The following is a 71,729-nucleotide window of genomic DNA, read 5'->3' on the forward strand; positions in this document are numbered from 1 at the left end:
AATTCGTCAGAAAAGAACAGCATTTAAGCAAGGCGAGGTAAAAAAAAAAAAGGACACGCCGGCGCTCACCGTCGCCGCCGATGGGAGGGGGCAGGGGCGAGGCCGCGGAGCAGGGGGGGAGCAGCGCCGCCACCCCGCAGTGCAGGGCGAGGAGCAGGACGCCGGCCCAATGCCGCCCCATGTTCCAAGCTAAGCTACTCCGCGCGAGCAGCAGGGAAGGGATCAGCGAGCCATGCTCCGGCCGCTTCCGCCGCTGTTGCTGCTGCTGCCGGGTGACCAGCACCGCGTCGACGTGGGGCCGGGGGCGGTGGGGGGTGGTTGGTGGGGAGTGGAGCAGTTGAGTAAAGAGCGGTGTAGTGTGGGGGGACGAGGAGAGGATCCAGAGGGAGGGAGGGAGTGAGAATGTTGTGGCGACCCAGCGAGAGGGGAGGGAGCAGGAGGAGGAAATAAATGGCGATGGCAGAAGAGGGGAGGAGCGGAGGGTGGCGGATTAGTTATTGCGCCCACTAACTCTGCTGTTAATTTTTGTAATGATACTCTATTTGGTCAGTAGAGGAAATTAGTACTGGTAACAAGTGGATTAGCGAGGGACAGTATCTTAGGGAGGATGATGAGTATGTTGAGGAGGAGTAATTTGTAAAGACTGCTTGCCGTGTCTGCTACTGGTCTTGTTGGCACTCACTAGTTTAAACTTGTTGACACTAGTTTAAATGTGTGTGCAGACTCTCTGTCTCCTTGAATCTTCTTCTTCAGGGAGGGGTAGGGTGTGATTTGTGAATGTGATTTCACTGTTCCTTCTGGCCCATGTGGTGTGGTCCTCCGGTTCCATTTCTTTTTGCATTTTGCAGTTTGAGAGAGATCAAACACTAGGGAGCTATTGTGAATTTGTGGATCTCAAGATCAAATGGATCGGTCTTTTGAAGGTGCTCATGATAATTAGATACGTGTGCCTGCATTTATATGGATGAGATGTAAGAGCATCTCTAGCCGATCCCCTAAAAATAATGGATATACCGCGGAGTAAAGCTTAGCTGACTGCTTTTAATTCATTGTTTTTTGGCCGGATCTAGCCTATCTCCAAAACTTAGCGGAGTAAAAACGCTTTCGGATATCATGAACACAAATTTGATTGGAACAAACTTATACTTCACCGAAATTTGACACATAGACATAATATTTCACATTGCATTCGACCAAAACATAGTCTACTTACTTAAATAAAACTAAAATTTACTAATCTAGTTGCTATCCGTATCATGTCCGAGTGACATCCACGTCCCCTGGACATCCCACCGACCATGTGGTCAGGGCTGTGCCGCCATCCTCATCACCACGGAAGATTCTTCGCCATTCGGTCCGAATGCCGGCGTCGTTTGTCGCCTCCACTTTCGCTGCCTCCTCCGCCGCTTGCACTTTTCGCTGCCACCGAAAGATAAAGGAATTTTAACTAGGCGCATACATCTCAAAGTGAATTTTAACAAAGGAGATAAAGTTTGTGCAATCAGATGATTTTTCATATAACCAAAGGAGATGAAGGAATTTTAACTAGGCGCATACATTTCAAAGTGAATTTTAACAAAGGAGATAAAGTTTGTGCAATCAGATGATTTTTCATATAACCAAAGGAGATAAAGGAATTTTAACTAGGCGCATACATCTCAAAGTGAATTTTAACAAAGGAGATAAAGTTTGTGCAATCAGATGATTTTTCATATAAACCAAAGCACAATCATTACATTTTCAAAGAAGTTTCTGAAAAATTCATGTGGTGTGCATGAGGCGGCGATAAGGATGGGATCATGCAACACTGCAAAAGAGAAAAGAGTGAACCCAAGACGACGAAGAAGAAGAAACAACAATAACAGCAACAACAATTGTTTTAGTAATTATTTTATCTTTTATCCATCTGAAATCAAAGGCGCCGCTGGATTGGTAGAAAAGAAAAAGATGAAGAAAAAAATGAAGTACGGTTCAGAAGGAGGCAGCTCCGGCCTTGGTGACGAGCAGTACACGCCGAGTGATGTTTCTGGTGGATAATCCGAATTCGGATTGGTATAGATAAGCTCCATTTTTGTACTTGGGAGCTGGAGTTGGCTTGACATGTACGTCGTGGAGCGGAAGCAGACAGCGGAGCGGTCTCGTACGTCGCACGTACGTACAGCAGTAGAGTGGCAGTATTTTTGTACGGTGGCTCACGACTTAAATTAAGTTATAAGGGGGTCCAGGTTGTATCCACCTGCTGCATGCGGCCGCCAACTTGCCACGATGGGATGGACGGATACATGCTGCACGCACACTCCTGGCCATGTTCCCCTTAGAATAAATTTCCCACTCCACTGTTTTGTTTTGTTTTGTTTTTGCTTAGATACATGGAGTAAGTAACAACACGCGCGCGCGTGCCAAATGGCAAATAAATAAATCCATGGAAATGTGCTCAACATGCTTCATAGGCAGAGCTGAGGACACGAGTGTTGTGCATTTTAGGAAGAAGTCCAATTTAAACCTTAATCTTGTTGGGGTTAGATAAATCGATCCTGCAACTCCCAATCCCGGAAATTAGGACCCTGAACTAACAATTCCCGGTCTAAATCAAACCTTACAACCGTTTGCTGCCTAAAACGCTGATGTGGCAATGCTTGAACGGGATTCTTATTAGTGGTGGCCCAACAAAGGCGGTGGGGTTATAAACGGAAGAAAATCATACAGTAGTTGGTATAAACCTGAGACTAATACTTGGCATAAATCTGGGAGGAACATTTGGTACCATTTGGTACATATAAACTGCAGAAATAAACTATAGTACTGGGAGAAATATTTAGCATACACATTGGACAGATTGCAAGGAATAAATTTTGGACATTTGGTACATATAAACTGCAGAAACAAAACCTGGGACATTTCGTATATATAAACTGCAGTAATAAACCTGGGTCATTTGGTACATATAAACTGCAGAAATAAATCTAGGGCATTTGGTACATATAAACCGCAGAAATCTTGAATATTCATACTTCATAAATCTGGGAGATTACACCAAAGATGGCAATATTCTACAACGTGTGGCAGTGCATAAACATTACATGTTTGCGACATTAAACCAAACTTAGCAGTGCTTGCAAAATAATCAAAAATATTGAGGACACATGACACATGACTTTGGCACTAGTAGTTGCCACTGCAAGTGAAATATGCATAATTTGGCACTGAAGATGCAGATCTTCCTCTGCCCCTTTTTGCTCCAGTTCTAGAAGCATTTGTTTCAAGCAGTCAAGATGAAGATGTTCCACCAGGCACTGAAGATGCTCCAGGTTGAAAGAGTGCAGATCTTTTTCTTGGAGGTTTGAACTTGTTTGATGGGGCTGCAGCTTGAGCAGTTCTTGCTGCAGTAGGGGCAGCAGCTTGAGAACTTCTTGGTGCAGCTTGGGCAGCAGTATGAGTTCTTGGTGTAGCTGGGGCAGCAGGTTGAGAAGTTGGTGCAGCTGGGGCAGCAGTTTGAGTAGTACTACCTTGTGCTTGCTGTAGAAATAAGTAAAATACAAAATGAACTCAAATATTTATTTGAAATTCTATAATATTCATCTAAAATCTGTAGTATTCATATACAAGCAATCAAATTCTCTAATAAGTAAAATACAAAATGAACACAAATATACATTTGAATTTTTATATGATTCATCTAAATTCTGTAGTGTTCGTCTAAATCATTTAAATTCTCTAATATTCATCTAAAATGCAGGAAACATACCTTTGCTTTCTTGCTCTTAACTAGGTGTGCATTCTTTTTCTTTCCTCTCTCTGGATTCTTTTTGCAGCTAGACTTGTTGTGTCCAATGCTACCACACAATGAACACTTGATCACAGTTCCATGCTTGCTCATTTTCTTACCCTTCGGCTTCTCTGTTTCTTCCCTCTTCCTGTCATTGTTAGAAGGCCTGCCTGGCATTTTCACATATCCAGGTGCTTGTGGCCTAGGATTTGGAGAAACTGGCCACATCTCCTCACCCTCAACAGGCTGCAAACAGTGGTCATATTTTTTTTTCTGCACATCAACTGAATAGCAAGGGTGGATGAAATCATCTACTTTTTTTCCACACTTGTAGATGGCACTAATTGCATGGCAGCAAGGAAGACCCGCCAACTGGAAGTATCCACATGAGCATGTCCATTTATCAAGATTTAAGTGTATTGTCTTCCTCTGCCATTGATGTGCTTCACTTCAAATCCATCTGTGCCATTCCAAAGCACTTCAACAAACTATGTCCTTGCAATACTTGCCTTCAACTTCTTGAAAATGCCAGGACATATTGTCCCATTCCACTTCTCACTCTTTGCCCTTTGTTCTTGCACTCTAACAAGTATCTTCTCCCTGATTCTCTCTTGCATGGAAATTATTGGATAAAACCTTGCATCTACTATTGAGTGATTGAATGACTCACATAGATTATTGTCGACAGACTCACAATTTGAGCCTAGCTGAAAAAATGACCTTGCCCAATGCATAGGCTCTGTCCTCATAATGTCCTTCACTCCATCAGGTGTCTCTTGAGCAAGTTTTGCTTTGCGATAGTTGAAATCTTGCTTGTTAGAAGCTTTTGCTATGGCCCAAATTTTTTTCTGCCACTCATGAGATCTATGTTTCTTTCTCCAGTTCGCATATATGTGCCTAGCACACATCCTGTGTTCTGCATTTGGAAGATAGTCTTGCATTGCATTTATTAATCCCTTTTGCTGATCTGAAATAACAACCCAGCCGGCTCCATTGTGTTGATATCCAGATCTTTGATAAGCAGCCCAACAAACCACTTCCAACTTTCTTTTGTTTCCTTCTCAACTACAGCCCAAGCCACTGGATACATCTGGTTGTTGGCATCTCTTGCTATTGCACACAAAAGCTCCCCCTTCACTGCTCCTTTGAAGAAACAGCCATCGAGCCCTATTACTTTCCTGCAACCAGCTTTGAAACCAAGTTTCATTGCATTAAAGCAAACATAAAAACTCTGAAATATGTTTTGATCCATGTTTGTTGGGTCCAAACATACTGCAATAGTGCTTCCAGGATTGCTCCTTAATAGTTCCAACTGGTAATCAAACACTCGAGTGTATTCGTTCTTCATACCACACATCAATCTGTCCATGACAAGCTTTTTTGCATGCTTACACTTAGAAGTTGACACATCGGCAAACATATCTTGGAGAACTGTTGCTTTCATGCTGTCAATCTTCCACATTGGGTTAGCTAGTATGAAGTGTTCATATCTTTGTGCAATCACTTTAGCACTCACAAGTTTGTTTTGCCTATTCTGAGCACAATGATGTTCATCATTGAAGGTAACCACTTGCATTCTTGAAGTTCTTGAATTTTTTGCTGCATATAATAGCCAAGGACAACCAGGCCATCCACACTTGGCCCTCACTCTATCCGACTCTGATTTTAAAAACTCAATACTCTTTTTTGTGACTATTCCATATCTTCTCAAAGCTTTGCAAAGTTGGTTCTTGCTTCTGAACACCATCGACAAACTGAAATGTGGTATTTCAATGTCATTGTTGTATCTTGGGTACTTGCTCTTCCTCTTCACTATCTGCCCATCTGAATCTTCATCATAGTTGTAGTCCTCGTCGGATGAGTCATAATTCCAGTCATCTTCCTCCCCATGCTGTACCTCCATGTTTGCAACAAGATCAATTGGAATAGGACCTGTTGAATCCATGCCAATCCAGCTTTTTGACTCTCTCATTCTTTTCTTAAACTTTCTGGCATGTCTTCTTAGTTGCACAACCTCGGAATCTTCTCCACTGTCCTCGCTATGTGGCATGTATTCAGTGTCAGAATCTGAATCTGAATCCGAATGGGTGTCTTCTCTGTCAGTAGCAGCATCATTTTTCCTTCTAATAATTGTTTGTTGCTTCACTGGGCTGGACAAAACTTGTGTGATCACACCAGTTTTATCAAGCACTAGCACATCATGCTCATCTTCAGCCGGTTCTGCACTAATGACCTGATCTGGTTCTAAATCAGATAAATGCACAAGTTCATCGTCCTCAAAATCACTGCCACTCCTAGTGTCATGGCTGTCCTCCTCCCCATGGTACTCCACATACACATCTGCAACTCCACCCACACATATATAATCTGACATCTTCACACAAACACTGTCATTGTTAAGAAACAACAACCCATTGAGAAGTTCTTTGCCAGGAATATGAAAATAATACTTCATGGATTCCTTCAACTCTACATGATCTTTCACAAAGCCTTTCACCTCCTGCAGTGATAGTTTGTCTCTCTCAATCTCTGAAAAACCTTCATCTCCTCCCACATAATCCAACTTCGGACCAATGTGGATGAACTCGCCACCAAAGTGAAATCGAACGTTCAATATGTCTACCGGGTCCATGATTTAACTGGAAAAAAATACAGATGAATATAATTTATCAATGCTATTTCCAACACAAATCAACTGCAAAATCTGACCAAAAGACGAACATCCCCAATTCTGCCCTATGAACCCTAACCCTAATGCTGCGAAATCAGCAGGTAACTTACTACTAATGGAGGAGGAGGAGTTCGGGGACGTTACCTTCGCCTTCTTCCTTCCTCGCCTCGTCACGATCGTCACTGCCGCGGCGATCACCCGGGCGTCGCCATTGCAATCGCCAGAAGCAGAGTCGAACGCCAGAGGACACTAGCGATGGAGACGAGGTCGATTGGAGGGCCGCACTGGGCCGGCCCATGCACTTTGCACACACGCGCACCGCCCTCTCTCCCCCCGATCCTTTTTCTTTTTGCTGTTCTCTCCCCCACGATTCCGATCTTTTTTTTTCCGGGGTAATCCCGATCTCCCCTTGCCACGTACGTAATCCCTGTTTGGGTTTCCTTGTAAGGTTTAATTTAGACTGGGAATTATTAGTTCAGGGTCCTAATTTCAGGGATTAAGAGTTGCGGGTCCGATTTAACTAACCCCTACGAGATTAAGGTTTAAATTGGACTTCTTCCTGCATTTTATCATTTGTTCCGTTGGCACCCGCCGCGAGCAACAGTGCCCACCGAAAGGGAGGATAAAATGCAGCATTCAATTTAATAATAAAATGAAAAATTCTCATATTAATACTATTTTTCCTTGGATAAGATGCTATTTTTTCTCTCTCAGATGAATACACATCAACACAGGTAGAGAGGGGTCCACACCGGCAGGTTTTTGTGTCATGTAACAAAGTGAGAAAGAGAGAAGCGCTGCATGCATGCATAGGGGTTCCCTCTCCAACTAAAGACCTGCATTTAATTTTCTTAGTATATCATTTTGAATGGCTAATAACTTTTTAAAGAAAAAAATAGATTTTCAAACTTTTTACATATTTGAATTCATACCGAATAGATCTTTAAAACAAGACCATCTTGAATATATTTTCAACAAGTGTAAAAATACCGATTTCACATATTTTATGATAACATATTCCGCTCATTTTAAAAAAATGATTTTCTAATAAAATATTTCACTCATTTTAAATCGAATTTCAGAAATTTTAAAACATATTTCACTCATTTCATTTAACATATTTCACTCATTTCGAAAAACAATTATATTACATATTCCACTCATTTCAAAAAAGATTTCATAAATAACATATTTCACACATTTTTAACCATATTTCACACACTTTAAAAAATATTCTAGTCATTTTACATAACATATTTCACTCATTTAAAAAAAGGTTTCATAATAACGTATTCTACTCATTAAAAATCATAAATAAAACCCACATTTCACATTTCACTAGCTTGTTTCAAAAAATAACATCTATTTTAATCGCACATTTTTAAACTGTTACACATTCACCAGTAATCGGATTCACAAGTTCATATTTTTCTAGTGAAATAGATTTATTTCACATATGGAATGTGAAACACCAAATTTTAAACATGCTTGAAATGTATCCAAGATTGGTCTAGTTCTAAAGGTTTTCGCGCCAAGAGTTTAAATATATAAATTATTTCACAAACGAACTTATATTTTACTTCAAATGTAGTTGATATTGAAGTATCTAAAAAGACTTATATTTAGGAGCGGAGAAAGCAAAAGATATGACTTATTTAAATTGTCTAAGATAAAATAAAGTCTTTGGATTTACATGAGAGGGAGAGAGAAGAGAGATGTATGAGAAGTGTCTGTCACTGACAATAGTAGTATTACGGGGCCCATCGGATTGACAGTTGATTTGACTAAATAAGAATACCAAAAACTTTTTTTTTTTGAACATTGGCAGGAGAACTGCCAAATTCATTGATCAGAAGATGAGTAACAAGAGCCCTCCAAAGGAGGAAAGCACGGCAAAAAGGCTAGTGCAAAAAAAAAAAACCCGCCGGCACCAACATAAACCCAAGTTCAGTCGACAACCGTGCACATCATCGGAATCCATCGTCGAGGTCACCAAGATGACGCCTCCAAGGAGGAAGTGGTATTGCTAACACCACCATCATCCAATCTGGCTCCGCCAGATCTTAGGTTTTCACCCGAGACCTCAGCCATGAGGTAGGAAGAGCAATGAGCTCCACGGCGGTACCTCCAAGGAAGAAGACGACATCCATAGATGCCGTTACCGTCGGCACCGACAAGGTCAATGCAGGATTTTCATCCGGAGCCAAGTCTTCCGCCACCCATCCAGGATCCAAGACCTACCCATCGCCACCGGGCCGGATGAAGTCAGGCGCACACTACCAGACACGGGAATGTCGCCGCCGCATGCAGAACTAAGCGAGCACATGCCAACCTGACCGGTCTGTCCCGCCACTCGCAGGACCTGGGCAAACCAAGTCGGCTTCGGCCATCCTCTGACTCCGTGCGCAGATCTAGGCGAGAATTCGCACCGCAGCGCTCAAGAAAGACCAGAGAAGAACCTAAACTGACCGGCCCGCACCGCAGCGCGCCGAAACAGAGCAAAAAACCAAGCTAAAGTTAACAGGCTCGCGCCGCCGCGCGCTAGGACCGGACCTCCGCGCTGGAATTGGTGAGCCCGACCCTCCCCAAGCACCAACAGGATGGACGGCACCCCTGCTCTAGGAGCTGGACGTGCACACGGTTGAAGGGAGAAGCCCACCAGCATCCACACCTCCACGACGCACAAGCACAGCGCCACTCCTCACCCCTGCGATCCAAGAACACGCTGCAGAGCCCCCTCCACACTCCCGCGAGCGCCCGCCATGGCAGATGTGCGAGGCCGCCGGGCATCCGCCCCGGCAGATCGGCACAGGGGAAACCCCCGCACGCCACCGCGACGCACGCAGCTGGTTCGCGCCGTGCACGCACGCACGCCGTCGCGCATCCCTGCTCAGCAGCGAAGCCCAGGGCCCGCCGAAACCCTAGATCGGGTCCGGCCCCTGCTCGCCGCGCGCAGCACACTCCGCGCCGCGCCCATCGCGCTCGCTGCGCCTTCTCGCCGCGCGCATCGCGCCCGCCGCGTCCCCGCTCCTCTCCTTGGCCGAGCGACCCCGCGCTGCCCAGGCCTCGCGAGAGGGCAAAAATGGGAGGCCCCGCCGCCGCCGACGCCACGCGGGCTTTGCCCGGCGGCGTTTGCCGGCGGCGGCGAGGGGAGGGGGAGATCTGGGAGGGGGGCTGGAGTGGCGGCTAGGGTTTCGCCCGGGCCGCCCGCGGGGAGGGCGACACGAGCGAGAATATGCCTAGTGGTAGAATACCAAAAACTGAAAAACCTAATACAAAGAATATACATGTGTGTGGGCCATAACTAGCACGAATCATAAAACCAAATGTGTGGTAGCAGATGTACTGCTACATACGACTTTCTGATTCAAGAGCCACCGCGTCCAATAGCTTTGCTTTGGTTCCTCCCTCCTGCATCTAAAGTGCATTGTTGCACCTTTCTTTGTTTTTTTTTTGAACGAAAGCTCGCAAAAAGCCCGGCTTTGAATTAACAAAGCCATCAACCGGCCAGGAATACATCTTGACATAACAAACAAAAAACTCACCAAGAAAAAGAAAAACAAAAACAAAAAAGACGGCAAGATACAACGACGCCAGGAAGCAGCTCACAGACCTAGCAAACAACAAGCTAAAGAGGATCGACAATGAGCACCTAGCTTGGGGAAGACCAGGCCCTCTTACACACACCAAGTCTAGGAGAAGGAGAATGCCGGCGCAGAAGAGGAAGAACAGACGCCGCCGAGCAGGTCAACCGTCGCCAAACACCAAGGCCCCAACAAAAAACACTACCATCCAGATCCATCTTCGAAGAAGGCCCCTGCCTCCTTGCCTTGCTCGAAAGGCGCCGTACCATCGATAGATGGACATGTTCACCCTAGAACCTGGATGGACGGCATCGATGGAACCACAGGAGCAGAACCAGGCAGTCCCGTCTTGACGCCAACTTCTCACCTAGAGCAGAACATCGCCGAAATCCAGAGACCCGAGCACACAAAAGACAAGCCGCCAGGATGAACGAAAGAGCAACAGCCAGGACCAAGATCAAAATTATAAGCTTTGGCTCTACGGCTCGCTGGAGTGATACCAACGGAAGGGATCCCTATCCCCTCCTGTTCAGGAACCACGGGCACCGGACAGGGGCACTACAGGAGCATGGAGAGCACCCAACCATCATGGTCCCTCACCAGGGAGGGCACCGCCACCACTGGAGAAACACTGTCGCCGTCGACACCCACCACACACATCTCAGCGAAGTCCAACAACCATCCTTGTTCCCTAAGCGGCGCCTTCAGGAAGGATACGGCGCCAAGGGCGTCGCCGCCGCCCAACAAAATTGGGGTTTTCACCCGGGAAGCCAAGGGGAAGGGGACGGGAGCAATATACCTGATGGCGCCTCCAGGAAGGTGAGTGGCGCCCGCGGGCGTCGAAGCCGGCAAAGCTAGCTTGGGATTTCTCCCGGTCGAATGTACCCGTCACCAGCACCCACCCAGCGGAGGAATGGCGTCCACGACGAGGCAAACCAAAGCTGGGGGGTGAGGGTCCGCCGAATCAGCAACGGAAGGGAGAAGGCGGCCAAATCTGGCGGTGTTGGAGCAGAGGCCGCCGCCGTGCCCTGGCTCGCATCCACCGCAGAGCTCGCCGCTCGCACGGCTGAGATCTGCGACCCGCGCCCGCGCCACCTTGCGCCGAGGTCCGGTGGCGCCCAACCACCCGGGGCCGCCGCCCCGGATCCCGAATCTCCCCGTGAGAAAGACAGGGCAACAGCGAGAGGAGCGAGAGGCCCAGCCGCCACCTTCATCAGCAGCGCCCCGGGCTTGGCCGACGGCTGCTTCGGGCGGCGGCGAGGGGAGGGAGAGAGGGAGGAGGGGCCGGCGGCGGGGCTAGGGTTTGAACCCCCGAGCCGCCCGAGAGGGGCGACACGAGGGGAGGGGAGTTGGGTCCGCCCAATGAAAAAAATAGCGCGCTACATCAAAATAGCGGCGACCTTAAAATATGCTATTAGCGTGCTATATCGCGCTATAGTATAGTATTAGCGAGACGTTGTACACCAATATATTTAATGAGGCAATTCTTAATACGCTATAGCGCGCTATTTTTTTCAGTGGGTCCGCCCCACCTTTCTTTGTTGCCACCAGTAATTCTTGCTCCTCGATTCCACCATCCATCTTCTTCCTCTTGTCAGAGGCTCTCCTTATCCAGAGCACCTCAGCAGGCATTCATCATACATACTTACGTAGAAACGGCGGCCACACTTTGCCACTTGGTTCGGCTAATTGGTGCTTGCTAGTTGCTACTGCTACCAATTGGGTGCATCATACGTATTCAGCAGAGAAATGGCCGCAATCATCACTGGCTCCGATCGGAACGTACTACGTGCGTGCGTGCCCCCACGTCGTCTGCGTGTGAGTAAGATAAGTGGGCCTTGAGTGACCTGCAAGCAAGCAAGCAAAACTTACTCCGAGAAGGCTGCCCCCTTTCGGACACCAAGCTTCTTTGCCAGCGGATGTGCTTCCTCGGTCCATAATCCAAGCAACCTACAACAAAAACACACATCCTTCCGCACAACGGCACAACGGCATTGCCAAAGAGGAGAGGCTTGTTTTTACTCGCACGCAGGAAGTACTCGACAGGCATTGTAAAGTTAGTATAAAGTTGAGTCACTTATTTTAAGACGGAGGGAGTACTCTGCAGAAATGCCAACCAAAAAAGAAAAACTTCGGCAGAGGAGAAGTGCTTGTTTTGTTTTGTTTTGTGGGAGCACACCACACCACACCACACCACACCACACTTTGCCGGTGAGTGTGCTTTCATGGTTTAGGAACAACAGAGGGAAGGCATTTTCCCTGTGAGGAGGGGCACTCACTGGGCCACCGGCCAAGTATGGAGATGTAGCGTAGGTGACATTTGCCATCCATTCCATTGCAGTGAGTGCCAAGCTAGTCTAGTGGCGGTGTGGCCCTAGTTAACATCTCTCTTCCTTCCTGCATCTACAATCCAAGCAACCCCCCAAAAAGCATGCATCCTTCCTTCATGCCATGAGAGTATGAATGCTTGTTTCCTCGGGCTGCCAAACCAAACCAAACCAGAGGCTCATCTTCCCTTTCTTTCTTTCTTTCTTTCAGCAGTAGAAAGAAAATGTCTGGTTTCTTGGAAGGGGGTTGTGGGTGCTCCTTGTCCATGCTAGAAGATGATGATGGCACACCAACTAAAGAAAATATGTTGTACTAGTACATTCTGCTCTTCTCTTGTGGCAGAGGAGAGGATGATGCCACACCACACCAACTAAATATCAAGAGTACTAGCCAAGGAAGAAAACATATGGAAACAATAAAAAAAGGAGTTGTGATCAATGGTAGCACTCATGCCACAAGCAAGCAGGTCTTGTACTATTCAAGGCAGTGCATGTGCTCACTGGTCTGCCTGCTGCCTCCTCCCTCCAGCTTTCCCTCTTTGATGTTGCCACCTTTTTAATCATCTTCACCAAACTCATCATCAGCAGGTGGTCCCATCCATGTCAACAGTATCCAATAATTTCAACACGAAAATATGTAATGGTTTCGTTCAAGCAGAGAGGCTGGGGCAACCATGATCCCAGCACCTGTTAGCCTCTGCTAAGCATGATTACTTGATCAGATTGCCCAAGCAGAAAGTGGTTTAGAGGACAAAAGTGTGGTACTTAGCAATGATCCATCCAGGAAGCAAGCAGATGCTATGCCGGTGGCCTTTTTGATGACACCATGCTTTTCTAAAGTAGGAGCTGGTAGGTATCAGTTAATGGGAAAAGAAGGTGAGATGATTAATAAATACTACTTACTAATAAAATAATCCAAGGAAAGAAGAAGAAGAAGAAGAATAAGGCTTTTTTAATGATGCTTTGTCACGCACCAGGTTAGGTTCCAAGCATAACAGACAACATATGCATAGATTCTGGGGGAACTAACCGGGTTATTGTCAGTTAACAGTATCCTGGAACCAGGCATATATTTCAGGTTTTGTCTGGTTTGTATGGTTCTTCATAGGCAAACTGCACAAAATCCACAGCTTTATACATGCTCACCGATGTTTGTTTGTTTTGTCTTTCAACATGAGTCACTCTCTCGTGTTAATTAGCACAAAGAAAAGATTAAAAAGTGTTCCTTTTTTTTTCTAACTTTGTAGTATCTTCTGGCATTATGTGTGTGAGCTGTGAAGCAGCAGGCAGTGGTGTACTGCTGTGAGTCTGAAGCAAGTACAGCTTCCTTTCCTTTGAGGAGATCCTAAGCAACAACACCAAAGTCCCTCTCTACTCAATACTCAATACTCACTTGCACCATACCACATATCCCACAATGGCCAACTGCCACTCAGAACTGCTTGCTCTGCCTTGCAACTGAAGCCTATCCAGTATCCAGACAAGCATACAAATCAAAAAACAGATGGAAAATCTCAAGGATCTACTGCAACTTTTTCCTCCTTGCAGTTTTTGCCCAGCTCCTAGTAGCTAGGAAGGGGAAATAAATTGTTGGAAGAACACTGGATGGAATACTGAAGTCAGAATCAATCAGACAGCTTCTTGTTGTTGTTGTTGTCGTCAGTTACTATGGCTACATGTCCTGATGGACAAGAGACTAGTAGTACTATGCTAGACTACACTTTTGGCCTGATGTGTTGTCGACTAGTACCACTGGTCACCTGCTGGGGTGGTGAGGTGAGTTTGGTGTGGAGTATTATGTGAGACAGCCATCAGCCACTCCCCACTTAATGATACTAGCTACTTATTGTAGAACATTGCTTACTCATGGACACCTCTTAGGTGCCAATGCCATGTATCTGTGCCTATCATGTCTCTACATTTTTGTTTCATTTCTGTTCAATCCATCCCTGCACAGGCAATTCTACATGTTGCTCTTGATATTTGATAAGTGAGTACAGTTCTTGCGCAAAGTAAATGATTAGTTGTAGCGGCTGCTAACAAATAAGACCCGTTTTGGATGAATAAATAAGATCAATCCTTTTTCACGGTGTAAAGCAAAGCAACATTTATTAGACCAGGATAGTTTCATCATCATCTATCAGGGCATAAACACAAGGAAATCTGGGGTAAACTACATTGAGATCATGGTGGTACTTGACTGGGGTAAACTTGAAAAGTTTGACCTGACTGACTGGCACTTGCTATCTTTCTATTTATTGAATTTAAACATGTTTAGCCCGGAATGTAGAGATTGTGAGTGAGCAGTTGAAAGCTGGATGCAAATGTAGAGATTCTGAATGAGCAGTTTGGAAGTCGGCTGCAGATGCAATAGATTGTTTCAACATTTCACTTTATGTTATATGATCTTTTTTTAGGGAAATATGTTAAATGATATTTGTGCAAGGCAAATGAGGTTGGGGAAATTCATATCGGCTCACCCAGAGAACGAAATAGCCATTGTCCTTGCAATAAGGAAGCCGTACGTCCACTAATGATCTCCAGTGAAGTCACTCCAAATGCAAAAGGCGTTGCTCTATTCTACTGGGTCAACATGCAGGAGAAAGTTGTCAGTTGAAACAGGCTAAAAACCTCAATTTTTGTCCAATAATGTATCCAGACAAGCATACAAAAAAAAAACAGACAGGAAAATCTCAAGATCTCCTGCCACTTTACCGAAAAAGGGTTCCCCCCCGCTTTGTATTCCAAACGCTGGGGCGAGCAGCCCAACAAGCCAAAGAAAAAGAAGAAGAAACAATGCCAACACCGGCAGCTCGACAAAGCGTGAATGACCCACTACCGCTGCGCCCTCCGAAATCTACCCACCACGATCCTAGGCTCCGATCCACCGCGTACCAAGCAGCACATCCAGGAAGGAATGTGACGCCGACGACGCTGCTGCCCGGACGTGTCCTAGGGTTTCCCCGGCACGCGGAGGGTAGAGGGGAATGAAGACCACTGACACCCTCCAGGGAGGAATGGTGGCACCCGCAGGCCTCACCGCATCGGAGCCGGAAGACCCGGCAAGGATTTCTCCCAACTCCAAACCCCACCGCCCAACCGGATCGGAGCCAACCAGCCAGCTCGCCGCCCACCAGCATGCGCCACCGCGGTCGCAACGCCACCCACACCGTCTCACTGAGATCACCACCACGAGGCCAAGAGAACGAGGAGAGGAGGCGTTGGTCGACGGGAGCAGCAGCGCCGTAGCCGCGCGGGAGGGAACCACCTCCTCCGCCGTCGTGCAGGAGGCTCGTGCCTCCGGCCCCGTCGCGGTCGCCGTCCGAACGCAGCAGCAGGGCATACCAGGCCACCCCTGGCCCGGCCAGGCCCGAATCAGGCCCGCTAAGCCCCGCCGGCCACGCTGCAGCAGGGCGGCGCCAGCACCGCCAGCCCCCAACGCCCGTCGCCGCTCCCCCGCATCCTGAAAGCCACGCCGCCAATCCGCCCCGCCCGGACCCAGATGGGCCCGAAGGGCCCAGATCTGGGCCGAGCGGGCGCCGCCTGGCCGCGCCGCCGCGCCACCCCGCCGCCAACGGCGACGCCGCCGTCCAGCTGATCTCCCGCGCCGCGCCAGGAAGCCCCGCCGCCACGCTGGACCGCCGCCGCCTAGGGAGCACCCCCCGGCGCCCTCCGCCCCGCGCCGGAGAGCAACCGAGAGGGGAATGGCCGGGGGCCGCTGTCACCAGTGTCGCCCGGGCCAGGCCCGGTGGCGAACGCCGGCGAGGAGGGGGGAGTGAGGGAGAGCTGGCGGAGGAGGAACCGGGGCGCGGCCAGTCGCCCGCGGGGGCGACGCGGTCGCGAGAGAGTGACTAGTGTGTCCTAACCCATCTCCTGCCACTTTCCCTCCTTGCAGTTTTTGTGCAGCTCCTAGTAGCTAGGAAGGGAAAATAAATTGCTGGAAGAACAGTGGATGTAATACTGGAGTCAGAATCAATCATGTTGTTGTTGTCAGTTACTAGACCTGAATGTCTTGATGTAATGACAAGAGACTACTACGTACTATGCTAGACCACACTTTTGGCCTGATGTTTTGTCGACTACTACTGGTCACTTGCCGGGGTTTGAGGACATGGGCGGTGAGGTGAGTTTGGTGTAGAGTATTATGTGAGAGGGCCATCAGCTACTCCCCACTTAATGACACTAGCTACTTAGAAGCATTGCTCATGGACATCTCTTAGGTGCCAATGCCATGTACCTGTGTCTACCATGTCTGTACATCTTATGTTTCATCTCTGTTCAGCTCATCCCTGCAAAGGCAATTCCGCAAGCTGTTGTTTTTTGGCCAATCAAAATTTGCGAAGGAAGTAAATACCAGTATGCTGCAACTAAAACAAGATTTCGTTTTGGCAGCACTACGGCTAGAATCAAGATGGTTTTATCATTTGGCAGCTCACAGCAACCCCAAGATTTATTTACCTGTTTCTACCCTGACAGATGATGGTGAAAAACTATCCTGACCTAATAAAGGGCTATATAGATTGGGTAAAAAAAGAGATGATTTTATTTATTCATCTAAAACAGGTTCTTGTTTGTCAGCAGCTGCTACTATTAATCCTCTTTACTTTGCTGAGAATAGTTAGCCCGTACATCTCAACGCCCCAGTTGCAAGCTCAACTACATTGAGATCTGCCTAAAAGAAAAGATCATTCAGGTAGTGCGTACCTGGTTATTACCCTTGTGACCACTCCCACAGAAATTTTGTGACAAACCGCGTCAGTTTAGCATCAAGTCCTCTGAATAATTGAATGATCTTGGATGTATAGTGCTAACAATAGGCTGGGAACCCCACAAAGGTACTGTAAGCTTGAAAAGTTAGATCTGGCTGGCACTCATTATCCTTTAATTTAAACATGTTTTAACTCAGGCGTGACAAATTATGCCAGAGCATGGTGATTTGAACGAGGATCTTGATGATGGCCATTCTTCTAGGGTCACTCCCCGCTCTGCTGTACGCTGCCAAAATGAAGCACCGTGATGAGCAAATAGGCCAGAAACACAAGCACAACTCTCAGCTCTGATTGCCAAGTTACTTCGACAATGCCTGCACTCAGAGCTGTGCCGGAGTCAACGCCTGTCCACGATTGGGAAGAGAAGAACTGTCAACTGTAAATCAGTATCTTAACAGGTCATAAAAGTACTGGAGAGTGGTACAGCAGAATACTGCTCTGTGTAAATTCAGACAACTAAGTCGACTGTTCCTTGAAAAGTGGCAAAGTCTACTACTGTATTTTGGGACATTTGAGAAAGACATCACATAGTGAACATATTTATTGTGTGCCGATTGCTTCACCTTTTCTTCTTCTCTCCAACAATTAAAAGAACAAGAGTTACACAGTTACCAATCCATATAAACACCTCATGGTGCCAAACATCACAGGGCTTTATAGGTTTGTTACAGGCTACAACAGTTCAAAAGACTTCAGTGTTGTGCAGAAGCATACATGCTATAACTAAGTTGAAACAGCTGCTACGCGAAACTGCTAGAATTATGGTGAAATCAAGGAACTTCAAGAAACAGCCTCTGGGACGCAGCATGGAACTTCGAGATCTGATTATGACCGTGGAAGTGTAAATGAATCAACCGATGTTCGCTTAGCACGCCACCGGGCAAAAAATGGAGCCTTCCTAAGAAGCTCAAGCATCTGTTGGTACTCACAAGCCATATCCTACAATGGAGATAAGACACCTTAAACCTTCACTTCTTGTATCCATAATCATTGCTCGCAAAGAATCAGGAATCATTTAATGTAATCTAGCTGTGTGGCTTCAGCTCATTATGCATTTGAGTACTCATATCTTATAGTATAAGATAAAATACCTTAATTGCATGATAAGACAGTTCCTCGTGACAGAACTTTGTGACTAATGGATGCTCAAGTGATATGAAGGTCTCTGCCAATCTTATCCTGCCATCAAAGCACAGATTATCATGACCGGTTTACATCAGGATGCTCGGAAGAACGGAAACTCTCTTACTTGCAGAGCAATGACTCGGTGGACGGTGAGGATGCTGCCTTTGAAGATGTGCCTTGTTTTCTCCCAGTTGTTCCTAAAACAACTTCATGCAAGCCGGATTTATTCCAGCATATTGAGTACCTAATAAATGAATGGCAAAATGAGGAGGTCAACCAAAAAAGTAAATACAATACAGTAGGAACAAAATGAAAAGGAGCTCAAAATGGCAACAAACCATATAACTACCCGCAAGTCAAAGGCGGTATATCTCCTGAAGTCTGTTGAAACTCTTGAGGGGGGATAGGTGCCTCAAAAAATAGTGGCTGCAGGTATAGAAAAGGTACACCATGATGACTCAGTGAAGAATGTGCTGTCTCACTGCATAACTAGAAGGAATGAAAACCAACCTTGTTCGGTTTGAAAGGGTCAGGGAATTTTCTGGATAGACAAGACAGACGAGCACCAAGAACTTTTACAACGTTACTTTCAATACAAAACCCGTCAGGTGCACCACCAGGTGATTGTCCAATGGTAATGGTGGACAAATACAAGGGTTCGAGAATGTGTGACAGCAATGCACCTGTAGAAGAACACATGCACAAAGAGGTGACATTTCATTGAGTAAGAAAATTGAACACTTCATAATCAGCTGATCAGTGAAGTGACAAAAAGAATTAACTGGGAACAAATAAGAAATTGTTGCCACTAAAGTGGTCTGCACCATATACTGCCACATACATCCATGAAATAAAGTGGTCTTACATAATCAAAATATGCATCTGCAAATGATTCTGGAGAACAAACCTTGAATCCCAACGACACACCAGCGAGTAATTTTGTCAAAACAGCTCACTGACAATGTTGTATCACCACGCCCTGGCTTCCTTTGAACGAAACAAACATCTGATATGTAAAGTGGTACGTCAATCAGGGAATAGGTAGCGAATTAGTAACAACGCAAACAGAAATGAGTGGTCCAACTTCAAAACTGTATCAAACACCTACAGCATCTAAAGTGTGATCCCCCAGTTAAGCATCCATTAAAGATTATATAAACACACCAATTCCAAGTCTAGCAAACCTACTGCGCATTGGTCAGTGGTCACTAATGTCATGTTGTCAACTAGCTAAGTGTACCACACTTCCACCACACCACCCAGCAAGAGCAATTGGGTTCACAAAACCATCATGAAAAGGTAACTTCTGATTGGTAAACTAAACGATCTTGAAAATCTTTGTAGCAGGCCATGGGCCCATTCAGGCAGTTTGCCAAACCAATAGGTTATAGTAGATACTACAAAATAGCAGCTGCAGGCATGAACTTACAACTTCTGCTAAAAACAAAGAATAAGAAAGAAGCATACCACTGCATCCATTCACCATGGTATCCAGCTGTTCCCTTCGAACCTCCAAGGGTGACGGCGGCACCGGCATGACCCCACCTGCACCAATTCACCAAACCGATGAACTAAATCAATTGTTCATACTATGTGCTGTGACAAACAAATCACAAGACATCACTGCAGCAGCCCCAAAAAACGATACATTATCTTTGAACAAATGGTAAGATGTAGTATTGTCAAGAATGCAGAGGACAATTCAGCTTTGGAAGAACACCATAAACATACAGGGGAGCTGCGTGATGTAGAGATGCAGCTGATGCCCGTCCTTCAGCCTCCACCGCCCATCAGCGCCAGAGGCAACCAGCCAACTTGGTGGGTTGTCCGTGCCAATCTCGGCATAAATGAGGCGGAGGAGCGCACGGCGGGCAATGACCTCGGCGTGGGCGTCATGGACGAGGTCACCGTGAGGTCTGAGACGAGCTGCACCAAGGCACTTGGTGCCAGTGGCCAGGGAGAGGACGGTTGGGTTGAGTGGGCTCTGCGGGGAGGAGAGCAGGAAGGCGGCGAGGACGGTGGACTCGCGCCCCTGCGGCTTGCCCTTCTTGGGGAGGGCATAGTACTGGCGGAGGGCGGCAGAGGAGGCGGCCTCGGCCCACAGGACGCCGTGTAGCGGCTGCGGCGAGGAGCAGCAGAGCATTTAGGCAAGACAATGGCTCCAGACCAGAGGTTACAGCCTACAGAATTCAGCAAACAGTGATTCAGTGAACAAGGGGAACATTCAAACTGTTAAAATCGGAATTATTCTTACAGATCCAACCAGGGAATAAAAAAAAAAGCACAAAGTACCAGACTGTGTGCTACAATGAGTATTTTCTGCACTTATTTACCAGGACTATATTTAGGTCTGTAAAATTAGTCGTGGTGAGATTCATATGATTCAGCGCATAGTGTGCCGAGTTGAGATTCCATGGAGCTACAATAAATAGCTTGATGTTACAACTTAAAACCAAATAGATTACATTGTGCCGTGTTAGGTGCTGCCTACAATAGCTTGAAGGTCCCCAAAATTTCAGTCATGACGACAGTAATGAAAACCAAGGGCGACTGTACTCACTAAAAGCAGTAGCCGGGCCATGTTACCTGAGGCAGCCGGCGCCCTTCTCCTGCTCCGCCGAGTGCCGACGCGCGCGCGAGAACCCCGCCGCCTTCCTCCTCCTCCTCTCTGGTCGCCGCCGATGCGCGTGGCCTCCCTACTGCGCCGGCGCTCGAGATGAATCTCCAGTCGGTGTGGGGGTGGCACGACCGGGCTCCGAGAAAGAAGCTCGGAGGAAATACGGCGGACGGAGATCCCGGCTGTGGGATGGATCCGCGACGGCGAGGCAGTGGGGGAGACTGAAGGAGGATTTTTTTTCTTTTGAGGGGTGACTGAAGGAGGAATTGACCGGCCCGGTGTATGTGGACGTTGGTGCAGCCCAGAACAATGTGAAAGTAACAGGCCTGGGCCGATCGCGCGTGCCTGGGAACGGAAAAAATATATGTGTTGTCTTTTTTAACCTTTCCGCGAGAGGCATGGTTGTGCTTTTCAGAGACGAAAAAAACACGTTTTTCTTCTGGTTTGATTTTTTTGTTCGGTTTTTTCAAGAAAAAAAAGTTCGTCAAAATCTATCAACATGGGATCTAGGTTTGAAAATCTCGACGCGAGGAATCCAACAATGAAAACGGTTCGGGATTTGGATGCATGGTTTAAGAGATAAACCGTTTTAAATAAACAGATCTATAAAAAAAAATTGTAGGTTGCGACAAGTGGCACACATGCAATGCACCATTTGTCGCAACCCGGGAAAGTGGGATCTACCTTTGCAAACAACGCCCCTTAATTAGTGATTTTGGCCCGGGGAGATGCACCAGGGGAGCTCCCTGTCGCCCACGCACCGACGCTAGTGGGCCAGCCAATGCACACGTCGGGATGCTCAAAATTCATATATAAGCTATTCCATATGAAGCATGGTTAATTTATTATGCATTTTACAAAATGCAAAGTTCTATTGACATCCAGGGACTTGGTGGAATTAAGGTGTCAGTTTGGCAGAACATTTTCTTAGGTACTTTAGTTCTCAAAACATGATGATGCAGATATTTAGTGGGTATGAAAATGACATGTACTTAAAGTAGACATAAAAAAAATTCAACTTTCCTAATTAGATCGTATTCGTATGATGCCAAGATTAATTACTATGGATCTTACAAAATGCAACTTACCATAACAGAAGTTCATTTATATTATGTTAGTCACTTAGATGCAAGAAACGGACATGTTAGAGATGACTAAAATGGCAAACATAGACATGACGTGAAAGTACACATGATATAGTGCAAAACTCATGTAGGATGCAAATGCATATGAGCTATAGGTCAGTAACTATCATCATGCCAAGTTTGTAAGTTTCAACAGATTATGTCAGTCATATTATGATGCACTTTTCCAACAGAGTTTTCATCAAGCAACTTTGATCCTAACATAGATGAAAATATCACCATTGTGTAGAACATAGAAAATTGCACAACATTCACACCGGGTGCCACGCTGCCAGGCATGTAGCGCGTGTCAATCAGGCGTTAGGCACTACGCGAAACGGTCAGTTGGGTGAAATAGTTTCGCGGACAGCTGGGTATGGCTCGCACGTGAGCCTCTTATGCTACTCCCTCCTTCCATCTATATAGGGCCTAATGCATTTTTTAAGACCGCCTTTGACTATTGACAAGATTAATAGTACATGACATGCACAATGTGAAAATTATATCATTGAAAGCTCCTTTCACACATGAATTTAACGGTGTGCTTTGTGTAAGTTGCATGTCATATATTATTGCTCTAATATTTGGTCAAAGTTAGCCTCGAAAGATGCATTAGGCCCTATATAGATGGAAGGAGGGAGTACCACCATTCATCAATGTGGAATGCTTCGATCCCTTGGCAAATTAACGTCACTTGAAAATCATAATGCAAACAGAGTTTATAACACAAGGCCAAGCAGGAAACAGGCCTGGTAGACTGCCATAGAAACCTGCTAGTGAATGTTGTGGCCGAATCCTAAAGTTCAGTTCACGTGAACGCCTTGACACTGAAGAACACAAGCACACGAGGGTTTTGCGCTGCGTACTGTTGCAGCTTTTCTTCTTTTTCTTCTGTTATTTGTAATGTTGTTACAGAAAATGCTTAAACTTGAGGCATCCTGGAGCTGCATGACCGTGCCATCCCATGGTCACTCGTTCAACTCCTCCTACTTCGCCGCCATGAACGCATGTCCTCGTGCTAATCCTAACAGAAACACCGGAAAGAGGTCGGCCAGCTCGTGAACAAGCTCACGGTTGCGGCCGTTATTTGTTAACGGAAGAAAACTACAGCTAAACTACGTACGTGGTGACAGGATTACAAGTTCAACAGTGAAGCCATCTCCAGAGAACGTTTCCTTGCCTGTAGAACATTGGAACCTCATGCATCGCCGGTCGCCAGTAGTAGTATCTTCCGTTTCTGCGATAGCCCAACAAAATGGAACAGCACGTCAGTTGCCTTGTCCAGGCTATCGCCATCTCATTGGAGTTCAAGAGGAAGCCCGGCCTCCAAATAACGAGGAGCTTCAGTTTTACATGAAACGCATTGTTCTATTTAGGGGGAAAAAAACCAAGGACTCAGCACGCCAAGATAAAGCTCAGCAACCAAATCACAATAACCTAACTGAAGGATGTGAGAAAATAAAGAACAAGTAAGAACTCACCCTGGCTTTCAATGGATTATGGTCGACAGTGGGCGAATGTAGACACCGATGGCGTCAACATAGCACCCTGCACGCCCAAAGAAGCCAACAATGCTGCTATTGCTCGCTGCTGCCATGCTAAACGGAATCCCATTCTCTTGTCCAAAAGGTCCATAGGTGCGAACGCTCGTGACCAACGTCAGGGACGTTATAACATTGGTCAATGCACCGTAAGAACCCACCGTTCCAGAGACTTCCTTGAGAAACTCTGAAGGGTCAAGAGGGATCTACAGGAAGATAGTTATTAATGGGTTAAAAAACAAGGTACAGTAGCAATTTATAAGGAGATTGCAAACGGGACTAACAATCGAAAGATATAGACACACATGAGATTTAAGTCTAAGATTCACACTCACTGTATTGTTCATGCCACCATCCCAGCCCCATGGACCAGCCGTGTGATGCCTCCCATCATAGTCTGTGTATGAAAATGTAAGCGATTCTATCACATAGCCACTGTGAATTGTCACACTTTCTAGACGCTGGGGGGCCACCTTGATGTCAAAGGCCCTCCCTCCTCCTTCACCACATGGCCCAATCCTTGCAAGTCCAGCCTGAGAACAGATCAGCAATCAACAAGATTTGAAATGAAACAGTAAAGTAAGGAGAGTGCAAAAAATAAATGGAAAGAGGAGCAAATTATACATCTTCTATTGTCATTGTTTCCAGCTCAGGGATCTGTTCCTCTTGATCACATCGCATCTCTCCTACAAAATATCTCCTCACGAGACAGGTAGGATGGCTCGCAGTCAAGTCGGCTGCATCCCTCATTCTCATTGCATCCTCTGCTGCCTGCACCTCTGAAGTTGTTGCACAGCGACAGTCTAGCTCAATGTCCAAAGCTTGAAGGGAGGTAAGATTCTCCAAGCCCAAGTTGAAATCACCATGTTCATCCTTTGTCTCCGCAACAGAAAGAGTAAGAAAAAGCCTCTGCAACCCCTTCATGGCTCCTGGTCTGAAAGCCAGGCCCATTGCACGACTCATGACCTTGAGGTTTACAAGACAACAGAATGCTATCTCATGACCAGTACTCTCTGTGATCTCCAACCTTTCCTTTGTTGGAACTTCTATCACTTGCAAATAAAGAGAACGAAGGGCAGGCAAGCCACCAAGACACCCAAGATCCACCTGGCGCAGTATCTTCACCGCAATGGATAGGTTGGAGAGGTGTGAAAGCGACGAATTAATCCACTCTGGTAGAGTGGTGAATGGGGTAAACGTCATCCAGTATACAAATGTACTGGGGGATGAATTTTCTTCATTCTGACGAGCACATGCGGCAAATCTTCGGAGCTGCGAAGGGGCACAGTCCACTTGCAACATGAAATCCAGGGAATAATCTTGAGCGAAGATATAAAGAGCTTCGAGTTGCTTCAGATTGCATAACCACTGGAGCAAACGCTTCTCAGATCTCCTGTCCAATTCACGGAGTGAAATCTCTAGCACCCTCACTTGTCTGAGCTGCACCACAGTGGATGGCAATTCTTTTATCCTGGCTTCCTTTAGGTCTAGTGTCTGCAAAAACTGTAGATTCCCAATTTCTTCTGGAAGCTTAATGCAAACATCAGAGTGATAGCGGAATTCCTGACTTAGCCTCAGATACCTCAAGTGAACCAAATTTCCCACACACTTAATGTTAGGACTAGTGCAGTGTTCTACATCCAAGACACGTAGGACTGAAAAAATGGAGAGGGATGGCATCGAATCAATTGCACGTGAGGATACAACTAGTGTTCTGACATGAGGCAACCTCTTGGTACCATGAGGTATGCCGTGCTCTCCCTTGCTGTTTCGGAGGGATAGCCGATGTATGCTGTTTGGCTGAGGTGGAAAAGGCTGCTGTCCATTCAATATCGTGACAAAGTCTTCTTCAGCTGACAAGAAAGTAATATATTCAAGTACCAAATCATGCACCCTACAGGCTTGCGCCCTCCCAAAGGCATCAACATCAGTTGACTGGATCATACTCCTATTAATAAGCTCGTTAAAGTACTTGTCTCCTAGTTCATACAGATTCTCATCTTGTCTTCCCTGAACAATATCTTCGGCTACCCATCTCCGTATCAAGTCATCTCTCCCAATTATTTGGTCCTCCTGAAAGATGCTTAGGTACAAAAGACAAGCTCTTAGCCGTACAGGCATATCACGGTAGCTAAGAGATAATATCAGCCGCATGTCCTTCACACCATGATTATTTTCCAGCCCAGTACTAATTGAGTTGTATACACTACACCACTGATCCTTAGTTTGTGCTGGTTTGTTTGCAAGTAAACTAGCTATGGCAATGATACCTAATGGCCACCCTTCGCACTTCTCTAATATTTCCTGTGATATAACCTTTAAATCTGTAGGGCATCCATCTTCACCGAATATTTTGTAATAGAATAGTTGTTCAGAGTCACTGTCTGAAAGACGTTCCAGTACGTGAACGATACCATCAACTTTGTCAGAAGAGCAACATGACCTAGCAACATCAACATTGCGAGTCGTCATGATAACTTTACTGCCAAGGTTGTTTTCGACCAGAACACACTTGATAACTTTCCATGGTTGTTCATCCCATATATCATCAATGAGAATCAAGTACCTGCAGTTTATGCAAGAGCGTTATAAGTTGCAAACTTAACTGCTAGCTAGCGACAATCAAGTTGAGATGAGCAATGGAGAACCAATGGATATCAAACAATTAATAATGGTTCTAAAAATTGTTAAGTGGTAATAAAATGCATGTGCCTTCCCGCAGGATGCATGCATGGATAAGCATCTGTCACATTCACACCAGATACACCAAGTGATACTGTGTGACTTACATGTGGGTCCCAAGGCTCAGTGTGCGTGTGTGGATTGGCCGCTGGCCTGGGTGTGCACTTGTACTTAAACTGGCGAGCGATGCCAGGAGTGAGGAGGCTGTGTAACGCGAACTAATTCCTCATCTCTTTTCTCTCGCTCTCACCTTCTTCTCCACGCATATCTCACCTACGTCTCGGTCCCCCTACCTGCCTACTCTGATCGGCCTCGATTTGGATCAGGGTGTTACAATTGGTAATCAGAGCCATCGGTTATACCCAAAAAAAATTCTCCGCTGCTGCTCCACACTCTCTTGGCCTTGATCTATAAAATCCAGCGCCATGGGTGTGGACTGTGGACTTGCTCCGTCGAGACCACGCAACAAAATCCCTGGTGGGGTTAGATCGGTTCGGAGGGAGCAACAACGCCATCCAAGCCTTCTGTGCAGACCCGGCAACTTTTGTTGGCAATGGATGACAACACGAACAGCCTCAAATCGATTCTGGAGTCGCTCGTCATGGGATTCGACAAGCAGAAGATCGACATCGACAAGCGGCTCGAGGCACAGGTTGCCTGCAATAACGAGGTGTCGCACGAGCTCCACAACCTCGCCATGCAGACCGACCTTACTCAGGCCGATGTCGACAAGATGCGCAAATCTCTGGAGCGGTCTCCCTTGCCGCAGGACTCAGGCACCGTCTTCAATCCACCCCCCTCCGCTGCGGCCTCTGGCAGCACACTCAAACACTACTTCCCTTGGTTCGACAGTAGCGCCCTTACCTCTGACTCGACCGCTGCCGCGCCTACTTCGACCTCTACACAGTGCCATCCCTTTCTCGCGGGCACCATGTGGCGTGGCCCTGCTTCTGATGCGAGCTTCAGCACATGATGACTAAGTTTTGAGGCTAGAACATGTATGGGGAAAAGTAGCTTAGGTGGAAGGATAAACTTTTCCCCACTAGAAACTAATTAAGATCGATAAGCAAAACAACAGTAATATATGGGTGGGTTCATAACCATGTGCGCCCACCACTACACCCCACTAGCCACTAGTGTTCTTTAAGATTCTTAATTAATTGTAGAGCTTTGGTATAATAAGATCGCAACATACCTCCTTTTCTCAAGAGCATGTCTGATTTTGTCGATGACCTCCTTTTCAGACCACGTCGCAGTGTTTCCATAATGTTTTGGCCTTTCTTTGTGATGCAGTCTGCGGAGGTAATTTTATTAGGCTTGGAAATTGAGTGAACTTGTTGCATGGTTTGGTATTTGGAGATTTTTTTGGAACAACTAAGAGCAAGAATCTTCCTGAAAAAAAAAACTAATTGACATACCTCTTATCCTTATCCTTGTCGTCCGGGTCGTCTATGATTTTGCTGGTGACTTGTCGAAGTATGCTGCTGAGGATATTCTTCACATCAGGATGAAGAGAAACTGAAACAAAGGCCGTGCAATCGTATTGCTCTTCGAGCTTTTGATACACCGCATTGGCCAGGGTGGTTTTGCCCATTCCGGGGGGGCCAACTATGGAGACCAACCTGACCTTCTGCTCCGATGCACCTTCACCTTCACCTTCCATGGATAGCAACTTGATGATCTCTTCCCTCGAGCGGTCAATGCCAACAAGCTTTGCTTCGTCTTCGTACAGTGCCAGCAAGCGGGGGTCTGACGGAGCTGGGGACGCAATACTGTTAACGCTATACCTCTCACGACGCTTGCTCACCTCCTCAACCTCCTTTTTGATGCGCTCGATCTCGACGGCGATGTCGCCCCGAGCCTTATACGTCCGTGGCAGCAGGGATTTGGCACTTACACAGCACCACGTGGTGGAGGATCCAGATCTAGACTCGCCAGCAGCAGCATCAACGACTACCATGAAGGAATCGATGGTGTCCTCGATGTTGTATGACATCTTCCTCACCTTGCTAGCCCAGATCTGAACCTGTTTGTCAAGCAAATCAGGCGGCACCTCCGACACCTTCTCAAGGGCAGCGTGCATGCTCTGCAGCTCATCCCGGATGTACTGGATCCCCTCCTTGGCCCTCTTGTGCAGCTTGTATTCGTCGGTGAGCATCTTGGTCAGCTTGGCCAGGAGGGCCACCGGCACCCTGCCACCAACCAACATCTCACCAACCTTCCTTCTTCTCTAGCTAGTAGGATGTACACTGTGTGTGTGGGTTCTCTCTCTTTCTCTCTTTGTGTGAGTGTGTGTAGCTAATGCTTTGTGCAGCGACAACTGAGCATCTTGAGAAGGGGGTTACAGTGGGTGGGATCTTGGAGCATCTCCGATGTTGCAAAAAACTAACCCCGATGCACCGGAGAAAGCGCAAACAAAAAAGATTCCTCAAGTCCAGTTAAATAATTGAAAGAGGGCTGCACTCCTTCCCAGCTTGATGTCTCCCTCCCTTCACGATTTGTTTATTCGTCTCTCGCCTCCAACTTTTTTGAATTATCTAGGACTTTGCTCCTCTCTCTCCTCACTTGCTAGGGTTTACAGTAGAAATTAGATACAACACGGAGGTGGATTAAAAGATCAAAGAGAACATGTGGCCATCGGTTTCTTTTACTCCCTCTATTCCAAAAATGAAGAGTCCTGCTTCGGTACAACCCACCTCACTAAGCGTATAATTTATGAAACTCCAAACTATTTTTGACAAAAATGAAAAATACAAAATTCCAAAACATTTTTTTAAACGTGGACTTTTGGGATTACGAACATTTTTGAAAAATCTAAAAGTAATTGTAATCCTGAAAATTTTATAAAAATGCAAACAAAATTTATTTTTAAAAAACACGATTTGTTTTAAAAAACATAAACATTTTTAAAAAATCCAACCAACATTTGGAAAAAGCACTTTTTTTGGATATCAGAAGAATTTTTTAAAGCGGCAACGAAATTTTGAAATCCCAATTTTTTCTATTTGTGAACATAAATTAAAATAAGAATAACTTATTAAATTCTGATTTTTTTAAAGTGAAAATATTTTTTATATTATCGAACATTTTCTGAATTTACAAAAAGTGGAAAACACACGCATTTTCAAAATTTGAACACAATATTTATAACACAAACAATTTTTAAAATTTCCAAACATTTTTAGAAAACGTGAACAATTTTTTAAAAATGCAAACATATTGAGAAATTCCCAACAGGTAGCCGACGAGAGCGGTACCGTCACCTAGTTGGGCCTAGGCCTAAGCAGTTTTTTGTTATTGTTCTTTTTCTCATTAATTCATTTTTAACTTTATTATTCTTTTTGACAGCAGCTCAAATATTTGACTTATGTTTTGCAATACCAAAATAAAAGTTTTATGAAATTTTTTTAAATTATGATTTTAAATTCTTTTTTCCTTCGAACATTTATTAAATGCTTTTTAAGAAAAGCATTTACTGTTTTCAATTTTATCCCTTTGTATTTATTAGTTATGTTAAAAACTTAAAATAAAAGTTTTAAGTACCTATTTAAATTATGATTTTAAATACATTTTTTCCTTCAAACCTGGGATGGATGCTTACCATGGGCATACTTATTACAGCATTGCTCACGGACATCTCTTAGGTGCCAATGATGATAGATGATGCAACTATCCAGGCAGCTTTTACACTGTCAAAAAACAAGACGATTTTATCAGTTGGTTGCATTCAATCGATGGCGTGTTTTCGTTTCCTATTTCGAGCATTACGCAAGTATGCAACGACAGTGGCTATTATGGGAGCGCCGCTGTGGTGATTCGTCGACTTTACTTACCCAAAACAGACCTTGTTTATTAGAGCATCAGTAATGTATTGCACGCATTGGGGGTAACCCAAGCTGGGAGACGCACAAGAAACATAAAGCTTAGCAAAACATGACACAGTGTGTGGTACCGGTTACAAGGATCAAGAATCAGACCTGACTGGCACTTGGTAGTTTTCCTTTTCATTGAATTTAAATGTTGTTTAACTCGAGCGTGCAAGATTATGCCAGAACATGGTGATTTCGAATGAACCAGGATCTAGATGATGGTCATTTTCCTAGGGTCGCCTGCTCTGCTGCAATCTGCCAATGAAGCACCGCGAAGAGCAAATCACACAGAAATCCAAGCTCAGACCTGCGCCGGTGTCACTGCTCCGAAACCTACCTGAACAGGATTGGGAACAGAAGAACTGGCCAGTGTTAATCAGTATCCTAAGACGGCATGAAGTACTGGAGAGTGGTGCTGAGCATTATCACTTGCTAATTTGATCAGACATGAAGGATGCTGTATTATAGCCAAATACTGTGCTTTGTGTGACTTCAATAACAGGACAGTATACTGTTCCATGAAAAGTGGCAAGTCTAAATAGGGCAGCTCATACGATTTTGGCATAATTAGGATAGAGGTTTGCTGAGTGCCTCTATGAAAGTACATTAAAACCAAGAAACTCATGAAGAATGATATACAGCCAAAGGCCTGCATTAGAGCATTACTAACATAAAAGAGAGCCTCTCCAACCCTAAGCGTATATATGCCAGTGCGGCATGAACATAACGATTTCTGTATTTTTTTTGGCATTATGTCTTGGCACTGTCTTTTTCCAGATCATTAACAAATGTATCGAAGTGACAGGGACGCTCATATTTTGGGGCATTTGAGACAGACATCATAGGGCAACATGGCCAGAGTTAACATATTTATTGTGTGCAGATTTCTCATCTTCTCGTTTTCTAGATAGCAAGTACCAACTAAAAGAATAAGGCTTTGTAGGTTTGGTACAGGCTACAGCTATTAAGGACTTCAGAGCTGTTCAGAAGCATACATGCTACACATAAGTTGGAATAGCTGAGATACCAAACTGCTAAAATTACTGTGAAATCAAGGAACTACAAGAACTAACCTCTGGTACGCAGCATCAAGCTTCAAGATCTGGTTATCACCGTGGAACTGTAAACGAATCAACGGATGCTGGTTTAGCACGCCACCGGCCAAAAAATGCAGCCCTTCTAAGGAGCTCAAGCATCTGTTGGTACTCACAAGCCATATCCTGCAACAGAGATAAAACACCTTAAACCTTCACTTCTTGTATTCACAATCGTTGATCACAAAGAACCAGAAAACATTTATGTATTAGTTTGAGGAACTGCCTTATAAGATGAAATACCTTAATTGCACGATAAGGCAGTTGCTCATGGCGGAATTTTGTGACTAATGGATGCTCAAGTGATATGAAGGCCTCTGCAATCTTATCCTGCCACCAAAGCACAGATTATCATGACAAGTTTACATCAGGATGCTAGGAATGAGAAAGGAAACTCTCTTACTTGCAGAGCAATGACTCAGTGGAGGGTGAGGATGCTGCCTTTGAAGATGTACCTTGTTTTCTCCCAGTTGTTCCTAAAACAACTTCATGGAAACTGGATTTATTCCAGCATATTGAGTACCTAATAAATGAACAGCAAGGAGGTCAACCAAAAAAGGTACATACAAGTTTAAAAAAAAATGTACATACAATACAGTACGAACAAAACGAAAAGGAGCTCAAAATGGCAACAAACCATATAACTACCCGCAAGTCAAAGGCGGTATATCTCCTGAAGTCTGTTGAAACTCTTTAGGGGGAATAGGTGCCTCAAAAAATAGTGGCTGCGGGTATAGAAAAGGTACACCAAGATGAATTGTGAAGAATGTACTGTCTCACTACATAACTAGAAGGAATGAAAACCAACCTTGTTCGTTTTGAAAGGGTCAGGGAATTTTCTGGATAGACAGGACAGACGAGCACAAAGAACTTTTACAACGTTACTTTCAATACAAAACCCGTCAGGTGCACCACCAGGTAATTGTCCAATGGTAATGGTGGACAAATACAGGGGTTCGAGAATGTGTGACAGCAATGCACCTGTAGAAGAACACATGCACAAAGAGGTGAAATTTCATTGAGTAAGAAAATTGAACACTTCATAATCAGCTGATCAGTGAAGTGACAAAAAGAATTAGGCCTCCTTTGGTTCATAGGGTAGGAAAATCGTAGGAATAGGAAAGTCATAGGAAATGAGATGACATGTATCTCAAATCCTATGAGTAGGAATAGGAAAGGAGATGCCCTTTGATTCACATCATAGGATTTTTTCCATTGAGTCTAGGCTAATGTTTATTTTCCTATGAAATGTGGAGGATAGGAAGAATTCCTCCATAGGAATAGGATTCCATTCCTACAAACCAAAGGGCTCTAAAGGAATTTTTCCTATAGAAATCCTATCCTATGAAATTCCTACAAGATTCCTCTAAACCAAAGGAGGCCTTAACTGGGAAAAGATAAGAAATGGTTGCCATTAAAGTGGTCTGCACCATATACTGCCACATACATCAATGAAAATAAGTGGTCTTACATAATCAAAATATGGATCTGCAAATGATTCTGGGAAACAAACCTTGAATCCCAACGGCACACCAGCGAGTAATTTTGTCAAAACAGCTCACTAACAATGTTGTATCACCACGCCCTGGCTTCCTTTGAACGAAACCAACATCTGATATGTGAAGTGGTATGTCGATCAGAGAATAGGTAGCAAATTAGTAACAACGCAAACAGAAATGAGTGGTCCAACTTCAAAACTGTATCGAACACCTACAGCGTCTAAAGTGTGATCCCCCAGTTAAGCATTCAATAAAGAGATCTAAACACACCAATTCCAAGTCTAGCAAACCTACTGTGCATTGGTCACTGGTCACTAATGTCATGTTGTCAACTACTCCCTCTGCTCCACAATGTAAGACGTTTTTTGCCACTACACTAGTGTCAAAAAATGTCTTACATTCTGGGATGGAGGGAGTAGCTAAGTGTACCACACTTCAGCACCACCCAAAGCAATTGGGCTAAAAAATCATCATAAAAAAGTCATTTCTGATTGATAAACAAAATTATCCAAAACATTTTATACCGGGCCATGGTCCAATTCAGACAGTTCGGCAAACCTATAGGTTATAGTACATCCAAAATAGCAGCTCCAGCCACCAGGCATGAACTAACAACTTCTGCTGAACACCAAGAATAAGAAAGAAGCATACCACTGTATCCATTCGCCATGGTATCTAGTTGTTCCCTTCGAACCTCCAAGGGTGACGGCGGCACCGGCATGACCCCACCTGCAACAGTTCACCAAACCAATGAACTAAATCAATTGTTCATACTATGTACTATGATAAACAAATTCCAAGAATCGCTCAGCAGTCCAAATAAAGCGGTAGATTATTTTTGAACAAATACCAAGATGTATTATCAGCAATGCAGAAGATTATTCAGATTTAGAAGAACAACATCGAAAAGTCATGTACATACAGGGGAGCTGCGTGATGTAGAGATGCAGCTGATGCCCGTCCTTCAGCCTCCATCGCCCATCAGTGCCAGATGCAACCAGCCAACTTGGTGGGTTGTCCGTACCGATCTCGGCATAGATGAGGCGGAGAAGCGCGCGGCGTGCAAGGCGTGCTGCGCCGAGGCACTTCGTGCCAGTGGCCAGGGAGAGGACGGTTGGGTTGAGTGGGTTCTGCGGGAAGGAGAGCAGGAAGGCGGCGAGGACGGTGGACTCGCATCCCTGCGGCTTGCCCTTCTTGGGGAGGGCATAGTACTGGCGGAGGGCGGCCAAGGAGGCTGCCTTGGCCCACAGGACTCCGTCTAGCGTGTGCGGCGAGGAGGATCGCAGCATTTAGGTGAGCCCAGAGGTTACAGCCTACATAGATCAACGAACAGTGATTCAGTGAACAAAGGGGAGCATTCCAACTGTCAAACAAAATCAGAACTACTCCCTCTGTCCCATAATGTAAGACATGTTTTGACTCTACTGTAGTGTCAAAAAACGTCTTACATTATGGGACGGAGGGAGTATTTCTTATGGATCCAACCAGGGAAATGACAGAAGGAAACATGTATTACAAAAAATTGTTTGCTACGGTGAGTATTTCCTGCGCTTATTTACCAGTATATTTTTGTCTGTAAATGGTGGTGGCGAGACTCACATTATTCAGTCAGCGAGCACATAGTGTGCTCAGTTGAAATTCTATGAAGCTACAACTTAAAATTAATAGATGCTATGCTAAGACAGCCTGCTGCATTCTGCAATAGTTTGAAGGTCCCCGAAGTTTCAGTCATGGCAACAGCAATGAAGACCAAGGGCGACTGTAATATATACTACTAGCTAAAAACAGTAGCCGCGGTGGTACGGTACGGCCGCCATGTTTACCTGAAGCACAGCCGGCTCCCTTCTCCCGCTCCGCCGCGCGCCGCCTTCCTCCTAATCCTCTCTGGTCGCCGCCGATTCGCGTGGCCTCCCTACCGCGCCGGCGCCGGCGCTCGAGCTGATCCTCCACTCGGTTTGCGGTGGCGCGACCGGGCTCCGAGAAAGAAGGTCGGAGGAAATACGGCGGTGGGAGATCCCGGCGACGGCTGTGGGATCGATCCGCGACGGCGAGGTACAGCGGCGGCGGAGGAGAGTGAAGAAGAAGAGAGTACCAGAATTGACCGGCCCGGTGTGTGTGGACGTGGGTGCGGCCCAGAACCACGTGAAAGTAACAGGCCTGGGCTTACGGTGCCATGGCGTAGCCAGGGCGCGCGCCGGGCGCCCGTCCAGGTGGCTGGAGGCCACAGCTTCGTTATTTTTATTTTTTTTATGCTTCCAAATATTCTAAATAAAATATATTACAAACACTTTACATACAGTATTTGAAAAAAATGTTAAATGTGTATAATTTTTTTTCTCATGTGAACAAAAAAATGCAGTGTGTGTGAAAGAAGTTGACCATTATATTTAAAAAAAATGTTAATCATATATTAGAAAAATTCATTAGATGTATACCAAAAATACACAATGAGTATGAGAAAAAGTAGCATCAAAAATATAATTTCTAAAAAAATGTTAAATATGTATTTAAAAAATGTTCACCGTGTATATAAAAAATACTTCAGATGTATACGAAAAATGTTGAATGTGTACTGAAAAAGCGTTAGCATGTGCTTGACCAATAAGAAACCAATGAAAACGACAAAAACAAATGAAAATGAAGGAAGCCTAAAATAAACCAAAAATAAAACAAAGAAAATAGAAAACCTGAATAAACCAATTCAAAAGTAAGGAGACGGAGAAAACCAAGAAAAAAGACAAAGAAAACCAATAAAAGTTTGAAGAAATAAAAGAAAACTGAAAAAATAAAGAAACAAAATAAAAGAAACATTGAAACCTGAAAGAAACAAATCAAAATGAATAAACACAAAAAAGAGTAAAAATCAAGAAATAAATGAAGAAACCGGTCAAAAAAGCAAAGGAAACAGAAAACCCAAAAAAGAAATGTGCAATGCACGCAACATGGTGGAAAAATCACACTCCACGATCCGTTTTAATATGCATACATAGTAGCAATATTACTAAGGGCATCTCCAACGCTGACTCACAAGTTTGCTCCCGCATTCGTCCGAGGATAGGGCGACGAGTCTGCGGACCCGGCCATCCAACCTACTGGTATACATTTCAATCCGCATTTCAATAGACCGGACATAATTCATGCAAACTCAACGGATTTCATCAAAGTTTGAATATAATATAGCATAAATCATTCATACATAGCATGCAAAAAAGTCTAGTAAAACAATAGTTCAAAATTAACAAGATTAACTGGATGTTCAACAAGTTTTTCATGAATGGATTATGTCGTCCCACACATACTGCCCCTTCAGCTTCATACAACAGTGTATGTGCGTAAATGGTCGTTCCTCTATCATGTGGTACATCATGGCAGCGTGTACAGGCTACACAATGGGTAGAGCAACATTCAATGAATGAATGAATCAATTAGCAAGTTCAGCAAGAAGAAGCAAAACATACGGTCTCCTCGGCTCCCACGCGCAATGGTCACCTTGCCACCAACATATCAATCGCGCCACAAAACTTTGTGACGGTAGTTTGGATAGCGCACAATCGATACGATAATGACCTCACATTGTTGAACACATATGCATCAACGACGGGTCAACTCATTAACCCTGCAAAATGTTCCACTCATTTTTTTTCGATAATTGCTTGCAAGCTGTTTCAAATGAAGTAAAGAGTGTGTTGGAGATCACACAAGAGGTATTTGATCCAAAATATTTGGGTCTTCCTGTGCGAGAAGGAATGATGCATAAAGAAAGATTTGAAACACTACAAGCTAACATGAGTACGTAGGAAGCTTGTGGATTGGAGTGAGAGATATATGTTTGTGGGTGACAAAGAAATTTTGATCAAGTCGGTGGCTCAAGTAATGTACAATTTTGTGATGAGTGTCTTTCGTCTACCAGCCTCAGTTTGTGATGATTATTGAACTCGTCTCATGAGACAATATTGATGGGGCGTCGAGAATGGGAAGAAGAAAATGGCTGGGCTTAACTGGGACTGCCTAATTGTAAGGGTGGCATGGGTTTTTGAGATATGAGGGCTTTCAATCAAACACTATTGGCCAAGCAGGCTTGGCGGTTGATTGATACCCCGAGCAACTTATGCGCACGTCTCTTGCGAGCTAAGTACTACCCACTTCCGGTAACTCTTCGGCGGTGTGGAAAGGAACTTTGTATGGTTTGGACCTTGTTAAACAAGGTCTTATATGGCGAGTGGGGGACGGCTCTTTGATTAGAACATGGCGAGATCCGTGGATTCCACGTAGGCCTGACTTTTCGACCAATAACACCGAAGAGGAATTGTCATTTCAATTGGGTAGCGGATTTGGGATGATAATGGCGCTTGGATTATGCAAACGATTAAATGATTATTTTTCGTCAATGGATATACAAGAAATTGTGAAGATCCGACGTTCCCCCGGAACCGGATAGATTTCTTTGCTTGGTTTCCGGAGAAGAGCGACCGCTTCACAGTTAGAAGTGCATACAGATTGGCCACGTCCGCTCATGATGAGGCCTTTGTTGCAGGTGCATCAAGTAGTATACCGAACAGCGAGCGGCCAACTTGGCAATGTATTTGGAATGCATCAGTTCCTCGAAAAATGAAATCATGGCTTGGAAAGCGGCATCCGGTGCACCGGCAACAAACCAAAATAAAGTGCATAGACACTTTTCTACATGACGTACTTTGTCCTCTATGTGGCGTTGAGGAGGAGGGCAATTTCCACGCTCTCATTGCATGCAGTCATGCTGTTATTTTATGGGATTTGATGAGGGAACGGTGGCCTCTTCCGGAAAAGAATGTGTTGATCGACTCAGGTAAAGAATGGCTTCTGAACGTGTTGGCAGTATGCTCAGAGGATGTGCGCGACAAAGTTATTATGTTAATATAGTGTATTTGGCAGCTACGTTCAGATCAGGTGCACAGCAAGAAGGTTCCGCCCCTTGAAATTTAGTGTGATTATCTTGAGAGCTATATGAACTCGATTGACCAGGCCAAGCGGTACACCACAAAGAAGATATTGAAGGGCAAGATGTCGATGGAGTTTTCTTAGCCTAGGACAGTGATGGTTCCCAAGCCGACCCTGCCATGGACGCAACCCCTGGCTGGTTTTGTAGCCCTCTTAGTCGATGGATCTTTTCTCTCTGATGATGGAACGACTGCGACTGGAATGATTCTTAGGAAGTAGGATGGGGGTGTGATCTTTGCTGCACATATATTTTTGTTTAATTGTAATGATGCTTTTGAGGCGGAGATCCACAGTCTCATGCAGGGCATGGTTTTCCTTTGCAACATTCAAACTTGCCAATTATTGCGCAGTCTGATTCTTCCGAGGGTGATGGCCTAGGTCGCTCAATGTATGGTCATCTGGTTGCTGAAATCCAAGCATTGATGGGAAGCAATGAGTTTATTCCACATAAGCTTGGTAGGGAATAAAATAGGATAGCAGATCGATTGACGACATATAATCGAATCGAGTGTAGCACTGTTGTATGGCTACACAGAGGACCCTATGTATAGATGAGCTCTTGCCTCTTGACTGTAACCCTATCATTTTGAAATAAAATTCTTTTCCTCCAAAAAAAAAGGATGCCACTATCAATTCTTAGTTTCTGAATTTTTGTTTTGATAATACTACAATATATTTGAAGCGCCCTGTTTGCATGCGCACTGTTTAACAAAGCTCATCATTTTTTGTGTGTCTGGTCAAAGAATGCACTTGAAATAATTAAGTTATTCTCCCAAGGATATATTTGCAAATGCTTGTACTTACAATAATCGCCAAATCCAATCCGGCCGCAATATCCCTTGAACTCAACCGTCTGCTACTCCGCCGCCCCGAAATTTCATCCATCGTAGTCGCCGATGACGACGCCCGTCGCAGATCTCGGCCAGGACGGGTCCGGTGCCGCCGTCGCTGTCGAGGACTCCGGCCCAGCGGAGAACCCCGCCTCCGTCGTAGATCCCGGCCACGGCCAGGACGCGGCCGACGAGCTCTCCGGCCCAGCGGAGAACGACCCTTGCTTGATGACGCAGCTTCGTCGACGGTGGCTCCTCGCTCTCGTCCAGGCCAACGCGGCGGAGCCTTCAGCGCCTAAGTATAAGTAAACGCCCCGCAAAAAAACTGTTTGAAACTTGAGGGAGCTGGCAAACCCTAATTCAACATCACGGATCCACAAATCTCCAGGCTGGTGCATCAGCCCTTGGCATTATCTTAGCCGACGAGTGGATGAGCCATGTCGCCTACGCCAAGCAAACCGCCGCCGATCAGCCGGTTCCAGCTATGTATGTATAACTGTACCATATACCCATCCCATGGATCGATGTTTCATTGCCAACTATGTACATTTTAGTGTCATCTTTCTACCAATTAATGTGTAATGTTTCAATGTGATCTCTGTTAGGGAACGCATGAACTGGGTAGGGGCGACAAGATATGCAGCCCTTTGTCTCTACAGGTTGTCTCGCCAGACTCCGGAGCTGAATGGGAGGCTGGCATTGCCTGGCTGCCCCAAGATGCAGCATGATGTACTCCCTGCTCTTCTTGGGCAATTTTTCACCTCAATCCTCACTTCCTAGTCGATCGGTCCAGTGTGTCGATTAATTTTCCAATTCATTGTTGCTAGTTTGTCCCCTAGGCGTCACATGAAGAAAAAAGGGCCCCGGGTAAATCCAGCCGCTGTCGCCAGGGTAATCAAGGGGAGGTACACCTTTTTCATCTTCAGATGGATTAAACTCTCCACTGTTTAGCTCCTTCCCAATCTTATGTGTTCCTTTTGACTTTTGCAGCCGGCGCTATATTAGGCGCCTCAAACTGTCAACTTTAGGTATAATTATTATCCCCCTTGTAGCATCTTGTTAAAAACGCTTGAATGTTCAAACTTATGGTTAAGCGATGTAGCTATGTCGCGAGTTCTACTCCATACAGGCGTGGCAGTGAATAACAATGCTCTTTGCCCCCTAATGCGCAGGAACCTTTAAGGCGAAGGAATGGCTCTCCACTCTCATTAGTAAACTACCCTTTGCTCTTGATTTAACCTGCGTTTGTCTAGTTCTCATCTTCTGCATCTAAACGATAATCTATTGCCAACTATCCAAGCAAGACAGTTTTCTAGATTTCAATTATTTGTGAACATCAATAGCTTAGGATTACATATATGTATCTTCTATTGCAACTGATGGATTGGTGTGATCTCCAGATGACAGTTTTCGACATGGTATACCTACAGGGGGCTATTTACTACGGCCAACTGGGAAGGAAGGTAAGCTCACACGCATTTTGACTTCAGCTTACTCACTTTCTACTGTTTTCACATGCTACCTGGGATCATTGTTCTCTCCCTTTGTAATTTTACCAATATTTTGGGCCACACCTGCACATAAATTTTCTCAAGCATTTATTTTCACGTGGGATCTACATTTCAGTTATTTGTGAACATTAATAGCCTAAGATTACATACATGTATATTCTGTCCAACTGATGAACTTGTGTGATCTCCAGATGACAGTTTACGATATGGTATACCTACAGGGGGCTATTTACTACGGCCAAGTGGGAAGGAAGGTAAGCTCACACGCATTTTGACTTCAGCTTACTCACACCCATTCCTCTACCGCTTTGTAACTTTATCAATATTTTGGGCCACACCTGCACATAGATGTTCTCAAGCATTTATTTTCAAGTGGGATCCTTGGAACTGAAACCCTGTTTGGACCCTGCAGATTTCGAATTAACTAACTCTTGCTGCACTGAACCATGATGAACTTCCATGCTTATCGTAACCAGATCTTTGCTCTTGTAGCACCATATTTAATACTCCATCCGTTCCAAAATATAAGTTGTATTTTTTTTTGAGAATTCAAACTTCTCTATGCTTATGCTTGACCAAGTTTATAGAGAAAAATCTTAATATCCATAATCCCAAATCAGTATCATTAAATTCATCATGAAATATATTTGCATATTTTACTTAGCTTGTAATTTTTTCTATAAATTTGGTCAAACAGAGAAGTGTTTGACCTGTGGAAAAATTAATACAGCTTATATTTGGGATGGAGGGAGTATTTGTAATCTTTGTAGTTTTCCACTAGGTATGTTTATTATGCTTTGGACATCTGCATTGGCCCATGTTCCTGTTACCTCACACTGCTACATTATGTGCCAATCCATTGTTTGGTTAGTATGGCCACTGCTTGGCCCTTAGTTGTAAAAAAGTAGGTTTCTAAAGATGTACTCCCTCTGTCCCATGCAGAGAACTGGGGCCGGACAAGAAAAGGGTCGTATAAATGTGCAACTAGAGCTAGGTGACATCATTGCTGAGATATGTTCTCTGATCTTTATGCACGAGAACAAACCGGACCCAATTGTTCATGGAGATCTTAAGAAAGCCAATGAGCATAGTAAGAATGTTGAGCATCGCCCTCAGAATCCAAAAAGTGTCACATTGAAGAACTTCAGAAAGCATATTAGCATGGTGTACAAAATTTGAGTTGATTCCGAGGAGGTCGAAAAGATCACTTGCCTACACAAAACTGGTTTAAGTGAGACCAAACGGTCCTTCCCTAAGCTTGCGAGTTTTGACCATCTCTAAATTATCCCAAATTTGTTTCACGTGGTGGCATGTAGGTCATAGAAAGGATTATCAGAGAATTGCCCTCCTTTGTGTTGGTGGCCCACATGTGACTTGCCACAGTACATGTCCAGCATTTTTTGAAATATGTGTTTTTTTCTAAATGAACATTTTTTGAAACTTCAAAAAATATATGAAAATGTGCTCATCTCGCTATGAGGTACTGAACGAATTCCACTTATGGAAGTTCGTCTTGCTCGTGCACAAATGAAGATTTCTGCTAACCATTCCCCAATACAGTGTTTCCCTTTTTGTTGGCATTCCAGTCTGTGGACTGAGACCACCCACCAGATGCTCAAGCTGTGGTTCTAGGTTAGTACAGAGACACCGGGAGCTCATCCCCAACCTCAGTATCTATTCTGCCATTCAGGAGTGGTTCCAACAGCAGTAATAGTCACCACAGATACCACTTCAGCGTGTCGGTGCCTGGTGTACATCGAGTTGCTGCAGCCGTAATAATCACCACAGACATCCATGCCGCCTGTGGCTTCGATTCTTCTCAGCAAGGTGTGAACAAGTTCTCTCATCGTTCCCGTGTGATCCTAGAGTGTCAAACCTGCTGCAGACAGTTGACATGTCTGCTACATATGTATTCAGTGCCTTAGCAATTTGCAACCGAGATTGCAAAGAAATCCCCCCATTATGTATTCAGTGCCTTAGCAATGGATGGCATCGACGCGGAGGAGGCCGCCGACTACCACCGACAGTACATGTCCATGATGAGTAGCATCATGACGTCGCGCTTTCATCTCCTAGCTACTTTCAACATCCAGCTGCCACCTGCACGAGAGCAACGTCATTGCTGAGATACGTTCTCTGATATTTCTGCACGAGAACAAACCAGACCAAATTGTTCATGGAGATCTTATAAATGCGAACAGGAGCGGCTCGACACGCAGGAGGCCGCCGACTACCGCAGTGTCTGGAGCAGGAGCGGCTCGACGCGGAGGAGGCCGCCGACTACTGCTGTGTCTGGAGCAGGAGCGGATCGACCGGAGGAGGCCGCCGACTACCGCCGTGTCTGGTACCTAGGTTTGTCCGACTACTGCCGTGTTTGGGACCATAGGCATTTGGTTTACACCTAGACTTTTGAACATTGACATTTGTTGGGTCGCGGAGGCGAATTGCGCTTAAATCTTTTGCGACCGAGATTGCAAAGAAATCCCCCAATTATGTATTCAGTGCCTTAGCAATTTACAACCGAGATTGTAAAGAAATCCCCCAATTCTGTATTCAGTGCCTTAGCAATGGATGGCATCGACGCGGAGGAGGCCGCCGACTACCGCCATGTCTGGGACCTAGGTAAACAAGAGTTGCAACAAGTTAAAGCGTGACAAGATGAGGTCACTGATGGGCTTCAGAAAGCCAATGAGCATCCCCAAGCTTAGTATTTGTTCTGCCATTCAGGAATGGATCCAACAGCAGTAATAATCACCACAGATATCACTACAGCGTGTCGGTGCCTGGTGTACATCGAGTTGCTACAACCATAATAATCACCACAGATATCCACGCCGCTTGCGTCTCCGATTCTTCTTAGCAAGGTGCGAATAAGTTCCTCTCGCCGTCCCCGCGCGATCCTGGAGTGCCAAACCTGCTGCAGACAGTTGACGTGTCTGCTGTATATGTATTCAATACATTAGCAATTTGCAGCTGAGATTGTAAAGAAATCCCCCCATTATGTATTCAGTGCCTTAGCAATGGATGGCATCGACGCGGAGGAGGCCGCCGACTACCACCGACAGTACATGTCCACGATAAGCTGCATCATGACGTCGCGCTTTCATCTCCCAGCTACTTTCAACATCCTGCTGCCACCTGCACGAGAGCAACGTCGTTGCTGAGATATGTTCTCTAATCTTTCTGCATGAGAACAAACTAGACCCAGTTGTTCATGGAGATCTTATAAATGCGAATAGGAGCCGCTCGACACGGAGGAGGCCGCCGACTACCGCAGTGTCTGGAGCAGGAGCGGCTCGACGTGGAGGAGGCTGCCGACTACCGCCGTGTCTGGAGCAAGAGCGGATCGACACGGAGGAGGCCGCCGACTGCCGCCGTGTCTGGTACCTAGGTTTGTCGGGCTACCATCGTGTTTGGGACCAGAGGCATTTGGTTTATATCGATACTTTTGAACATTGAGATTTGTTGGGTCGCGGAGGCGAATTGCCCTTATATCTTTTGCGACAGAGATTGCAAAGAAATCCCTCAATTATGTATTCAGTGCCTTAGCAATTTGCAACGAGATTGCAAAGAAATCCCCCAATTTTGTATTCAGTGCCTTAGCAATGGATGGCATCGACGCGGAGTTGGCCGCCGACTACCGCCATGTCTGGGACCTAGGTCAACAAGAGTTGCACCAAGTTAAAGTGCGACAAGATGAGGTCACTGATGGGCTTTAGAAAGCCAATGAGCATGTTCAACAGCAACTGTCCGAATCCAAAAGGCGTCATATTGAGGAACTTCAGAAAGCCAATGAGCATAGTAAGAATGTAGAGCATCAGCTCTCGAAATCAAAAATCGTCACATTGAAGAACTTCAGAAAGCATATTAGCATGGTGTACAAAATTTGTGTTGATTTCGAGGAAGTCGAAAAAAATCACTTGCCTACAAAAACTAGTTTAAGTGAGACCAAACGGTCCTACCCTAAGCTTTCGAGTTTTTGACCATCTCTAAATTATCCCAAATTTGTTTTACGTGGTGTCATGTAGGTCGTAAAAAGGATTATCGGAGAATTGCCCTCTGTTGTGTTGGTGGCCCACATGTGACTTGCTACAGTACATGTCCATGAACCGCCGTCTGAGTGTGCCTGATGTTTTTACCCTCCTCATTCAGGAACACGATGGCTTTCGGGTCGAGCGAGTGCTTGCCATAGTACATGTCCATGATGAGCTGCATCGTGACGTCGCACTTTCATCTCCCAGCTACTTTCAACATCCTGCTGCCACCTGCACCTCTAGCTTTCGGGTTGAGTGAGTGCTTGCCACAGTACATGCCGATGATGAGATGCATCATGACATCGCGCTTGATGCAGAAGAAGTCATCGTATAAATGCGCAGCTAGAGCTAGGTGACATCATTGCTGAGATATGTTCTCTGATCTTTCTGCATGAGAACAAACTAGACACAATTGTTCATGGAGATCTTAAGCCCACCAACATTCTCCTTGAAGCTAACTTAGTCGGCAAAGATAGTGGCTTCAGTATCTCTCATCTATTAAACAAACCTAAGAGCAAAAGCACCAAGCGGTCTGTGGAGGACCCTACATAAATAAACCCAGAATATCTTGCCACTCGGAAGATTACGCCTCACTGTGAGGTACTGAACGAATTCCACTTATGGAAGTTCGTCTTGCTCGTGCACAGATGAAGATTTCTGCTGATCATTCCCCAATTCAATGTTTCCCTTTTTGCCGGTGTTCTAGTCTGTGGACCGAGACCACCCACGAGATGCTCAAGCTGTGGTTCTAGGTTAGTACAAAGACACCGGGAGCTCATCCCCAACCTCAGAATCTGTTCTGCCATTCAGGAGTGGATCCAATAGCAGTAATAATCACCAATAGTATCACTACAGCGTGTCGGTGCCTGGTGTACACTGAGTTGCTGCAGCTGTAATAATCACCACAGATAGCCATGCCGTCTGCGGCTCTGATTCTTCTCAGCAAGGTGCGAATAAGCTCATCTCGCCGTCCCCGCGTGATCCTAGAGTGTCAAACCTTCTGCAGACAGTTGACATGTCTGCTGCATATGTATTCGGTGCCTTAGCAATTTGCAACTGAGATTGCAAAGAAATCCCCCCATTTTGTATCCAGTGCCTTAGCAATGGATGTCATCAACGCGGAGGAGGCCGCCGACTACCACCGACAGTAAATGTCCATGATGAGCTGCATCATGATGTCACGCTTTCATCTACCAGCTACTTTCAACATCCCACCTGCATGAGAGCAACATCATTGCTGAGATATGTTCTTTGATCTTTCTGCACGAGAACAAACCAGACCCAATTGTTCATGGAGATCTTATAAATGCAAACAGGAGCGGCTTGACGCGGAGGAGGCCGCCGACTACCGCAGTGTCTGGAGCAGGAGTGGCTCGACGCGGAGGAGGCCTCCGACTACTGCCGTGTCTGGAGTAGGAGTGGATCGATGCAGAGGAGGCCGCCGACTACCGCCGTGTCTAATACATAGGTTTGTCCGACTACTGCCGTGTTTGGGGCCAGAGGCATTTGGTTTACATCGAGACGTTTGAACATTGAGATTTGTTGGGTCGTGGAGGCGAATTGCCCTTAAATCTTCGGGAATACTAACGCCCACATGTGTGGGCGTTTTGCATCTCGCCCACACGCATGGATCAACGTTGGTTTGAGTTTGCACGAATCTTGGCATGTTTTGCCAGATTTTTATGCCACGTAGGATTGGGCTGGTGTGTGGGCATTCATCCGGTCGCCCACACATTCGTTTCCACACACGGAGGTGCTGGTGTGTCGGCGTTTAGAAGTTCGCCCACACGCCAGTTCTCAACGCACACAGAGGGGCTGGTGTGTGGGCGTTTATCAGTTCGCCCACACGCCCATCTCCTCTGCCACACCTAAAGCTATCAGTTGCCATGTGTTTTGCAGGTTACATGGCAACTGCCCTAGTATGCTTGTAAGCAGATGGCAACTCTCTCTTTACCCGAACATGTTATTTTTACCATGTCTTTTTGTAGTGCTACATGGCAACTGCCTAGTGTTTAGTAGATGGCAACTCCTACAGATACCATCGCACCCACACGCCCGTCTCCTCTCCCACACGCCCGTCTCCTCTCCCACACCAAAAACTGTCAGTTGCCATGTGTTTTGTAGGGTACAAGGCAACTGCCCCTAGTGTGCTTGTAAGCAGATGACAACTCTCTCTTTATCCGAACATGTTATTTTGCCATGTCTTTTTGTAGTGCTACATGGCAACTGCCTAGTGTTAGTAGGTGGCAACTCCTAAAGTTTTCAAATCATGGCAACTGTAGTAGACCAGACAACACATGGCAACAACTGCAGTTGTCCAAAAATGGCATCTGGCATTTGACCTGAGATGGCAATTGTAGTTGAGCAACCATGGCAACTGTAGTTGTCCGACATGGCAACTGTAGTTCAGAAACATGGCAACTGCAGTTAAACGAACATTGAAGATGGTCTGGACCATGGCAACTGCGGGGACGCGTGGTGACTGTCACCCCGGGCATGCGGGACCATGAGGTAGGAGGCCTGACGTACAGACGTGTGGGCGTTATCAATTTTTCCCACACGTAGGCGTGTGGGAGGGACCGCGAGGCAAAAAAGAGAGGTGTGTGGGCATTACTTGTTTGCCCACACGTACGTAGGCGTGTGGGCTAGTTCTGTTAGACACCACATAAAATGTGTGGCCAGACCCCTTAACACACACATGTGTGGGCGTTATCGGCGTCCTAAATCTTTTGCGACCGAGATTGCAAAGAAATCCCCCAATTATGTATTCAGTGCCTTAGCAGTTTGCAACTGAGATTGCAAAGAAATCCCCCAATTCTGTATTTAGTGCCTTAGCAATGGATGGCATCGACGCGATTGCATCGACGCGGATGTGGCCGCTGACTATCGCCGTGTCTGGCACCTAGTTCAACAAGAGGTGCAACAAGTTAAAGCGCGACAAGATGAGGTCACTGATGGGCTTCAGAAAGCCAATGAGCATGTTCAACAGCAGTTGTCTGAATCCAAAAGGCGTCATATTGAGGAAGGTCAGAAAGCCAATGAGCATAGTAAGAATGTTGAGAATCAGCTCTTGGAATCCAAAAAGCGTCACATTGAAGAAATTCAGAAAGCATATTAGCATGGTGTACAAAATTTGAGTTGATTCCGAGGAAGTCGAAAAAACCACTTGCCTACAAAAACTAGTTTCACTACAGGAAACAACTAATTTGTCGTCAGGGGGTGTCTTTTGTTGGGGATCGTAGCAGAAATTTAAAATTTTCTACGCATCACCAAGATCAATCTATGGAGTAATCTAGCAACGAGGGGAAGGAGAGTGCATCTACATACCCTTGTAGATCGCTAAGCGGAAGCGTTCAAGTGAACGGGGTTGATGGAGTCGTACTTGTCGTGATCCAAATCACCGATGATCCTAGCGTCGAACGGACGGCACCTCCGTGTTCAACACACGTATGGAACGGAGACGTCTCCCACGCCTTGATCCAGCAAGGAGGAAGGAGAGGTTGGGGAAGACTCTGTCCAGCAGCAGCACGACGGCGTGGTGGTGGTGGAGGAGCGCGGAACTCCAGCAGGGCTTCGCCAAGCACTACGAGAGACGAGGAGGGAGAGAGGTAGGGCTGCGCTAAGAGGGAGATGATCTCGTGTATCTCGCAGCCCCCAATACCTCAAGTATATATAGGGGAAGGGGAGGGGCTGCGCCCCCATCTAGGGTTCCCTCCCTAGGGGTGGCGGCAGCCCCAAAACCCATCTAGGGTTGCGGCCAAGGGGGGAGAGAGAGGAGGCGCACCTAGGGTGGGCCTTAAGGCCCATCTGCCCTAGGGTTTGCCCCCTCCCCTCTAGGAGGCACCTTGGGCCTTGGTGGGAGGCGCCCCAGCCCACCTAGGGGCTGGTCCCTTCCCACTATTGGCCCATGTAGGCCTCCGGGGCTGGTGGCCCCTCCCGGTGGACCCCTGGACCCCTCCGGTGGTCCCGGTACACTACCGGTGATGCCCGGAACACTTCCGGTGGCCAAAACCATACTTCCTATATATTAATCTTTACCTTCGGACCATTCCGGAACTCCTCGTGACGTCCGGGATCTTATCTGGGACTCCGAACAACATTCGGTAACCGCGTACATACTTTCCCTATAACCCTAGCGTCATCGAACCTTAAGTGTGTAGACCCTACGGGTTCGGGAGTCATGCAGACATGGCCGAGACAACTCTCCGGTCAATAACCAACAGCGGGATCTGGATACCCATGTTGGCTCCCACATGCTCCACGATGATCTCATCGGATGAACCACGATGTCAAGGATTTAATCAATCCCGTATACAATTCCCTTTGTCTAGCGGTATAGTACTTTCCCGAGATTCGATCGTCGGTATCCCGATACCTGGTTCAATCTCGTTACCGGCAAGTCTCTTTACTCGTTCCGTAACACATCATCCCGTGATCAAATCCTTGGTCACATTGTGCACATTATGATGATGTCCTACCAAGTGGGCCTAGAGATACCTCTCCGTTTACACGGAGTGACAAATCCCAATCTCGATTCGTGCCAACCCAACAGACACTTACGGAGATACCTGTAGTGTACCTTTATAGCCACCCAGTTACGTTGTGACGTTTGGCACACCCAAAGCACTCCTACGGTATCCGGGAGTTGCACAATCTCATGGTCTAAGGAAATGATACTTGACATTAGAAAAGCTTTAGCATACGAACTACACGATCTTGTGCTAGGCTTAGGATTGGGTCTTGTCCATCACATCATTCTCCTAATGATGTGATCCCGTTATCAACGACATCCAATGTCCATGGTCAGGAAACTGTAACCATCTATTGATCAACGAGCTAGTCAACTAGAGGCTTACTAGGGACATGGTGTTGTCTATGTATCCACACATGTATCTGAGTTTCCTATCAGTACAATTCCAGCATGGATAATAAACGATTATCATGAACAATGAAATATGATATAATAATAGCTAATTTATTATTGCCTCTAGTGCATATTTCCAACAGTCTCCCACTTGCACTAGAGTCAATAATCTAGTTCACATTGCCATGTGATTAACACTCACAGGTCACATCGCCATGTGACCAACATCCAAGAGTCTACTAGACTCAATGATCTAGTTCACATCACTATGTCATAAACACTCAAAGAGTTCTGGGTTTGATCATGTTATGCTTGTGACAGAGGTTGTAGTCAACGGGTCTTGCCATATTCAGATCCCTATGTATTTCGCAAAACTTTATGTCATATCGTAGATGCTGCTACCACGTTCCACTTGGAGCTATTCCAAATTGTTGCTCCATTATACGCATCCCGCATCTCTACTCAGAGCTATCCGGATAGGTGTTAAGCTTGCATCGACGTAACTCTTTACGTCGAACTCTTTATCACCTCCATAACCGAGAAACATTTCCTTATTCCTCTAAGGACAATTTTGAACGCTATCTGGTGATCCAGTCCTAGATCACCTTTGTACCCTCTTGCCAGACATGTGGCAAGGCACACATCAGGTGCGGTACTCAGCATGGCATACCGTATAGAGCCTATGACAAGATCATAGGGGACGACCTTCGTCCTTCCTCTTTCTTCTGCCGTGGTCAAGCTTTGAGTCTTACTCAACTTCACACCTTACAACTCAGGTAAGAACCCCTTCTTTGACTGATCTATTTTGAACTCCTTAAAAAACATGTCAAGGTGTGCGTTCTTTGAAAGTATCATCAGGCGTCTTGATCTATTTCTATAGATCTTGATGCCCAATATGTAAGCAACTTTATCCAGGTCTTCCTTTGAAAAACACTCTTCAAACAACCGTTTATGCTTTCCAGAAATTCTACATTATTTCAGATCTACAATATGTCATCCACATATACTTATCAGAAATGTTGTAGTGCTCCCACTCACTTTCTTGTAAATACAAGTTTCTATCAAACATTGTATAAACCTAAAAGCTTTGATCACTCTATCAAAGCATGTATTCTGACTCTGAGATGCTTGCTCTAGTCCATAGAAGGATTGCTGGAGCCTGCATACCTTTTAGCATCTTTAGGATCGACAAAACCTTTTATTGCATCACATACAACGTTTTCTTATGAAAACTCGTTTTGACATCCATCTGTCAGATGCTAACATGATTTCGACGGACTTCAGCATCGCTACGGGTGAGAAATTCTCATCGTAGTCAACTCCTTGAACTTGTGAAAAGATTCTTTCCCACAAGTCAAGCTTCATAGATGGTAACATTACCAGCCACGTCCGTCTTCTTCTTAAAGATCCATTTATCTCAATGGCTTGCCGATCATCGGGCAAGTCCACCAAAGTCCACACTTTGTTCTGATACATGGATCCTATCTCGGATTTCATGGCTTCTAACCATTTGTCAGAATACGGGCCCACCATCGCTTCTCCATAACTCGTAGGTTCATTGTTGTCTAACAACATGATATCTAAGACAGGATTACCGTACCACTCAGGAGTAGTACATATCCTTGTCGACCTATGAGGTTCGATAGCAACTTGATCCGAAGCTTCATGATCACTATCATTAACTTCCTCTTCAACAGACTTAGGCGCCACAGAAAACATCTTTCTGTGTTGCATCACTCTCTGGTTGAAGTAAATGTTCGACAACCTCATCAAGTTCTATCTTCCTCCCACTCAATTCTTTCGAGAGAAACTCCTTCTCGAGAAAGGACACGTTCTTAGCGACAAACAGTTTGCCCTCGGATCTGAGATAGAAGGTATACCCAACTGTCACCTTTGGGTATCCTATGAAGATGTGTTTGTCCGCTTTTGGGTTCGAGCTTCTCCGGCTGAAGCCTTAAGCATCGCATCCCCAAACATTAAGAAACGGCAACTTTGGTTTCTTGCCAAACCAATGTTCATACGGCGTCGTCTCAATAGACTTATATGGTGTCCTATCTAAAGTGAATGCAGCTGTCTCTAATGCATAACCTCAAAATAATATCGGTAGATCGGTAAGAGACATCACAGATCGCACCATATCTCATAAGGTTCGATTATGACGTCTGGACACACCATTACCTTGTGGTGTTCCAGGTGGCTTCAACTGTGAAACAATTCCACAATGTCTTAAGTGTTTGCCAAACTCATAACTCAGAAATTCTCATTGATCAGATCGTAGGAATTTGATCTTCTAGTTATGATGATTCTTAACTTTACTCTGAAATCGCTTGAACTTTTCAAACGTTTCAGACTTGTGCTTCATTAAGTAAATATACCTATATCTACTCAAATCGTCAGTGAAGATGAGAAAATAGCGATATCCACCGCATGCTTCAATTCTCATTGGATCACACGCATCAGCATGTATGATTTCCAACAAGTCACTTGCCTGTTTCATTGTACCTGAAAATAGGGTCTTAGTCATCCTGCTCATGAGGCATGGCTCGCATGTGTCAAGCGATTCAAAATCAAGTGACTCCAAACATCCATCGATATGGAGTTTCTTCATGCATATTACGCCAATATGACCTAAGCGGCAGTGCCACCAGAAAGTGGTAATATCATTATTAACTCTACATCTTTTGGCATGAACATGTGTCTTAGCACGACCGAGATTCAATGAACCATTCACATAGGGTGCATGACCATGAAAGGTATTATTCATGTAAACAGAATAACCATTATTCTCTAATTTAAATGAATAACCGTATTGCAATGAACATGATCTAATCATATTCATGCTCAACGTAGACACCTGATAACATTTATCTAGGTTCAATACTAATCCCGAAGGCAGATGGAGCGTGCGATGGTGATCTCATCAACTTTGGAAATACTTTCAACACACATCGTCACCTCGCCCTTAGCCAGTCTCCGTTTAGTCCGTAGCTTTTGCTTCAAGTCACCAATAATAGCAACTGAACCGGTATCCAATACCCAGGTGCTACCAGGAGTACTAGTGAGGTACACATTAACAACACGCATATACTTTGTTGAAGTTGCCAGCCTTCTTATCTACCATGCATTTGGGGTAATTCCGCTACCAGTGACCGTTCCCCTTACAATAGAAGCACTTAGTCTCGGTTTTGGGTTCAACCTTGGGTTCCTTCACTGGAGCGGCAACTGGTTTGCCATCCATGAAGTTTCCCTTCTAGCCCTTGCCCTTCTTGAAACCAGTGGTCTTGTTAAACCATCAACACTTGATGCTCCTTCTTGATTTCTACCTTTTGTGGTCTTAAGCACCGCGAACAGCTCCGGGATCAACTCCATCCCTTGCATGTCATAGTTCATCATGAAGATCTAGTAGCTTAGTGATAGTGGCTAGAGAACTCTATCAATCACTATCTTATCTGGAAGTTTAACTCCCACTGCTTTAAGCGATTGTAGCACCCAGACATTCTGAGCACATGCTCACTAGCTGAGCTATTCTCCTCCATCTTGTTGGCAAAAGAACTTGTTAGAGGTCTCATACCTCTCAACATGGGCATGCGCCTGAAATCCCAATTTCAGCTCTTGGAACATCTCATATGTCTTATGGCATTCAAAAACGTCATTGGAATCCCGATTCTAAGCCGTAAAGTATGGTGCACTAAACTATCAAGTAGTCATCAGGATGTGTCTGTCAGGTGTTCACAACATCCACAGACGACGTTGTAGGGGTTTGCACATCGAGCGGTGCATCAAAGACGTAAGCCTTCTGTGTAGTAGTGAGGACACTCCTCGGACTACGGACCTAGTCCGCATCATTGCTTACAATATCTTTCAACTTAATCTTTCTCTAGGAACGTATTGAAACAGGGAGCTACAATGTGAGCTATTTATCTACAACATATTTGCAAAGACAATTTAGACTATGTTCATGATAATTGAGTTCATCTAATCAAATAATTTAATGAACTCCCACTCAGATAGACATCCCTCTGGTCATCTAAGTGAAACATGATCCGAATCGACTAGGCCGTGTCCGATCATCACGTGAGACGGACTAGTCATCAACGGTAAACATCTCATGTTGATCGTATCTTCTATACGACTCATGTTTGACCTTTCGGTCTTCCGTGTTCCAAGGCCATGTCTGTACATGCTAGGCTCGTCAAGTCAACCTAAGTGTTTCGCATGTGTCCCGAGGCCATGTCTGTACATGGTAGGCTCGTCAACACCCGTTGTATTCGAACGTTAGAATCTATCACACCCGATCATCATGTGGTGCTTCGAAACAACGAACCTTTGCAACGGTGCACAGCTAGGGGGAACACTTTTCTTGAAATTTTAGTGAGGGATCATCTTATTTAAGCTACCGTCGTTCTAAGCAAATAAGATGTAAAACATGATAAACATCACATGCAATCAAATAGTGACATGATATGGCCAATATCATTTTGCTCCTTTTGATCTCCATCTTCGGGGCTCCATGATCATCGTTTTCACCGACATGACACCATGATCTCCATCATCATGATCTCCATCATCGTGTCTTCTTGAAGTTGTCTCGTCATCTATTACTTCTACTACTATGGCTAACGCTTTAGCAATAAAGTAAAGTAATTACATGACGTTTAAGTTGACACGCAGGTCATAAATAAATTAAGACAACTCCTATGGCTCCTGCCGGTTGTCATACTCATCGACATGCAAGTCGTGATTCCTATTACAAGAACATGATCAATCTCATAAATCACATATATCATTCATCACATCCTTTTGGCCATATCACATCACAAGGCATATGCTGCAAAAACAAGTTAGAGGTCCTCTAATTGTTGTTGCAAGTTTTTACGTGGCTGCTATAGGTTTCTAGCAAGAACGTTTCTTACCTACGCCAAAACCACAACGTGATATACCAATTTCTATTTACCCTTCATAAGGACCCTTTTCATCGAATCCGATCCGACTAAAGTGGGAGAGACAGACACCCGCTAGCCACCTTATGCAACTAGTGCATGTCAGTCGGTGGAACCAGTCTCACGTAAGAGTACGTGTAAGGTCGGTCTGAGCCGCTTCATCCCACGATGCCGCCGAATCAAGATAAGACTAGTAACGGCAAGTAAATTGGCAATATCGACGCCCACAACTGCTTTGTGTTCTACTCGTGCATAGAAACTACGCATAGACCTAGCTCATGATGCCATTGTTGGGGATCGTAGCAGAAATTTAAAATTTTCTACACATCACCAAAATCAATCTATGGAGTAATCTAGCAACAAGGGGAAGGAGAGTGCATCTACATACCCTTGTAGATCGCTAAGCAGAAGCGTTCAAGTGAACGGGGTTGATTGAGTCGTACTCGTCGTGATCCAAATCACCGATGATCCTACCGTCGAACGGACGGCACCTCCGTGTTCAACACACGTACGGAACGGAGACGTCTCCCATGCCTTGATCCAGCAAGGAGGAAGGAGAGGTTGGGGAAGACTCCGTCCAGCAGCAGCACGACGGCGTGGTGGTGGTGGAGGAGCGCGGAACTCCAGCAGGGCTTCGCCAAGCACTACGAGAGACGAGGAGGGAGAGAGGTAGGGCTGCGCCAAGAGGGAGATGATCTCGTGTATCTTGTAGCCCCCAATACCTCAAGTATATATAGGGGAAGGGGAGCGGCTGCACCCCCATCTAGGGTTCCCTCCCTAGGGGTGGCGGCAGCCCCAAAACCCATCTAGGGTTGCGGCCAAGGGGGGAGAGAGAGGAGGCGCACCTAGGGTGGGCCTTAAGGCCCATCTGCCCTAGGGTTTGCCCCCCTCCCCTCTAGGAGGCGCCTTGGGCCTTGGTGGGAGGTGCCCCAGCCCACCTAGGGGCTGGTCCCTTCCCACTATTGGCCCATGTAGGCCTCCGGGGCTGGTGGCCCCTCCCGGTGGACCCCCGGACCCCTCCGATGGTCCCGGTACACTACCGGTGATGCCCGGAACACTTCCGGTGGCCAAAACCATACTTCATATATATTAATCTTTACCTTCGGACCATTCCGGAACTCCTCGTGACGTCCGGGATCTTATCCGGGACTCCGAACAACATTCGGTAACCGCGTACATACTTTCCCTATAATCCTAGCGTCATCGAACCTTAAGTGTGTAGACCCTACGGGTTCGGGAGTCATGCAGACATGGCCGAGACAACTCTCCGGTCAATAACCAACAGTGGGATCTGGATACCCATGTTGGCTCCCACATGCTCCATGATGATCTCATCGGATGAACCATGATGTCAAGGATTTAATCAATCCCGTATACAATTCCATTTGTCTAGCGGTATAGTACTTGCCCGAGATTCGATCGTCGGTATCCCGATACCTTGTTCAATCTCGTTACCGGCAAGTCTCTTTACTCGTTCCGTAACACATCATCCCGTGATCAACTCCTTGGTCACATTGTGCACATTATGATGATGTCCTACCGAGTGGGCCTAGAGATACCTCTCCGTTTACACGGAGTGACAAATCCCAATCTCGATTCGTGCCAACCCAACAGACACTTTCGGAGATACCTGTAGTGTACCTTTATAGCCACCCAGTTACGTTGTGACGTTTGGCACACCCAAAGCACTCCTACGGTATCCGGGAGTTGCACAATCACATGGTCTAAGGAAATGATACTTGACATTAGAAAATCTTTAGCATACGAACTACACGATCTTGTGCTAGGCTTAGGATTGGGTCTTGTCCATCACATCATTCTCCTAATGATGTGATCCTGTTATCAACGACATCCAATGTCCATGGTTAGGAAACTGTAACCATCTATTGATCAACGAGCTAGTCAACTAGAGGCTTACTAGGGACATGGTGTTGTCTATGTATCCACACATGTATCTGAGTTTCCTATCAATACAATTCCAGCATGGATAATAAACGATTATCATGAACAATGAAATATGATATAATAATAGCTAATTTATTATTGCCTCTAGTGCATATTTCCAACAGTCTCCCACTTGCACTAGAGTCAATAATCTAGTTCACATCGCCATGTGATTAACACTCACAGGTCACATCGCCATGTGACCAACATCCAAGAGTCTACTAGACTCAATGATCTAGTTCACATCACTATGTCATAAACACTCAAAGAGTTCTGGGTTTGATCATGTTATGCTTGTGAGAGAGGTTGTAGTCAACGAGTCTTGCCATATTCAGATCCCTATGTATTTCGCAAAAGTTTATGTCATATCGTAGATGCTGCTACCACGTTCCACTTGGAGCTATTCCAAATTGTTGCTCCATTATACGTATCCCGTATCTCTACTCAGAGCTATCCGGATAGGTGTTAAGCTTGCATCGACGTAACTCTTTACGTCGAACTCTTTATCACCTCCATAACCGAGAAACATTTCCTTATTCCTCTAAGGACAATTTTGAACGCTATCTGGTGATCCAGTCCTAGATCACCTTTGTACCCTCTTGCCAGACATGTGGCAAGGCACACATCAGGTGCGGTACTCAGCATGGCATACCGTATAGAGCCTATGACAAGATCATAGGGGACGACCTTCGTCCTTCCTCTTTCTTCTGCCGTGGTCAAGCTTTGAGTCTTACTCAACTTCACACCTTACAACTCAGGTAAGAACCCCTTCTTTGACTGATCTATTTTGAACTCCTTAAAAAACATGTCAAGGTGTGCGTTCTTTGAAAGTATCATCAGGCGTCTTGATCTATTTCTATAGATCTTGATGCCCAATATGTAAGCAACTTTATCCAGGTCTTCCTTTGAAATACACTCTTCAAACAACCGTTTATGCTTTCCAGAAATTCTACATTATTTCAGATCTACAATATGTCATCCACATATACTTATCAGAAATGTTGTAGTGCTCCCACTCACTTTCTTGTAAATACAAGTTTCTATCAAACATTGTATAAACCTAAAAGCTTTGATCACTCTATCAAAGCATGTATTCTGACTCTGAGATTCTTGCTCTAGTCCATAGAAGGATTGCTGGAGCCAGCATACCTTTTAGCATCTTTAGGATCGACAAACCTTTTATTGCATCACATACAACGTTTTCTTACGAAAACTCGTTTTGACATCCATCTGTCAGATGCTAACATGATTTCGACGGACTTCAGCATCGCTACGAGTGAGAAATTCTCATCGTAGTCAACTCCTTGAACTTGTGAAAAGATTCTTTCCCACAAGTCAAGCTTCATAGACGGTAACATTACCGGCCACGTCCGTCTTCTTCTTAAAGATCCATTTATCTCAATGGCTTGTCGATCATCGGGCAAGTCCACCAAAGTCCATACTTTGTTCTGATACATGGATCCTATCTCGGATTTCATGGCTTCTAACCATTTGTCGGAATACGGGCCCACCATCGCTTCTCCATAACTCGTAGGTTCATTGTTGTCTAACAAAATGATATCTAGGACAGGATTACCGTACCACTCAGGAGTAGTACATATCCTTGTCGACCTATGAGGTTCGATAGCAACTTGATCCGAAGCTTCATGATCACTATCATTAACTTCCTCTTCAACAGACGTAGACGCCACAGAAAACATCTTTCTGTGTTGCATCACTCTCTGGTTGAAGTAAAGGTTCGACAACCTCATCAAGTTCTATCTTCCTCCCACTCAATTCTTTCGAGAGAAACTCCTTCTCGAGAAAGGACACGTTCTTAGCGACAAACAATTTGCCCTCGGATCTGAGATAGAAGGTATACCCAACTGTCATTTTTGGGTATCCTATGAAGATGTGTTTGTCCGCTTTTGGGTTCGAGCTTCTCCGGCTGAAGCCTTAAGCATCGCATCCCCAAACATTAAGAAACGACAACTTTGGTTTCTTGCCAAACCAATGTTCATATGGCGTCATCTCAATAGACTTATATGGTGTCCTATCTAAAGTGAATGCAACTGTCTCTAATGCATAACCTCAAAATAATATCGGTAGATCAGTAACAGACATCACGGATCGCACCATATCTCATAAGGTTCGATTATGACGTCTGGACACACCATTACCTTGTGGTGTTCCAGGTGGCTTCAATTGTGAAACAATTCCACAATGTCTTAAGTGTTTGCCAAACTCATAACTCAGAAATTCTCATTGATCAGATCGTAGGAATTTGATCTTCTAGTTATGATGATTCTTAACTTTACTCTGAAATCGCTTGAACTTTTCAAACGTTTCATACTTGTGCTTCATTAAGTAAATATACCTATATCTACTCAAATCGTCAGTGAAGATGAGAAAATAGAGATATCCACCGCATGCTTCAATTCTCATTAGATCACACGCATCAGCATGTATGATTTCCAACAAGTCACTTGCTTGTTTCATTGTACCTGAAAACAGGGTCTTAGTCATCCTGCTCATGAGGCATGGCTCGCATGTGTCAAGCGATTCAAAATCAAGTGACTCCAAACATCCATCGATATGGAGTTTCTTCATGCATATTACGCCAATATGACCTAAGCGGCAGTGCCACAAGAAAGTGGTACTATCATTATTAACTCTACATCTTTTGGCATGAACATGTGTCTTACCACGACCGAGATTCAATGAACCATTCACATAGGGTGCATGACCATGAAAGGTATTATTCATGTAAACAGAATAACCATTATTCTCTAATTTAAATGAATAACCGTATTGCAATGAACATGATCTAATCATATTCATGCTCAACGTAGACACCTGATAACATTTATCTAGGTTCAATACTAATCCCGAAGGCAGATGGAGCGTGCGATGGTGATCTTAACAACTTTGGAAATACTTTCAACACACATCGTCACCTCGCCCTTAGCCAGTCTCCGTTTAGTTCGTAGCTTTTGCTTCAAGTCACCAATAATAGCAACTGAACCGGTATCCAATACCCAGGTGCTACCAGGAGTACTAGTGAGGTACACATTAACAACACGTATATACTTTGTTGAAGTTGCCAGCCTTCTTATCTACCATGCATTTGGGGTAATTCCGCTACCAGTGACCGTTCCCCTTACAATAGAAGCACTTAGTCTCGGGTTTGGGTTCAACCTTGGGTTCCTTCACTGGAGCGGCAACTGGTTTGCCATCCATGAAGTTTCCCTTCTAGCCCTTGCCCTTCTTGAAACCAGTGGTCTTGTTAAACCATCAACACTTGATGCTCCTTCTTGATTTCTACCTTTTGTGGTCTTAAGCACCCCGAACAGCTCCGGGATCAACTCCATCCCTTGCATGTCATAGTTCATCACGAAGATCTAGTAGCTTAGTGATAGTGGCTAGAGAACTCTATCAATCACTATCTTATCTGGAAGTTTAACTCCCACTGCTTTAAGCGATTGTAGCACCCAGACATTCTAAGCACATGCTCACTAGCTGAGCTATTCTCCTCCATCTTGTTGGCAAAAGAACTTGTTAGAGGTCTCATACCTCTCAACACGGGCATGCGCCTGAAATCCCAATTTCAGCTCTTGGAACATCTCATATGTCTTATGGCATTCAAAAATGTCATTGGAATCCCGATTCTAAGCCGTAAAGTATGGTGCACTAAACTATCAAGTAGTCATCAGGATGTGTCTGTCAGGTGTTCACAACATCCACAGACGACGTTGTAGGGGTTTGCACATCGAGCGGTGCATCAAATATGTAAGCCTTCTGTGTAGCAGTGAGGACACTCCTCGGACTACGGACCTAGTCCGCATCATTGCTTACAATATCTTTCAACTTAATCTTTCTCTAGGAACGTATTGAAACAGGGAGCTACAACGTGAGCTATTTATCTACAACATATTTGCAAAGACAATTTAGACTATGTCCATGATAATTGAGTTCATCTAATCAAATAATTTAATGAACTCCCACTCAGATAGACATCCCTCTGGTCATCTAAGTGAAACATGACCCGAATCGACTAGGCCGTGTCCGATCATCACGTGAGACGGACTAGTCATCAACGGTGAACATCTCATGTTGATCGTATCTTCTATACGACTCATGTTCGACCTTTCGGTCTTCCGTGTTCCAAGGCCATGTCTGTACATGCTAGGCTCGTCAAGTCAACCTAAGTGTTTCGCATGTGTCCCGAGGCCATGTCTGTACATGGTAGGCTCGTCAACACCCGTTGTATTCGAACGTTAGAATCTATCACACCCGATCATCATGTGGTGCTTCGAAACAACGAACCTTCGCAACGGTGCACAGTTAGGGGGAACACTTTTCTTGAAATTTTAGTGAGGGATCATCTTATTTAAGCTACCGTCGTTCTAAGCAAATAAGATGTAAAACATGATAAACATCACATGCAATCAAATAGTGACATGATATGGCCAATATCATTTTGCTCCTTTTGATCTCCATCTTCGGGGCTCCATGATCATCGTTGTCACCGGCATGACACCATGATCTCCATCATCATGATCTCCATCATCGTGTCTTCTTGAAGTTGTCTCGTCATCTATTACTTCTACTACTATGGCTAACGCTTTAGCAATAAAGTAAAGTAATTACATGACGTTTAAGTTGACACGCAGGTCATAAATAAATTAAGACAACTCCTATGGCTCCTGCCGGTTGTCATACTCATCGACATGCAAGTCGTGATTCCTATTACAAGAACATGATCAATCTCATACATCACATATATCATGCATCACATCCTTTTGGCCATATCACATCACAAGGCATATGCTGCAAAAACAAGTTAGACGTCCTCTAATTGTTGTTGCAAGTTTTTACGTGGCTGCTATAGGTTTCTAGCAAGAACGTTTCTTACCTACGCCAAAACCACAACGTGATATACCAATTTCTATTTACCCTTCATAAGGACCCTTTCCATCGAATCCGATCCGACTAAAGTGGGAGAGACAGACACCCGCTAGCCACCTTATGCAACTAGTGCATGTCAGTCGGTGGAACCAGTCTCACGTAAGAGTACGTGTAAGGTCGGTCTGGGCCGCTTCATCCCATGATGCCGCCGAATCAAGATAAGACTAGTAACGGCAAGTAAATTGGCAATATCGACGCCCACAACTGCTTTGTGTTCTACTCGTGCATAGAAACTACGCATAGACCTAGCTCATGATGCCACTGTTGGGGATCGTAGAAGAAATTTAAAATTTTGTACGCATCACCAAGATCAATCTATGGAGTAATCTAGCAACGAGGGGAAGGAGAGTGCATCGACATACCCTTGTAGATCGCTAAGCAGAAGCGTTCAAGTGAACGGGGTTGATGGAGTCATACTCGTCGTGATCCAAATCACCGATGATCCTAGCGTCGAACGGACGGCACCTCCGTGTTCAACACACGTACGGAACGGAGACGTCTCCCACGCCTTGATCCAGCAAGGAGGAAGGAGAGGTTGGGGAAGACTCCGTCCAGCAGCAGCACGACGGCGTGGTGGTGGTGGAGGAGCGCGGAACTCCAGCAGGGCTTCGCCAAGCACTACGAGAGACGAGGAGGGAGAGAGGTAGGGCTGCGCCAAGAGGGAGATGATCTCGTGTATCTTGTAGCCCCCAATACCTCAAGTATATATAGGGGAAGGGGAGGGGCTGCGCCCCCATCTAGGGTTCCCTCCCTAGGGGTGGCGGCAGCCCCAAAACCCATCTAGGGTTGCGGCCAAGGGGGGAGAGAGAGGAGGCGCACCTAGGGTGGGCCTTAAGGCCCATCTGCCCTAGGGTTACCCCCCTCCCCTCTAGGAGGCGCCTTGGGCCTTGGTGGGAGGTGCCCCAGCCCACCTAGGGGCTGGTCCCTTCCCACTATTGGCCCATGTAGGCCTCCGGGGCTGGTGGCCCCTCCCGGTGGACCCCCGGACCCCTCCGGTGGTCCCGGTACACTACCGGTGATGCCCGGAACACTTCCGGTGGCCAAAACCATACTTCCTATATATTGATCTTTACCTTCGGACCATTCCGGAACTCCTCGTGACGTCCGGGATCTTATCCGGGACTCCGAACAACATTCGGTAACCACGTACATACTTTCCCTATAACCCTAGCGCCATCGAACCTTAAGTGTGTAGACCCTACGGGTTCGGGAGTCATGCAGACATGGCCGAGACAACTCTCCGGTCAATAACCAACAGCGGGATCTGGATACCCATGTTGGCTCCCACATGCTCCATGATGATCTCATCGGATGAACCACGATGTCAAGGATTTAATCAATCCCGTATACAATTCCCTTTGTCTAGCGGTATAGTACTTGCCCGAGATTCGATCGTGGGTATCCCGATACCTTGTTCAATCTCGTTACCGGCAAGTCTCTTTACTCGTTCTGTAACACATCATCTCGTGATCAACTCCTTGGTCACATTGTGCACATTATGATGATGTCGTACCAAGTGGCCTAGAGATACCTCTCCGTTTACACGGAGTGACAAATCCCAATCTCGATTCGTGCCAACCCAACAGACACTTTCGGAGATACCTGTAGTGTACCTTTATAGCCACCCAGTTACGTTGTGACGTTTGGCACACCCACAGCACTCCTACGGTATCCGGGAGTTGCACAATCTCATGGTCTAAGGAAATGATACTTGACATTAGAAAAGCTTTAGCATACGAACTACACGATCTTGTGCTAGGCTTAGGATTGGGTCTTGGCCGTCACATCATTCTCCTAATGATGTCATCCCGTTATCAACGACATCCAATGTCCATGGTCAGGAAACTGTAACCATCTATTGATCAACGAGCTAGTCAACTAGAGGCTTACTAGGGACATGGTGTTGTCTATGTATCCACACATGTATCTGAATTTCCTATCAATACAATTCCAGCATGGATAATAAACGATTATCATGAACAATGAAATATGATGTAATAATAGCTAATTTATTATTGCCTCTAGAGCATATTTCCAACAGTCTCCCACTTGCACTAGAGTCAATAATCTAGTTCACATCGCCATGTGATTAACACTCAAAGGTCACATCGCCATGTGACCAACATCCAAGAGTCTACTAGACTCAATGATCTAGTTCACATCACTATGTCATAAACACTCAAAGAGTTCTGGGTTTGATCATGTTATGCTTGTGACAGAGGTTGTAGTCAACGGGTCTTGTCATATTCAGATCCCTATGTATTTCGCAAAACTTTATGTCATATCGTAGATGCTGCTACCACGTTCCACTTGGAGCTATTCCAAATTGTTGCTCCATTATACGCATCCCGCATCTCTACTCAGAGCTATCCGGATAGGTGTTAAGCTTGCATCGACGTAACTCTTTACGTCGAACTCTTTATCACCTCCATAACCGAGAAACATTTCCTTATTCCTCTAAGGACAATTTTGAAAGCTATCTGGTGATCCAGTCCTAGATCACCTTTGTACCCTCTTGCCAGACATGTGGCAAGGCACACATCAGGTGCGGTACTCAGCATGGCATACCGTATAGAGCCTATGACAAAGATCATAGGGGACGACCTTCGTCCTTCCTCTTTCTTCTGCCGTGGTCAAGCTTTGAGTCTTACTCAACTTCACACCTTACAACTCAGGTAAGAACCCCTTCTTTGACTGATCTATTTTGAACTCCTTAAAAACATGTCAAGGTGTGCGTTCTTTGAAAGTATCATCAGGCGTCTTGATCTATTTCTATAGATCTTGATGCCCAATATGTAAGCAGCTTTATCCAGGTCTTCCTTTGAAAAACACTCTTCAAACAACCGTTTATGCTTTCCAGAAATTCTACATTATTTCAGATCTACAATATGTCATCCACATATACTTATCAGAAATGTTGTAGTGCTCCCACTCACTTTCTTGTAAATACAAGTTTCTATCAAACATTGTATAAACCTAAAAGCTTTGATCACTCTATCAAAGCATGTATTCTGACTCTGAGATGCTTGCTCTAGTCCATAGAAGGATTGCTGGAGCCAGCATACCTTTTAGCATCTTTAGGATCGACAAAACCTTTTATTGCATCACATACAACTTTTTCTTATGAAAACTCGTTTTGACATCCATCTGTCAGATGCTAACATGATTTCGACGGACTTCAGCATCGCTACGGGTGAGAAATTCTCATCATAGTCAACTCCTTGAACTTGTGAAAAGATTCTTTCCCACAAGTCAAGCTTCATAGACGGTAACATTACCGGCCACGTCCGTCTTCTTCTTAAAGATCCATTTATCTCAATGGCTTGCCGATCGTCGGGCAAGTCCACCAAAGTCCATACTTTGTTCTGATACATGGATCCTATCTCGGATTTCATGGCTTCTAACCATTTGTCGAAATACGGGCCCACCATCGCTTCTCCATAACTCGTAGGTTCATTGTTGTCTAACAACATGATATCTAAGACAGGATTACCGTACCACTCAGGAGTAGTACATATCCTTGTCGACCTATGAGGTTCGATAGAAACTTGATCCGAAGCTTCATGATCACTATCATTAACTTCCTCTTCAACAGATGTAGGCGCCACAGAAAACATCTTTCTGTGTTGCATCACTCTCTGGTGAAGTAAAGGTTTGACAGCCTCATCAAGTTCTATCTTCCTCCCACTCAATTCTTTCGAGAGAAACTCCTTCTCGAGAAAGGACACGTTCTTAGCGACAAACAATTTGCCCTCGGATCTGAGATAGAAGGTATACCCAACTGTCACCTTTGGGTATCCTATGAAGATGTGTTTGTCCGCTTTTGGGTTCGAGCTTCTCCGGCTGAAGCCTTAAGCATCACATCTCCAAACATTAAGAAAGGACAACTTTGGTTTCTTGCCAAACCAATGTTCATACGGCGTCGTCTCAATAGACTTATATGGTTTCCTATCTAAAGTGAATGCAGCTGTCTCTAATGCATAACCTCAAAATAATATCGGTAGATCGGTAAGAGACATCACAGATCGCACCATATCTCATAAGGTTCGATTATGACGTTTGGACACACCATTACCTTGTGGTGTTCCAGGTGGCTTCAATTGTGAAACAATTCCACAATGTCTTAAGTGTTTGCCAAACTCATAACTCAGCAATTCTCATTGATCAGATCGTAGGAATTTGATCTTCTAGTTATGATGATTCTTAACTTTACTCTGAAATCGCTTGAACTTTTCAAATGTTTCAGACTTGTGCTTCATTAAGTAAATATACCTATATCTACTCAAATCGTCAGTGAAGATGAGAAAATAGCGATATCCACCGCATGCTTCAATTCTCATTGGATCACACGCATCAGCATGTATGATTTCCAACAAGTCACTTGCCTGTTTCATTGTACCTGAAAACAGGGTCTTAGTCATCCTGCTCATGAGGCATGGCTCGCATGTGTCAAGCGATTCAAAATCAAGTGACTCCAAACATCCATCGATATGGAGTTTCTTCATGCATATTACGCCAATATGACCTAAGCGGCAGTGCCACAAGAAAGTGGTACTATCATTATTAACTCTACATCTTTTGGCATGAACATGTGTCTTACCACGACCGAGATTCAATGAACCATTCACATAGGGTGCATGACCATGAAAGGTATTATTCATGTAAACAGAATAACCATTATTCTCTAATTTAAATGAATAACCGTATTGCGATGAACATGATCTAATCATATTCATGCTCAACGTAGACACCTGATAACATTTATCTAGGTTCAATACTAATCCCGAAGGCAGATGGAGCGTGCGATGGTGATCTCATCAACTTTGGAAATACTTTCAACACACATCGTCACCTCGCCCTTAGCCAGTCTCCGTCTAGTCCGTAGCTTTTGCTTCAAGTCACCAATAATAGCAACTGAACCGGTATCCAATACCCAGGTGCTACCAGGAGTACTAGTGAGGTACACATTAACAACACGTATATAATTTGTTGAAGTTGCCAGCCTTCTTATCTACCATGCATTTGGGGTAATTCCGCTACCAGTGACCGTTCCCCTTACAATAGAAGCACTTAGTCTCGGATTTGGGTTCAACCTTGGGTTCCTTCACTGGAGCGGCAACTGGTTTGCCATCCATGAAGTTTCCCTTCTAGCCCTTGCCCTTCTTGAAACCAGTGGTCTTGTTAAACCATCCTTCTTGATTTCTACCTTTTGTGGTCTTAAGCACCGCGAACAGCTCCGGGATCAACTCCATCCCTTGCATGTCATAGTTCATCACGAAGATCTAGTAGCTTAGTGATAGTGGCTAGAGAACTCTATCAATCACTATCTTATCTGGAAGTTTAACTCCCACTGCTTTAAGCGATTGTAGCACCCAGACATTCTGAGCACATGCTCACTAGCTGAGCTATTCTCCTCCATCTTGTTGGCAAAAGAACTTGTTAGAGGTCTCATACCTCTCAACACGGGCATGCGCCTGAAATCCCAATTTCAGCTCTTGGAACATCTCATATGTCTTATGGCATTCAAAAATGTCATTGGAATCCTGATTCTAAGCCGTAAAGTATGGTGCACTAAACTATCAAGTAGTCATCAGGATGTGTCTGTCAGGTGTTCACAACATCCACAGACGACGTTGTAGGGGTTTGCACATCGAGCGGTGCATCAAATATGTAAGCCTTCTGTGTAGCAGTGAGGACACTCCTCGGACTACGGACCTAGTCCGCATCATTGCTTACAATATCTTTCAACTTAATCTTTCTCTAGGAACGCATTGAAACAGGGAGCTACAACGTGAGCTATTTATCTACAACATATTTGCAAAGAAAATTTAGACTATGTTCATGATAATTGAGTTCATTTAATCAAATAATTTAATGAACTCCCACTCAGATAGACATCCCTTTGGTCATCTAAGTGAAACATGATCCGAATCGACTAGGCCGTGTCCGATCATCACGTGAGACGGACTAGTCATCAACGGTGAACATCTCATGTTGATCATATCTTCTATACGACTCATGTTCGACCTTTCGGTCTTCCGTGTTCCAAGGCCATGTCTGTACATGCTAGGCTCGTCAAGTCAACCTAAGTGTTTCGCATGTGTCCCGAGGCCATGTCTGTACATGCTAGGCTCGTCAACACCCGTTGTATTCGAATGTTAGAATCTATCACACCCGATCATCACGTGGTGCTTCGAAACAACGAACCTTCGCAACGGTGCACAGTTAGGGGGAACACTTTTCTTGAAATTTTAGTGAGGGATCATCTTATTTAAGCTACCGTCGTTCTAAGCAAATCACATGCAATCAAATAGTGACATGATATGGCCAATATCATTTTGCTCCTTTTGATCTCCATCTTCGGGGCTCCATGATCATCGTTTTCACCGGCATGACACCATGATCTCCATCATCATGATCTCCATCATCGTGTCTTCTTGAAGTTGTCTCGTCATCTATTACTTCTACTACTATGGCTAACGCTTTAGCAATAAAGTAAAGTAATTACATGACGTTTAAGTTGACACGCAGGTCATAAATAAATTAAGACAACTCCTATGGCTCCTGCCGGTTGTCATACTCATCGACATGCAAGTCGTGATTCCTATTACAAGAACATGATCAATCTCATACATCACATATATCATTCATCACATCCTTTTGGCCATATCACATCACAAGGCATATGCTGCAAAAACAAGTTAGAGGTCCTCTAATTGTTGTTGCAAGTTTTTACGTGGCTGCTATAGGTTTCTAGCAAGAACGTTTCTTACCTACGCCAAAACCACAACGTGATATAACAATTTCTATTTACCCTTCATAAGGACCCTTTTCATCGAATCCGATCCGACTAAAGTGGGAGAGACAGACACCCGCTAGCCACCTTATGCAACTAGTGCATGTCAGTCGGTGGAACCAGTCTCACGTAAGAGTACGTGTAAGGTCGGTCTGGGCCGCTTCATCCCACGATGCCGCCGAATCAAGATAAGACTAGTAACGGCATGTAAATTGGCAATATCGACGCCCACAACTGCTTTGTGTTCTACTCGTGCATAGAAACTACGCATAGACCTAGCTCATGATGCCATTGTTGGGGATCGTAGCAGAAATTTAAAATTTTCTACGCATCACCAAGATCAATCTATGGAGTAATCTAGCAACAAGGGGAAGGAGAGTGCATCTACATACCCTTGTAGATCGCTAAGCAGAAGCGTTCAAGTGAACGGGGTTGATGGAGTCGTACTCGTCGTGATCCAAATCCGATGATCCTACCGTCGAACGGACGGCACCTCCGTGTTCAACACACGTACGGAACGGAGACGTCTCCCACGCCTTGATCCAGCAAGGAGGAAGGAGAGGTTGGGGAAGACTCCGTCCAGCAGCAGCACGACGGCGTGGTGGTGGTGGAGGAGCGCGGAACTCCAGCAGGGCTTCGCCAAGCACTACGAGAGACGAGGAGGGAGAGAGGTAGGGCTGCGCCAAGAGGGAGATGATCTTGTGTATCTTGTAGCCCCCAATACCTCAAGTATATATAGGGGAAGGGGAGGGGCTGCGCCCCCATCTAGGGTTCCCTCCCTAGGGGTGGCGGCAGCCCCAAAACCCATCTAGGGTTGCGGCCAAGGGGGGAGAGAGAGGAGGCGCACCTAGGGTGGGCCTTAAGGCCCATCTGCCCTAGGGTTTGCCCCCCTCCCCTCTAGGAGGCGCCTTGGGCCTTGGTGGGAGGTGCCCCAGCCCACCTAGGGGCTGGTCCCTTCCCACTATTGGCCCATGTAGGCCTCCGGGGCTGGTGGCCCCTCCCGGTGGACCCCCGGACCCCTCCGGTGGTCCCGGTACACTACCGGTGGCCAAAACCATACTTCCTATATATTAATCTTTACCTTCGGACCATTCCGGAACTCCTCGTGACGCCCGGGATCTTATCCGGGACTCCGAACAACATTCGACAACCGCGTACATACTTTCCCTATAACCCTAGCGTCATCAAACCTTAAGTGTGTAGACCCTACGGGTTCGGGAGTCATGCAGACATGGCCGAGACAACTCTCCGGTCAATAACCAACAGCGGGATCTGGATACCCATGTTGGCTCCCACATGCTCCACGATGATCTCATCGGATGAACCATGATGTCAAGGATTTAATCAATTCCGTATACAATTCCCTTTGTCTAGCGGTATAGTACTTGCCCGAGATTCGATCGTCGCTATCCCGATACCTTGTTCAATCTCGTTACCAGCAAGTCTCTTTACTCGTTCCGTAACACATCATCCCGTGATCAACTCCTCGGTCACATTGTGCACATTATGATGATGTCGTACCAAGTGGCCCAGAGATACCTCTCCGTTTACACGGAGTGACAAATCCCAGTCTCGATTCGTGCCAACCCAACAGACACTTTCGGAGATACCTGTAGTGTACCTTTATAGCCACCCAGTTACGTTGTGACGTTTGGCACACCCAAAGCACTCCTACGGTATCCGGGAGTTGCACAATCTCATGGTCTAAGGAAATGATACTTGACATTAGAAAAGCTTTAGCATACGAACTACACGGTCTTGTGCTAGGCTTAGGATTGGGTCTTGTCCATCACATCATTCTCCTAATGATGTGATCCCGTTATCAACGACATCCAATGTCCATGGTCAGGAAACTGTAACCATCTATTGATCAACGAGCTAGTCAACTAGAGGCTTACTTGGGACATGGTGTTGTCTATGTATCCACACATGTATCTGAGTTTCCTATCAATACAATTCCAGCATGGATAATAAACGATTATCATGAACAATGAAATATGATATAATAATAGCTAATTTATTATTGCCTCTAGTGCATATTTCCAACAGTCTCCCACTTGCACTAGAGTCAATAATCTAGTTCACATCGCCATGTGATTAACACTCACAGGTCACATCGCCATGTGACCAACATCCAAGAGTCTACTAGACTCAATGATCTAGTTCACATCACTATGTCATAAACACTCAAAGAGTTCTGGGTTTGATCATGTTACGCTTGTGAGAGAGGTTGTAGTCAACGGGTCTTGGCATATTCAGATCCCTATGTATTTCGCAAAACTTTATGTCATATCGTAGATGCTGCTACCACGTTCCACTTGGAGCTATTCCAAATTGTTGCTCCATTATACGTATCCCGTATCTCTACTCAGAGCTATCCGGATAGGTGTTAAGCTTGCATCGACGTAACTCTTTACGTCGAACTCTTTATCACCTCCATAACCGAGAAACATTTCCTTATTTCTCTAAGGACAATTTTGAACGCTATCTGGTGATCCAGTCCTAGATCACCTTTGTACCCTCTTGCCAGACATGTGGCAAGGCACACATCAGGTGCGGTACTCAGCATGGCATACCGTATAGAGCCTATGACAAGATCATAGGGGACGACCTTCGTCCTTCCTCTTTCTTCTGCCGTGGTCAAGCTTTGAGTCTTACTCAACTTCACACCTTACAACTCAGGTAAGAACCCCTTCTTTGACTGATCTATTTTTAACTCCTTAAAAAACATGTCAAGGTGTGCGTTCTTTGAAAGTATCATCAGGCGTCTTGATCTATTTCTATAGATCTTGATGCCCAATATGTAAGCAGCTTTATCCAGGTCTTCCTTTGAAAAACACTCTTCAAACAACCGTTTATGCTTTCCAGAAATTCTACATTATTTCAGATCTACAATATGTCATCCACATATACTTATCAGAAATGTTGTAGTGCTCCCACTCACTTTCTTGTAAATACAAGTTTCTATCAAACATTGTATAAACCTAAAAGCTTTGATCACTCTATCAAAGCATGTATTCTGACTCTGAGATGCTTGCTCTAGTCCATAGAAGGATTGCTGGAGCCAGCATACCTTTTAGCATCTTTAGGATCGACAAAACCTTTTATTGCATCACATACAACTTTTTCTTACGAAAACTCGTTTTGACATCCATCTGTCAGATGCTAACATGATTTCGACGGACTTCAGCATCGCTACGGGTGAGAAATTCTCATCGTAGTCAACTCCTTGAACTTGTGAAAAGATTCTTTCCCACAAGTCAAGCTTCATAGACGGTAACATTACCGGCCACGTCCGTCTTCTTAAAGATCCATTTATCTCAATGGCTTGCCGATCATCGGGCAAGTCCACCAAAGTCCATACTTTGTTCTGATACATGGATCCTATCTCGGATTTCATGGCTTCTAACCATTTGTCGAAATACGGGCCCACCATCGCTTCTCCATAACTCGTAGGTTCATTGTTGTCTAACAACATGATATCTAAGACATGATTACCGTACCACTCAGGAGTAGTACATATCCTTGTCGACCTATGAGGTTCGATATCAACTTGATCCGAAGCTTCATGATCACTATCATTAACTTCCTCTTCAACAGACGTAGGCGCCACAGAAAACATCTTTCTGTGTTGCATCACTCTCTGGTTGAAGTAAAGGTTCGACAACCTCATCAAGTTCTATCTTCCTCCCACTCAATTCTTTCGAGAGAAACTCCTTCTCGAGAAAGGACACGTTCTTAGCGACAAACAATTTGCCCTCGGATCTGAGATAGAAGGTATACCCAACTGTCACCTTTGGGTATCCTATGAAGATGTGTTTGTCCGCTTTTGGGTTCGAGCTTCTCCGACTGAAGCCTTAAGCATCGCATCCCCAAACATTAAGAAACGACAACTTTGGTTTCTTGCCAAACAAATGTTCATACGGCGTCGTCTCAATAGACTTATATGGTGTCCTATCTAAAGTGAATGCAGCTGTCTCTAATGCATAACCTCAAAATAATATCGGTAGATCGGTAAGAGACATCACAGATCGCACCATATCTCATAAGGTTCGATTATGACGTCTGGACACACCATTACCTTGTGGTGTTCCAGGTGGCTTCAACTGTGAAACAATTCCACAATGTCTTAAGTGTTTGCCAAACTCATAACTCAGAAATTCTCATTGATCAGATCGTAGGAATTTGATCTTCTAGTTATGATGATTCTTAACTTTA

At 45.1% G+C, this 71,729-nt stretch overlaps 4 protein-coding genes across 7 annotated transcripts in view; all 4 read right to left on the bottom strand.

Moving 5' to 3' along the window:
- LOC119357208 (probable LRR receptor-like serine/threonine-protein kinase At1g63430) overlaps positions 1 to 388 on the bottom strand; it is a 4,911-nt gene extending 4,523 nt beyond the window's left edge. The window contains exon 1 of the mRNA XM_037624199.1: positions 70 to 388. Coding sequence (XP_037480096.1) covers positions 70 to 181 — 112 coding nt within the window. The 5' untranslated portion in view covers positions 182 to 388. The remainder of the gene's footprint in view (positions 1 to 69) is intronic.
- Positions 389 to 17,301: 16,913 nt separating this feature from the next.
- LOC119357211 (tRNA-specific adenosine deaminase TAD1-like) lies at positions 17,302 to 21,107 on the bottom strand. Of its 2 annotated transcripts, none has more exons than XM_037624204.1 (9): positions 20,829 to 21,107; positions 19,974 to 20,422; positions 19,710 to 19,787; positions 19,150 to 19,248; positions 18,753 to 18,925; positions 18,592 to 18,668; positions 18,367 to 18,486; positions 18,209 to 18,296; positions 17,302 to 17,461 (listed from the first exon to the last, which is right to left on the bottom strand). In XM_037624204.1, exons 2-9 carry the CDS (start codon positions 20,383 to 20,385, stop codon positions 17,438 to 17,440), a joined length of 1,071 nt encoding a protein of 356 aa, XP_037480101.1. In that variant the 5' UTR covers positions 20,386 to 20,422; positions 20,829 to 21,107; the 3' UTR covers positions 17,302 to 17,437. The 2 variants fall into 2 exon arrangements, with proteins under 2 accessions (XP_037480101.1, XP_037480100.1); XM_037624203.1 differs by lacking the exon at positions 17,302 to 17,461 and adding an exon at positions 17,733 to 18,056 and having other exon boundaries at positions 20,829 to 21,106.
- Positions 21,108 to 22,632: 1,525 nt separating this feature from the next.
- Positions 22,633 to 29,060, bottom strand: LOC119357209 (disease resistance protein RGA5-like). 3 transcript variants are annotated; one of them, XM_037624200.1, is made up of 6 exons: positions 27,625 to 29,060; positions 27,402 to 27,500; positions 24,149 to 26,090; positions 23,860 to 24,057; positions 23,465 to 23,730; positions 22,633 to 23,220 (listed from the first exon to the last, which is right to left on the bottom strand). In XM_037624200.1, the coding sequence occupies exons 1-5, from the start codon at positions 28,413 to 28,415 to the stop codon at positions 23,473 to 23,475; spliced, it is 3,288 nt and encodes a 1,095-aa protein (XP_037480097.1). In that variant the 5' UTR covers positions 28,416 to 29,060; the 3' UTR covers positions 22,633 to 23,220; positions 23,465 to 23,472. The 3 variants fall into 3 exon arrangements, with proteins under 3 accessions (XP_037480097.1, XP_037480098.1, XP_037480099.1); XM_037624201.1 differs by lacking the exon at positions 22,633 to 23,220 and adding an exon at positions 23,230 to 23,351; XM_037624202.1 differs by lacking the exon at positions 22,633 to 23,220 and having other exon boundaries at positions 23,590 to 23,730; positions 23,860 to 23,921; positions 23,998 to 24,057.
- Positions 29,061 to 31,571: 2,511 nt separating this feature from the next.
- Positions 31,572 to 34,757, bottom strand: LOC119357212 (tRNA-specific adenosine deaminase TAD1-like). The gene is made up of 7 exons (XM_037624205.1): positions 34,492 to 34,757; positions 33,591 to 33,981; positions 33,320 to 33,397; positions 32,683 to 32,781; positions 31,978 to 32,150; positions 31,807 to 31,894; positions 31,572 to 31,692 (listed from the first exon to the last, which is right to left on the bottom strand). Exons 2-6 carry the CDS (start codon positions 33,955 to 33,957, stop codon positions 31,814 to 31,816), a joined length of 798 nt encoding a protein of 265 aa, XP_037480102.1. The 5' UTR covers positions 33,958 to 33,981; positions 34,492 to 34,757; the 3' UTR covers positions 31,572 to 31,692; positions 31,807 to 31,813.
- Positions 34,758 to 71,729: the final 36,972 nt, after the last annotated feature.

Source organism: Triticum dicoccoides, chromosome 2A, assembly GCF_002162155.2.
Source record: "Triticum dicoccoides isolate Atlit2015 ecotype Zavitan chromosome 2A, WEW_v2.0, whole genome shotgun sequence".
Taxonomy (NCBI): domain Eukaryota; kingdom Viridiplantae; phylum Streptophyta; class Magnoliopsida; order Poales; family Poaceae; genus Triticum; species Triticum dicoccoides.

Excerpts from the sequence above, each read along its gene's own strand:
- LOC119357212 (XM_037624205.1), bottom strand. The coding sequence starts at position 33,957 with ATGCTGCGATCCTCCTCGCCGCACACGCTAGACGGAGTCCTGTGGGCC. Across the intron at positions 33,398-33,590 it reads CTACATCACGCAGCTCCCCT|GTGGGGTCATGCCGGTGCCG; the intron begins GTATGTACATGA and ends GAACTGTTGCAG. Across the intron at positions 31,895-31,977 it reads ACCCTTTCAAAACGAACAAG|CCACTATTTTTTGAGGCACC; the intron begins GTTGGTTTTCAT and ends CTATACCCGCAG.
- LOC119357211 (XM_037624203.1), bottom strand. The coding sequence starts at position 20,385 with ATGCTCTGCTGCTCCTCGCCGCAGCCGCTACACGGCGTCCTGTGGGCC. Across the intron at positions 18,669-18,752 it reads ACCCTTTCAAACCGAACAAG|CCACTATTTTTTGAGGCACC; the intron begins GTTGGTTTTCAT and ends CTATACCTGCAG. Across the intron at positions 18,487-18,591 it reads ATACCGCCTTTGACTTGCGG|GTACTCAATATGCTGGAATA; the intron begins GTAGTTATATGG and ends TTCATTTATTAG.
- LOC119357209 (XM_037624200.1), bottom strand. The coding sequence starts at position 28,415 with ATGTTGGTTGGTGGCAGGGTGCCGGTGGCCCTCCTGGCCAAGCTGACC. Across the intron at positions 27,501-27,624 it reads GACAAGGATAAGGATAAGAG|ACTGCATCACAAAGAAAGGC; the intron begins GTATGTCAATTA and ends TTACCTCCGCAG. Across the intron at positions 24,058-24,148 it reads AAACAATGACAATAGAAGAT|GCTGGACTTGCAAGGATTGG; the intron begins GTATAATTTGCT and ends ATCTGTTCTCAG.